General features: G+C 51.4%; 1 protein-coding gene across 2 annotated transcripts; it reads left to right on the forward strand.

Annotated features, from left to right (window-relative positions):
• The first annotated feature begins 19,908 nt into the window (after positions 1 to 19,908).
• On the forward strand, positions 19,909 to 59,204 carry LSG1 (large 60S subunit nuclear export GTPase 1). 2 transcript variants are annotated; one of them, XM_043492182.1, is made up of 16 exons: positions 19,909 to 20,162; positions 20,701 to 20,827; positions 23,863 to 23,983; positions 26,202 to 26,288; positions 27,242 to 27,328; positions 31,308 to 31,368; positions 31,992 to 32,168; positions 33,214 to 33,627; positions 33,906 to 34,007; positions 34,793 to 34,936; positions 35,305 to 35,428; positions 36,794 to 36,873; positions 37,521 to 37,691; positions 53,123 to 53,249; positions 58,217 to 58,310; positions 59,063 to 59,204. In XM_043492182.1, exons 1-15 carry the CDS (start codon positions 19,989 to 19,991, stop codon positions 58,291 to 58,293), a joined length of 2,073 nt encoding a protein of 690 aa, XP_043348117.1. In that variant the 5' UTR covers positions 19,909 to 19,988; the 3' UTR covers positions 58,294 to 58,310; positions 59,063 to 59,204. The 2 variants fall into 2 exon arrangements, with proteins under 2 accessions (XP_043348117.1, XP_043348118.1); XM_043492183.1 differs by lacking the exons at positions 53,123 to 53,249; positions 58,217 to 58,310; positions 59,063 to 59,204 and adding an exon at positions 40,222 to 40,847 and having other exon boundaries at positions 19,922 to 20,162.
• Positions 59,205 to 60,948: the final 1,744 nt, after the last annotated feature.

Below are 60,948 nucleotides of genomic sequence, written 5' to 3' on the forward strand. Positions count from 1 at the left end.
CGCCCCAGCTGGGCCCGCCAGCCCCTGAGCCAGCAGCCTGTTTAAAGAACATGCCATGCAGCTGTGCAGTCAGCCTTCTACCTGCCGAGTTCCAGGAGGTGGGCAAGGCCTCTCCCCACCCAGTCTAAGGGGTGGAACAACTCTGGGCCCAAATGATTTTGGGGGACAACTAATAAGAAAAGAGGGACAGGCGTGAGGTCATAGGGGGATAAGTAGGGAACCAGAGGGGGACACGGAGCAGAGAGCCCCGGACATCACCCACTGCTCCTCGAAGGTGTCTAGGGAGCCAGCAGCCCAGAGGAACTCTGCCCGGATACGTGAACCAAGGGAGGGTCAGAAATCGGCCCCACAGTCTCAGAGCGCCTCCCCCTCTAGCTTCCTCCTCCTGGTTTTTTAGATGCCCACTTTGGGCAGCGCCCGGGGCGGGGGAGGGTTGATGAGGCGGTCTCATGACTTTGCGGGGCCACGTATGGGGTGTGCATGGATCAGGAGTGCAGGGAAAGTGCAGCCAGAACCTACAAACAAGGTTCTGGAGGAGCCAGAAAAGGGACTGCAACCTGGCGCACTCAAGATAGATGTGCGCCAGGGTCTCCTGCATGCCACAAATGGGCAGGTCTCGGGGAGGGAGTTGAGCTACGCCGAGTACACACCTGTGCTCACGGCCCCATGAGCTGAGCCAGCTGATAGCAGCCAGCCTTCCAGGTGAGCCTGCCCCCTCAGTTGCATTGATCTGTGAGGTCAGAAGAACTCCACTGAGCGTGTTCAGGATGTCCCACTGATGCACCCGGGGTGAGAAGGGGATCTGCCCGGCTGTAGCAAGGACAGCTGCCTGGAGGCGCAGCCCCGCTAATGGGCTGTATTTACTCCACAGCTGCCCACGCTCAGTTCATCTACATTGGGGGAAAAGGTGATGCGATAGCAAACTGAGCAGCCCATGGGCTACCCCTCCCAGGGCTCACTGCAGCAGTGCTCGTAATAAACAAGGGATGGATGCAGAATGTCCCCGCACCAAGAGAGGTCAGGCCCTTCTTTGGGTACTCCCAGAGGGACGGGGTTCCTCCCCACCTAATGTGGATCCTTTGGAAGAGTGAGCGTTGGCTTTATGCCCGCACCCAAGGAACTCCATTTCAAAACGGTTTCCTGGAAGAAGGTGCTGCCCTCTGAGTCTTATACCCCAGGCTTCCCCCCCTTGCAGTCTACTCAGTTCACATGCTGGGTGGCAGGAATGGTCCATAAATGGGTCGGAAAAGCGGCTACAGAACTGAGCTGCTCCCAGCACCGGGCTGGGAATTCAGGGCGGGGCTCATTCTATCTGGATGTGGGCACAGGGATGCACCTCTGTCGCTGGCTGCTCCAACGGATGTCTGCACACCACAGCAGGAAGGATGCCATGCACGGCTGAAACCGACTGATGAAAAGGACTTCCCCACTCTTCCTTCTCCTCCTTGCCACCTTCCCCCAGCGGCTGGCTCTGCCCATAGGAATGGAAAGATCTGTTTGAGAGAGCAAGTGACCTTACCACTGAGTCACTACCTTCGGACCACAGGCAAATAGCAATGCAGCTGGGACTGAGTAAGCCATGCTTGAACAGTGTTTCAGAGTCCGTGGAAGGGAAGCTACCAGGCCACAGACAAACAGGCATCACTTGTAACTAGGGCTGTCAAGCGATTAAAAACATTAATTGCAATTAATCGTGTGATTAATCGCGCTGTCAAACGATAATAGAATCCATTTACATAAATATTTGTGGGTGTTGTCCACATTTCAAATATATTGGTTTCAATTACAACACAGAATACAGAGTGTACCGTGCTCACTTTATTTTTTCATTACAAATATTTACATTGTAAAAAAGAAAGTATTTTAATTCACTTAATACAAGTACTATAGGGCAATCTCTTTATCATGCAAGTTGAACTTACAAATGTAGAATTATGTACAACAAATAACTTCATTCAAAAACAATGTAAAACTTTAGAGCCGACAAGTCCCCGCTGTCCTACTTCCTGTGCAGCCGATCGCTCAGACAAACAAGTTTGTTTACATTTGCAGGAGGTGATGCTGCCCGCTTCTTGTTTACAGTATCACCTGAAAGTGAGAACAGGAGTTCACATGGCACTGTTTTAACTGGTGTTACAAGATATTTATGTGCCAGATGCGCTAAAGATTCATATGTCCTTCATGCTTCAACCACCAGTCCAGCGGACACGCGTCCTTGCTGATGATGGGTTCTGCTCAATAACAATCCAAAGAAGAGCGGACCGACACATGTTCATTTTCATCATCTGAGTCATACGTCACCAGCAGAAAGTTGATTTTCTTTTTGGGTGGTTCGGTTTCCGTATTGGAGTGTTGCTCTTTTAAGACTTCTGAAAGCAAGCTCCACACCTCTTCCCTCTCAGATTTTGGAAGGCACTTCAGATTCTTAAACCTTGGGTCAAGTGCTATAGTTATCTTTAGAAATCTCACGTTGGTACCTTCTTTGTGTTTTGTCAAATCCGCAGTGACAGTGTTCTTAAAACGAACAACATGCTGGGTCATCCTCTGAGACTGCTCTAACATGAAATATATGGCAGAATGCAGGTAAAACAGAGCAGGAGACATAAAATTCTCCCCCAAGGAGTTCAGTCACTAATTTAATTACCATATTGTTTTTTTAACAAGTGTCATCAGCATGGAAGCATGTCCTTTGGAATGGTGTCCGAAGCATGAAGGGATATATGAATGTTTAGCATATCTGGCATGTAAATACCTTGCAATGCCAGCTACAAAAGTGCCATGTGAATGGTCCTTAAATGGATTAGGGTTAAATGCCTGTTCTCACTTTCAGGTGACATTGTACATAAGAAGTGGGCAGCATTATCTCCTGTAAATGTAAACAAACAGTACTTGTATGAAGTGAATTGAAAAATACTATTTCATTTGTTTATCATTTTTACAATACAAATATTTGTAATAAGAATAATATAAAGTGAGCACTGTACACTTTGTATTCTGTATTGTAATTGAAATCAATATATTTGAAAGTGTAGAAAAATATCCAAAATATTTAATAATGTCAATTGGTATTCTATTGTTTAATAGTGCGATTAAAATTGCGATTAATCATGATTAATTTTTTAAATTGTGATTCCATTTTTTGAGTTAATTGCCTGAGTTAACTGCGATTAATTGACGGCCCTACTTGTAACATTAGTGGGCTGATTGTGTCCACGAACCGCTGGAGAGAAAATGCTCAAAGGAAACAGGCCAAAATATTTACCTAAGGGAATTTGCAACCAGCCCAGGTGGCCAAGGAAATATTTTCTGTGTGGTTTGGAAGTGTTTAGTCAAGTGTGTTGGAACTGGCTGGCTTTCATTTACCCCCATTCAGCTTCTACTGAAGTCAACTGGAGTCTTTCCATAAACTTCAATGAGAGTTGAATTGGGCTTGAACTGTCTCAGAGAGTTCCCAGTTCTGCTGCACGTGAGCAACTCCCATTGACTCAGTGGCTGTGAGAGCAGGTCCTGCATTGCTGTGTTGTTAGAACAGTCATTAAATCTGCCCAAGTAGTAATAATAATAATCATGAGCGCTTACCTACAGCCTTTCCTCCAAGGCTCTCTACGTTCTGAACAAGCATCACCTAATTAATGCTCCGCACCAAGGAGATGAGGACACTGGGGTGCAGCAGCCTCATCCATGCGAAGATGTCACTGGTATCTTAGATTCCCTCAATAGACTTTTTTCAAAATAAAAATAATACTAAACTTCTAAGGCAGCTCCGCAAACCATCCTCAGGGGAGGACGTCCAGTGCGGAGTCTGGTTCTGTGGGTCGCTGCACACTCCTGCAGTTTTCCCATAGGTCCCCAAGGGAGGGCAAACCCGGTGAGTTAAAGATGGCACATCACAGTGGATTCTCTTGGTACTATGGCTTAACGTCTCAGTCCTGTAATATTGTTTTAATAGATTTGGCTAATGCACCACTCAGACCAGAAGTCCTGCAGCAAGGGAAAATGCTATTATGATGAGTTATGCTTTGTTTCTTATTTCTGTGCAGCAGCATGATCACAAGCCGTATTCTGATTTTTTGCTTGGGTTACACACACGTATAGAGAGAGAGAGAGTTTTAGATGTTTGGTTCATCTCTGTAGATTTCATAGAGCAGTTATCGGTTTTCATGTTATGCATCCAATCCCCAGAGAGAAAAACAGCCTTTGGCAGAAAATAGTCACTCACCATTATTTAAATACACCACAAAAAGGGAAGCAATGGTAACTCTTCAAAGAGAAAACATGTGCATATGTTTAAATCACTTGCCAAACGATGGATAGAGTTTGCTTTAGGTTAAAACAAATCTAAAGCCAGCCTCTTTCTTTGTGGTGCTGCGCCATCTCCCTGATTCAATCGGAACTGCAGTGCCCGCCCTGACTGATGCCAAAAGTATTAAACTAGAGCACACTGCCAATATATGTCTCTATCATGCATTCCTACAACTACAGTACCCACCTGCTGAAGTGAAGAAACAGATTGACAGAGCCAGAAGAGTACCCAGAAGTCACCTACTACAGGACAGGCCCAACAAAGAAAACAACAGAACGCCACTAGCCATCACCTTCAGCCCGCAACTAAAACCTCTCCAACGCATCATCAAGGATCTACAACCTATCCTGAAGGACGAGCCATCGCTCTCTCAGATCTTGGGAGATAGACCAGTCCTTGCTTACAGACAGCCCCCCAATCTGAAGCAAATACTCACCAGCAACCACACACCACACAACAGAACCACTAACCCAGGAACCTATCCTTGCAACAAGCCCGTTGCCAACTCTGTCCACATATCTATTCAGGGGATACCATCATAGGGCCTAATCACATCAGCCACACTATCAGAGGCTCGTTCACCTGCGCATCTACCAATGTGATATGTGCCAGCAATGCCCCTCTGCCATGTACATTGGCCAAACTGGACAGTCTCTACGTAAAAGAATGAATGGACACAAATCAGACGTCAAGAATTATAACATTCAAAAACCAGTTGGAGAACACTTCAATCTCTCTGGTCACTCGATCACAGACCTAAGAGTGGCTATACTTCAACAAAAAAGCTTCAAAAACAGACTCCAACGAGAGACTGCTGAATTGGAATTAATTTGCAAACTGGATACAATTAACTTAGGCTTGAATAGAGACTGGGAATGGATGAGTCATTACACAAAGTAAAACTATTTCCCCATGGTATTTCTCCCCCCCACCCCACCCCCCACTGTTCCTCTGATATTCTTAGGTTTCAGAGTAGCAGCCGTGTTAGTCTGTATTCGCAAAAAGAAAAGGAGCACTTGTGGCACCCTAGAGACCAACAAATCCACTAGAGCACAAGCCTTCGTGAGCTACAGCTCACTTCATCGGATGCATTCTTGTTAACTGCTGGAATTAGCCTACCTTGCTTGTCACCATGGAAGGTTTTCCTCCTTTCCCCCCCCTGCTGTGGGTGATGGCTTATCTTAAGTGATCACTCTCCTTACAGTGTGTATGATAAACCCATTGTTTCATGTTCTCTGTGTGTGTGTATATAAATCTCTCCTCTGTTTTTTCCACCAAATGCATCCGATGAAGTGAGCTGTAGCTCACGAAAGCTTATGCTCTAATAAATTTGTTAGTCTCTAAGGTGCCACAAGTACTCCTTTTCTTTTTGCGAATACAGACTAACACGGCTGCTACTCTGAAACCTGTCAATATATGTCTCTGTTAGACCAAGGGAATGGAAAGTGTTCGGACTCCTGCATGCTTCTTGGCCTACAGAAAGATGTTCTCAACTGGGCACAGGGTATGGGGAGGTCGTTGGGGGCTAGTAATAGCAGTACGTTGCACTGGCTGTACATAGGCCCGCTCACCTGTCAGGATCCCAGAGCACCTTAAAAGCATTCCGACAGGTTTGCAGGATCCCTGGCGGGTTAGTGTTATTACTCCCTGTTTCCAGGTAGGGAAACTGAAACACAGCAGTTCAAGGCCCGACTGTAGGAGGTGCTGCACACGCTGTGGCCTGGGTCTGACCCAGCAATGCACTAAAGCACGTGCCTAGCTTCATTTAAGTCAATGGGGTTCTTCATGTGGTTTGGGGTTGGGGTCAGAGTGCTCAGCACTGTGCAGAATGGAGTCCTAAATAAGTTGCTCAGGGTCACACCATGAGCCAGTGACAAAGCAGGGTAGGGAACCCAGGTATCCTGACTCCCACCCCCATGTTCTAAAACCCAGCCCATCCTCCCTCTCCCTTAGTGGTAGTATTCCCTCTGGCTAAGTAGGATTTGTCTCTCTGTGCTCCTGCCTGGCCCAATGGAAACCGGATCAGGGTGTTCCTTGGGCTCCCTTGTGGGTTCCCACTTCCCACCATTTGTCACCATAATGCCTCTCTCTGGCCATGAATGCTGAGCTTTTCTCTGCCCACATATTGGCCAATAAGAGGTGCTAGTGCCACCCTGCAGCCCACCAGCCCAAGGGGATTGTCACACCGGGGCACTGGCAGCACGTTTCGTACAAATCCAGTCAACATGACTGGGACTGGCAGTAATTAACGAGATTGGTTTCTACCTGCAGCCCACTGTGTCCATTCATGCCAATGGGATTTGCCCCTGAAGTGAACAGAATCACATTCCTGCACAGTCCAGAGGGGAACACACTAAAATCCAGCCAGGAGCTCTGATGGCATCTGACAGCCCTGGCAGCAGCCTTTGCTCATGGTCTGACCTCAGCTTTCACCTTGCTAGACAGGGGCATCCAGCAGGGCTGCTGCCTTCCTAACCCTGTTCAAACTTGCTGCTGAATCACCTGCTGTGAAAATCAGGCTCCACCCCAGCATCAGATTGTCTCCCCCAGCCAACAGGAGTTCTCCTCCTACACCCACCACGAGATCACGCCTGTCGGACCCTTGGTCCAGCACAGAGAACTGCCATTTCTTCGCTGGGAAACAGGCCTGGCTGAAGGTGAATGGCAAAAATCTAACCTGTGACCACAGCACAGAATTACTGCCATGGTGGAGGTTCTTAGCAATGGGGCAGAAAGGGCCAGGTGTGAGTGGAGGTGCACAGGAGAGGGTCCCCCCCAGCACCAGCAGCCTGGGGCGGGAACACACAGTGCTACTGTCTTTGCCACACCCTTGCTGTGGATGAAAGATTCTGCCTCCCATGCACTCAGGTGATGCCTCTGGACATCACGTTCAGATCCGTGTGTTTAAATCCCTTCCCACTGCCAAATGGACACGGCCCTGCTTCTCCCCCAGGTCTGAGCCCTCGGCAACGGCTGGAATCCCCGAGTCACACCGCAGGGAGAGCAAGGCCTGGTGGGGGAAGAGTCGCTGCTGCTGCGGGCTAACAGGCAGCCATCTCCAGATACCTGCGGCACCCAGGGCTTTGCCATCCCACTTAGTGAAGATGTACAGACAAAGTACTGGGGCAACATACAATTAACCTCCTCCTCGTCTTTGCCACCTTACCCAACATACAGTGCTGAATTGCTGCGACAGGGGCCCTCGCAGGGGCAACAGCTCCACCGTGCTCAGACACTGCTGTGCGTTGGGACGGGTGGGCTCCAGAACCGCACCAGTTCACCTCCTCCGGCCCTGCCACGCGGTGGCCAGACCTCTTCCCCAGGTCCCACATTTCTGAAGCACCCAGCACTGTGGTACTCGATCCAGGCGCTTGCACCCGCAAAACTGGATTAGCAACTCTGAGCAGCTCATCCTCCCTGCCAGCCACATTACTGACGCCCCTGCCACTGCTCTGGGCATGCCATCCGAACAGAGGGTTGTTTCCTGCCTTTCCCACAGCCCTGATCTCGGTCGGGGTCTGGGCAGCGCCTGGTGTGACAGGGCCCTGATCTTGGTTGGGGTCTGGGCAGCACCCAGCACGACAGGGCCCTGATCTCGGTTGGGGTCTGGGCAGCGTCCAGCACGATGGGGCCCTGATCTCAGTCGGCTTTTTGTGTAGCGCCCGGCACAACAGGGCCCTGATATCAGTTGGGGTCTAGGCAGCGCCCAGCATGACAGGGCCCTGACCTCAATCGGGGTCTGGGCAGCACCTGGCACAACAGGGCCCTGATCTCAGTCGGGATCTGGGCAGCACCCGGTGCGACGGGGCCCTGATTTCGGTCGGGTTCCATGTAGCGCCCGGCACAACGGAGCCTTGATCTTGGTTGGGGTCTGGACAGCACCCGGCGCGACAGGGCCCTGATCTTGGTCGGGTTCTGTGTAGTGCCTGGCACAATGGAGCCCTGATCTCGGTTGGGGTCTGGGCAGTGCCCGGCACGACGGGGCCCTGATCTCAGTTGGGGTCTGGGCCGTGCCCAGCACGACAGGGCCCTGATCTCGGTTGGGTTCTGTGTAGCGCCTGGCACAATGGAGCCCTGATCTCAATCAGGGTCTGAGCAGTGCCCGGCACAACGGAGCCCTGATCTCAGTGGGGGTCTGAGCAGCGCCTGGCACGACGGAGCCCTGATCTCAGTCAGGTTCTGTGTAGTGCCCAGCACGATGGGGCCCTGATCTCCAGGTGCTGCTCAGTGATGATAATCAAAGCATTCTGCAAACGTTACTGGTTTATGCACCGGGATGCCCTGTGCTGTGGGTGGTGGTATTTCATCTACAGAGGGGGAGCTGAGGCACTGTGAGGGCACTGGCTTGCCCAGAGTCACGCAGCAAGGCTGGAGCAGGGTGCTGGACTCGCAGCCTTGTTCCTGCCTTGAAGGACAGCATTCTGTAGGAAGCGCCTGCCAGCAGCGTGAATGCCGTTTCTGCTGATTGACGAGACCCTGACAGCCCTTGAGACGCGACCTAGCCATGGAATAAACCCCCTATTTACCGAAAATCACCTGCCTCTGTACAGGCCGCCTCAGAGCTTTCATAAGCTGTGGGACCCTGTGTCCCTAATGTCCCAACCCCTCGCTCTGCAGGCAGCACAGCTCAGCCTCACAGCCCCACGCGGCACACACCCTGGTACCGCTCTGCTCCATCCTCCTTTCCCCGCCTCTGATCCCTTCTTGTTCTGGCTGATTTCTGCCTGCTCGCAGTAGAAACGCTGCAGAGGCCCGCAGGAAAGCCAATGGACATGCTCTCAGTGACTTCAGTGGGAGCTGGGTGGGACTGAAGTAACTGCTGTGTTCAGGAAATGAGACAGTGAAAATAAGAACCAGGTAAGGCCAGGCTGGTGCAGCTGGGCTGAAGTGGGTGACTAGCCCACACTTGCTAGTCGTGGGGCCAGCTGCTTATTGCATGGTGCAGCACCAGCCCAGACAAAGCAGGGAATAGCAGGTAACCAGCTGGCTTCTGGTGAGAAGGACCACAGGAAACATCAACATCGCTCAAGGGAAAAGGGCAAAACCAAGATGGAGAGAGGCTGCATTTCTCAGGTGGTATTTTCACAACCACCACTTGCAAATGAAGCTACTCAGGGGATTGCCTAGCTCCGGGGGGGGAGCTGGTCAGAAGAGTTCTTCCAGCTGAACGGTTTTCTGTGGAAAACGCTGATTTGACTAAACGGAAATGTCTCAGGGAACATATTGACTTCATCCCAGTGTTTAACAAAAAAACTCCTGCACATTTCAATAAGGTTGAAGCACTTTGTTTCAGTTTATCATTTCAGCATTTGATATCATCCTCAAAATGCTAACGCTGAAACAAAGCACCTTGATAAAGTAATTCTGATATTTTGAAAATGAAAATGTTCTGGAGGTTTGGGGTCAGGTTAGAAATTTTGACTCTTCATCCCAATTCAGGATGAAGGGGAATCTCCCACCAAATGGAATCCGAGCTGCTACCAGCTGTCAGGTCAGGATGGGCTAGGGCCCCTTTTAACTCCAGGCCACTGGTTCCACTGCAGCCCGTTTGTAGTGACTAACAAGTGTTTCCAGCGGATGGCTGAGCAGTGCCTCGCATGAAATGAGTCAGCTGGGCTTCTGGGTAAATGAAACCATTTAATACTCTGGGGAAAAGAGTGTCCTTGTTTGTTGGGATTTGTTAGTGCTGGATTTAACCCTTCTGTGGGAGCAGATTTATTAAACACTGAGTACAACACAAGATGTAGGCTCTGGGCTTGCAAGGTGCTGCCGTCCTGCAGCTCCTGGGGACTGACACGGAGCCAGAGCTGCGTAATGCTCTCCGATTGAGGCCTGGCATTTGCAGACAGGAGTGCTGACTAGAGGAGATGGCGGGGGGGGGGAATGGGGCATTCACTGGAGCAGGCCACCCTGTGCAATGACAGCGCCTCTTGGGAGTGGATGGGTCTCAGGGCTGTTTAAAATCACATCCAGCAAATAGGACTGAGGAGTTACTGTCACTGTGAAACTACCGCTCAGGCCAGTGACAGCTCTGTGGGCTGAGGGCCAGACACCTTGGCTTCCACTCCCTGCTCCTCCACTGGCTTCAGTTCAGAAACCAAGTCTTTGTCCTGATTTCGGACAAAAGGAAGTTTCAAATTATTGAATTTCCCCCAGAAATGGAAATTCTGACTTGTGACCAGCTGTGCTCAGGGGGCTGTCCTGCTGTTGTGGCATACAGCCTGTGACAGACACAGGGGTGCGGTTGTGGTACGTACAGCCTGTGACAGACACAGGGGTGCGGTTGTGGTACGTACAGTCTCTGGGGCACACACGGGGTGCTGTTGTGGTACATACAGCCTGTGCCAGACACAGGTGCGGTTGTGGTACGTACAGCCTGTGCCAGACACAGGGGTGCGGTTGTGGTACGTACAGTCTCTGGGGCACACACGGGGTGCTGTTGTGGTACATACAGCCTGTGGCAGACACAGGGATGCTGTTGTGGTACATACAGCCTATGGCAGACGCAGGGGTGTGGTTGTGGTACATACAGCCTGTGCAGACGCAGGGGTGCGGTTGTGATACGTACTGTCTCTGGGGCACACACAGGGGTGCTGTTGTGGTATGTCCTGTCTCTGGGGCACCACAGGGGTGCTGTTGTGGTATGTACAGCCTGTGGCAGACGCAGGGGTGCAGTTGTGGTACGTCCTGTCTCTGGGGCACACGCAGGGGTGCTGTTGTGGTACGTCCTGTCTCTGGGGCACACACAGGGGTGTGGTTGTGGTACGTACAGCCTGTGACAGACGCAGGGATGTGGTTGTGGTACGTCCTGTCTCTGGGGCACACCCAGAGTGCTGTTGTGGCATACAGCCTGTGGCAGACGCAGGGATGCAGTTGTGGTACATACAGCCTATGGCAGACGCAGGGGTGTGGTTGTGGTACATACAGCCTGTGGCACACACAGGAGTGCAGTTGTGGTACGTCCTGTCTCTGGGGCACACACAGCGGTGCTGTTGTGGTACGTCCTGTCTCTGGGGCACACCCAGAGTGGTGTTGTGGCATACAGCCTGTGGCAGACACAGGGGTGCGGTTGTGGTACGTCCTGTCTCTGGGGCACGTGACTGTGCAGTTCTGTAAGATCAGATACCGGCCATGAAGTTAGCTGCTCACACCCACCCAGGTTTGGTTTTCGTCAGTCAAACCTAGGCACACCCTGCTTCCTGTGCGGGATGGATTCTCAAGAGTTGAGCGAGTGGCGTTTCCTGTACCGACAGCTATAATTAGAACAGCCGCTAGACAACACTCAGAACCCAGCCGCCTTTACTCACGCTGGCTGGCACCTTACTCCTTGAGTAGCCCCTTTCATTTCAGTGGAGCTCCCTGCGGAGTCGGGTGCTGCTCAGCGTGAGTGATACCTCTCCTCGGGTCAGATTTTCATTGAGACAATGGGGGGGGCAGGGTGAATCTGACCCTGTGTATTTACATTTGGGGAAAATGGCACCTTGCTCCCTAACACATCCTCCCTGTGTGGCTGAGTCACACTCGCTCACTGCTCTGACCAACACTCACCCTCACTCCTGGGAGCCCTGCAGAGGTTACACTGCTCTGGACAGGGAGCTGGATTCTAATCTGGCTCCTGCATCAGCAGCAAATTGTCTGCCAGATTCCATTGCAGCCCCTGCCTTCCTGGTACTGGTAACAATGCGGGAGGCGGAAGGAAGCGACACAGCTTGACTGTCTGGGCCCAGGCAGAGCTGGCAGGTCTGGTGGGTAGAGAAAAACTTTGTAAATTTGCTTCTTCAAAACTCTGTACAAACATCTCTAGTCAGCCTTCACACCGCCCTGCCAGCCAGGAAAGCATCATCCTCTCCATGTTCCTTAGAGGCAAACAGGGAGTTTAAGTAACTTGCCGGAGGGCACTCGTTGAGTCAGTGGCAGAGCCCTGTGCTTACTCCTTGGGACCTTGCTGCCTCTCTAGCTCATGGGAGCCGCTAAACAAATCACATGATCCTCCAGTACACCTCCCCACTGGCAGGGTTTGGAGGGTGGGAGGGGGATCAGGGCTGGGGAAGGGGGTTGAGGTGCTGGAGAGGGGTGAGGTGCAGGCTCTGGGCGGCACTTACCTCAAGCAGTTCCCGGAAGCAGCAGCATGTCCCCGCTCTGGCTCCTACATGGAGGCACCACCAGGTGGCTCTGCACGCTGCCCCTTCCACAGGCGCCGCCCCTGCAGCTCCCATTGGCCCCACTTGCTGGCCAGTGGGAGCTGCAGGGGCAGTGCTTGGGGCAGGAGCAGTGTGCGAAGCCCGCTGGCTGCCCCTACGTATAGGAGCTGCTGGGAGACATGCCACTACTTCCCGGAGCTGCACGGAGCAAGCCTCCAACCCTGCTCCCCGGCAGGAGCTCAAGGGCCATATTAAAACGTCTGAAGGGCTGGATGCAGCCCCCGGGCTGTAGTTTGCCCACCCCTGCTCTAAGCAGTAGGATCCCCTTCCCCCGACCTCAGAAATGTGGCAAATACACATCAATCACTCCCTGTGCACGTCTTCAGACTTCCGCTGTCTGAAGGGGTCACAGAGAGTAAGCAGGGACTGGCAGAGAGCATCGGCCAGGCTGCAGGCCCTGACACGCTGCCATCGCTGATGAGAAGAACAGAGAGAGCTTCCGTGCAGCTGGCCAATGTCCATGGGCTTGGGGGCTTGGCCACTCTCTGCCCCCGCTTGAGTTTCTAGCCCCACCTCAGCTGCCCCATGCCTCAGCCAGTTCTGAGGAGCAGGAGCAAGCAGGCAGAGCTTCTGCACAGGTTTGGGGCCCTCCACACTTGTTTGTCCAGGAGAGGATCATCTTGGGGAGTCGGATTCGGGGCTTCAGTCACCCCGAGATGCGTGTTAGTGACAGGCAGCTTTATAACAGTTCGCTCTCGCTTGTGGGATTTTTTATTATTCCCTTTCTACGGAGCCATATGAACAATCCCCTGCTGAGCAGCGATGTTCCACCACACTGGCTGCTCAGGGGTGTGTGTGAGCGTAGCTAAGTACTTGGGAGGAACAACTGGTGCCCACACATACCATCAAAGCACATTACTGTCTCTGATAAACTTTTTGAGCCCAAATCTAATCTCGGTTAGCCCCATGCTTTGGGGGTCAGTTTCCTGCCTTGATGCATTTAATAAAATGTAAAAAGAGTCTTTGGCAGAACCCCCTCCCCCCTGATTATCCCCAAAAAGTTGCTGTGCTGTACTGTCTCTGATAAACTTTTTGAGCCCAAATCTAATCTCGGTTAGCCCCATGCTTTGGGGGTCAGTTTCCTGCCTTGATGCATTTAATAAAATGTAAAAAGAGTCTTTGGCAGAACCCCCTCCCCCCTGATTATCCCCAAAAAGTTGCTGTGCTGGCTGGAATTTAAACAGCTGCAATTTTGCCTCGAGCTAAATTATCTTTTGAGTTCTGGTTGTGGGGAGGTGGTGCGGGGATTCTTAATATACTAGTTTGTAACTAACAGGCCTGACTTGGGCACTGTGAAACTGCATGACTACACAGCTGTTGTTACATGCATATGTTAGAAGCACAGCGAGATCTCCCAGTGCTGTCCTGGAGGAGAATGGAAGAAAAATCTGCTGCAAAGAGCAATGTTTCCTGGAGGCAAAATGCCCTGGTGTCCTTGGCTTTTGAAAACGAGCTGCTGCTACAAAATAATTCTTAGGATTTGCATAAAAACTGGAACAGTGGTTTTGCTCCGAGGCAAAATAAGCTGGAAAGCGACCCAGTCGTTTGGACACAAGCAGAGAGGATAGACGATCCACTGCAGTACAAGAGATGCAGATTTATTCTTCATCGACCGCTCAGCATAGCTTGTAAGTGCAAATGCCTTCTGCAACCTGACAGGGACGGCTACTGATTGAGAGAAAGGAGTCCATAGAAAAATACAAGTAGGAAAAGGTGCTGTGGGAAGTGGGGCTTGTGCTTCAGTAGGGGGCGCTCTTTCTTCTGGGTCAGCATCGAACCTAACCCAAGCCCAGTGTTAGGGCCCGTCTACACTACAGCACAGGGTCGAGCTAAGAGACGCAGCTTCAGCTACGTGAATAGCGTAGCTGAAATCAAAGTACTTAGATCTACTTACCGCGGTGTCTTCACCGCGGTAAATCGACAGCTGACGCTCTCCCGTCCACTCCGCTTGCACTTCTCGTTCTGGTGGAGTACTGGAGTCGACGGGAGAGCGCTCAGCTCAGAGCTAGACATGATAAATCGACCCCCGCTGGCTCAATTGCTGCCCGCCGATCCGGCAGGTAGTGTAGACAAGCCCTTAAAGGGGGCCAAGCCGCTGGAGAGGCCGTCTGTTGCTGCTTTCTGGTGATGCTAAAAGAGGAACATTTTGTTCAGGTGGGGTCTGTAAACAACTAAATGAGCCTGGGATTTGAAATGCTGCCTTGAAAAACAGGCAATGCCCTTAAGAATCTGCAGAAGACTCCAGCGTCTCTATTTGATGGGTCACCCACCAGCACCTATGCTGGCATGGTTCTGCCCAACACAGTGCACACTGGTACATTTTGCTGCTGACATCCACAGATGCAAATCTTTTCTTATTATTTATGGGGTCCCCAGGACAGTTTCTGCCTCAAGAACTGGGAGAATTCCAGGCACTTCTCCAACAACCGTAATACACCATGAAATAAATGTTGGCAATGCGCAGGTCTCTGGAAACACTTCATTTTCCCAAATTGATGATGCATGGGAAAGCTCCCAGTCAAAATCCACAAAGCCCTCACCTCATCCCCCTTCATATCATTCCTCAAAGCTCTCGTATTCTGTGATGTGCACAGAATCCTGCAACCGGAGAATGGCTAGGCCAGTCAGCTGTGATCACTGCTCCACATGGGCTCAGGATTGTGCACACCCTATCATTTTTTTAACCTGGTTTCCCCCAAGTCCATCGTGGTCTGCTTGTTTCATCCACTATCACCCTGTCTTTTAGGCTCCACCTCCAGTGGAAGCTGGTGGTGTAACTTACAGCTGGAGGAGACCTACACCCTTTAGCTCTGGTTGAGCTAACCCTAAAAACAGGAGTGCAATCACAGCGGTGCAAGCAATGGGATGGGCTAGCTACCCAAATACATACCCGGGGCTCAAATGGGTATGTATACAAGGCAGCTAGCCCCTCTCGCTGCTGTTTTGAGAACGCTTTCTTGATCGGAGCTATTGTGGGTACGTCTCCTCAAGCTGGGAATTACCCCTCAAGATCAAAGTGCTGATGTACGCTTCGACTGGAAAGGGCTTGGGGCAGGGAATGTATTTTACCATCTGTTTTCACAGACTTAGCCCAACAGAGCCCTTGCCTGGTGGGGCTCTGGAAACTACCACCAAGTTAAATGAAGCTAAATCCTCCTTTCAACAGTCACAGATACATATTTGTAATTCATGCATTACATTCCATTTACTCCACATGTCCTGCAATATGTCTGAGCAACTGGTACAGAACTGGTGTGTGTGAGACTGTGGGAGAGAGAGGGAGAACCACTGCCTTCTACTGGGGGAACCTGATCTGTTCGCCTAGTACAGTACCATGGGCCTTATGCTTCTCACAGCGGATACAGATTCTCCTTCAGTTGATGTGGGAGGGACTTGTGCTTTTGGGGCAGGAGGAGCTGAGTTCTATCCTGGAGTGGCCATGGTGTTCAGCATAATAGCAACCATGAAGTCCTAGGTGGCCTGGATCTTCTGTGTTTTGTCCTATATTGTTAACGAAAGAACCCAAGAAGTGGAGGCTGCATTGCCATTCTTCCATGGCAAGAGGTAAAGAGTTACATCTTTCCCTGCACAGCCTCAGAGCTGGCCTTCAGGAAGCAGGAAGATGGTTCTCTTCTGCTTCCTGGATTGCACATGCCTTTGATGCTTGAGTTACAGGAGTTGCCAGATGCAACCACTGGTGGATGTGCCAGTATTATGGCTGCTGAATAAGAAGCGGGGGTTGTATTTTTTTTAACCAATGTATTAAAGAAATATAAAAATGAATACTTTGGCCTAATACAGCACCCTTCATTGGCGCATGAAGACCTTAAATTGCTTATTCCAAAGATGAATAAATTAAGCCTCACCATACAAAGCTACCTACAGACCATCACCATAATTCCTGAGCACCTTCCCTAAGGAAAATGACAACAGTGATCTCTTTTTTCTTCCTTCTCTGCTGGGAAGAAGCAGCCTTTGCTTTTTCTAGGGGGCAGGAGAGATGGAAGAAAGATGTTTGTGTGGTAGAGGAACCTGACACCACAGCAGTGACAGCAGAGGCTCCTGCAAGTCACAGCTGTGCTCTGGGAAACCTGTATTACACCTGCCCACTTTTTACACAAAAAACAAAAGAAGAAATATATATTTATAACACGGGCAAACCAGGTGCGTCGAGCTGGGAGCACTCTGACCTGATAGGAATATATTCTGACGTGCTTTATAACACGGCCATGCCAGGTATGTCGAGCACTGGGAGCACTCTGTCCTGATGGATATTTATCCCATGTTATATAACACAGGTGTACCAGCTATGTCGAGCGTTGGGAGCACTCTAACCTGACAGAGATATATCCCGATGTGCTTTATAACAGGGGCGTACAAGGTACGTTGAGCATTGGGAGCACTCTGGCCTGACTGATACATATCCTGATATGCCTTTGATGATCAACATTCAATAGTAAGAAACAGCGTGGCCCCTGAGCATGCCCAGTGGCTGTGCATTCAAGGGGTAACCTGGCACGATCTCTAATTAAACCTGACACACCTGACTCTGGTGCCGTAAGTAATGGTGGATTCAGTCCAGGAGACATAAAAAGAGAAATGGCTCATTAATCAAATCACAGCAAAAGAACAGCTCAAATTGTTTAATAATTTACCCTTTACTCTCATCTTAATCTGGATCTGTTGCAATGGCGGCTATCAAAGTCCATCAGAATAATCCTTTTTGGCTGGGCCAGCTGCTATCCCTGTCCCGACCCGTGCTCAGAGCTTTCACTTTCCTCGCATGTTGGCAGCCACCTCATCTGCACATCCCAGAATCCCTCTCGGTTTGCTAGGCTCACTGGTTCACAGCCAGTAAGATTACTTTATTCTGTTTCTAAATGGGATAAGGAGGGCCCGGATCGCTACTTAGTGTCTTTCTTAGTTTGATTTTGTGTAGTGGAAACGAGAGAGAGAGAGGAAAATCTAAGTATTAACTCACCTAGTTCACAAAATCCTCACCATTACTCCTCATAGTTATTAGCTGTATTAGAGGGATGGAGGGAGGAGGGGGGTCGCACGGGAGGAGGGGGGTCACACGGGGGGCAGAGGGGAGGGAGGGGGGTTGCACGGGGGGAGGGGGTCGCACGGGGGGAGAGGAGAGGGAGGAAGGTCACACGGGGGGGGAGGGGGGTCGCACGGGGGGAGGGGGGTCGCACGGGGAGGCAGAGGGGAGGGAGGGGGTCACACGGGGGAAGGGGGGTCGCACGGGGAGGGAGAGGAGGGGGTCACACGGGGGAGGGGGTCGCTCGGGGAAGGGGAGGGAGGGGGTCACACGGGGGGAGGGGGTCGCTCGGGGGGAGGGAGAGGAGGGGGTCACACGGGGGGCAGAGGGGAGAGAGGGGGTCACACGGGGGGAGGGGGTCGCACGGGGAGGGAGAGGAGGGGGTCACACGGGGGGGAAGGGGAGGGAGGGGGTCGCACGGGGGGAGGGGGTCGCACGGGGAGGGAGAGGAGGGGGGTCACACGGGGGGCAGAGGGGAGGGAGGGGGTCACACGGGGGAGGGGGTCGCTCGGGGGAGGGAGAGGAGAGGATCACACGGGGGAGGGGGGTCACACGGGGGGGAAGGGGAGGGGAGGGGGTCACACGGGGGCAGAGGGGAGGGAGGGGGTCGCTCGGGGGAGGGAGAGGAGGGGGTCACACGGGGGAGGGAGAGGAGGGGGGGCAGAGGGAAGGGAGGGGGTCACACGGGGGGAGGGGGTCGCACGGGGGGAAGGGGAGGGAGGGGGTCACTCGGGGGAGGGGGTCACACGGGGGGCAGAGGGGAGGGAGGGGGTCGCTCGGGCAGGGAGAGGAGGGGGTCGCACGGGGGGAAGGGGAAGGGAGGGGGGTCACACGGGGGGGGAAGGGGAGGGCGAGGGTCGCACGGGGGGAGGGGGTCGCTCGGGGAGGGAGAGGAGGGGGTCACACGGGGGGGGGAAGGGGAGGGAGCGGGTCACTCGGGGGAGGGAGAGGAGGGGGTCACACGGGGGAGGGGGTCACACGGGGGGGAAGGGGAGGGAGGGGGTCCCACGGGGGGGAGGGGGTCGCTCGGGGAGGGAGAGAGGAGGGGGTCGCACGGGGGGAAGGGGAGGGAGGGGGTCCCACGGGGGGAAGGGGTCGCTCGGGGAGGGAGAGAGGAGGGGGTCGCACGGGGGGAAGGGGAGGGAGGGGGTCGCACGGAGGGGAGGGGGTCGCTCGGGGGAGGGAGAGGAGGGGGGTCACACGGGGGGGGAAGGGGAGGGAGGGGGTCGCATGGGGGGAGGGGGTCGCACGGGGAGGGAGAGGAGGGGGTCGCACGGGGGGGAAGGGGAGGGAGGGGGTCGCACGGAGGGGAGGGGGTCGCTCGGGGGAGGGAGAGGAGGGGGTCGCACGGGGGGAAGGGGAGGGAGGGGGTTGCACGGAGGGGAGGGGGTCGCTCGGGGAAGGGGAGGGAGGGGGTCACACGGGGGGAAGGGGAGGGAGGGGGTCGCACGGGGGGAAGGGGTCGCACGGGGAGGGAGAGGAGGGGGTCACACGGGGGGCAGAGGGGAGGGAGGGGGTCACACGGGGGAGGAGGTCGCTCGGGGGAGGGAGAGGAGGGGATCACACGGGGGAGGGGGTCACACGGGGGGGAAGGGGAGGGAGGGGGTCACACGGGGGCAGAGGGGAGGGAGGGGGTCGCTCGGGGGAGGGAGAGGAGGGGGTCACACGGGGGAGGGAGAGGAGGGGGGGCAGAGGGAAGGGAGGGGGTCACACGGGGGGAGGGGGTCGCTCGGGGAGGGAGAGGAGGGGGTCGCACGGGGGGAAGGGGAGGGAGGGGGTCACTCGGGGGAGGGGGTCACACGGGGGGCGGGGGGGGGGGTCGCTCGGGGGAGGGAGAGGAGGGGGTCACACGGGGGAGGGGTCAACGGGGGGCAGAGGAAGGGAGGGGGTCACACGGGGGGAGGGGGTCACATCGGGAGGAGGCAGGAGGGTCCACGGGGAGGGGGTCGCCACGCGGGGGCACTCGGGGAGGGAGGGGTCACACGGGGGGGAAGGGGAGGGAGCGGGTCACTCGGGGGAGGGAGAGGAGGGGGTCGCACGGGGGGAGGGGGTCGCTCGGGGAGGGAGAGGAGGGCGGGGGTCCCACGGGGGGAGGGGGTCGCTCGGGGGGGAGGGGCCGCTGTGGGGGCAGGCAGAGAAGGGCAGGGAGCCAGGCTGGGGCGTGGCGGCGGGCGCGGAGGTGCTGATGGAGCGTCCCCGTGGCCCAGCGGCCGCCCGGAACGCTTGGCCTGGGGACGCGTTTCCACCGGACAGCGTGTCGCAGGCGCAGCCGGCCGGAGCCGTTCCTACGCGGCGCCCGGCCCGGTCTCTCCGGTCAATGGCGGGGCCCTGCTACGGCTGCGGGAGCCCGGTCTCGTGTCCGCGGGCCAGAGGAAGGAGACAAGGGTGCCCCGGATGCCCGCTCCCGACGCCGGGTCTCCCCACCTAAGGCTTCCGGTTCATGCAGCGAGCACTTCCGGGCAGGGACGGGTGCCGGGGGAGACCAGCCCAGGAGAAAAGCGTTTGGGAGCGCGGAGTAGGCGGCATGGGGAAGAAGAAAAGCCCGGGGCTCGGCCGGGCCCTCATGAAGGAGCGGAGCCAGGCCCGGCGGGGCAGCAGGCAGCCCGGCTCCTGGGTATAGGCCGCTCGCGGGGCGCTGCGGGGCCTGGCCCAGGCTAGGCTCCGCGGACTCTCTCCCCGCCCCCTTCCGTGTTCCCCCTCCCCCCACGGGTGCCCCGTCCGCCCCCCCCTCCGCCGGGGAGCTCCCCCCCCCCCCCCGGGTGCCCGTCCGCCCCCCCTCCGCCGGGGAGCTCCCCCGGGTGCCCGTCCGCCCCCCCCCTCCGCCGGGGAGCTCCCCCGGGTGCCCGTCCGCCCCCCCACCTCCGCCGGGAGCTCCCCCGGGTGCCCGTCCGCCACCCCTCCGCCGGGGAGCTCCCCCTCCCCCCCCGGGTGCCCAGACTAGCTCGGAGCGTTGGTCTCTCCTAGTGGCACCGCAGCCGGGCAGTGCCGTGAACAGCGGGAGACTCGCTGTCCGGGTCCTTGGCAAGAACCTGCCAGGCCAACGCCCGGAATTCCCCAGGCCCGGCCTCAACGTGCCCCTTGGGGCTGCGTTAAATGGCGTCTGACTTGGTGCTTACAGAGCAGCCTCACCACACACCTGCGTTTCCTTGCAGTTACATACGAGTGAGTTAAATGACGGGGATGACTGGGGCCGCCTCAGTCTTCAGTCGGTGACAGAGCAAAGCTCGCTTGAGGAATTCCTTGCCACAGCTGAGCTCGCAGGAACCGAGTTTGCGGCTGGTAAGTTTTTGGCCATGCTAGAAACTCATCCTGATATGATGATTTGAAATGTAAAATACGTTGTTTATTCATAGGCGTTAGGCATGTTAAAAGCTGGAGCCTGCGGTTTTTGAGACTTTCCCTACGTTTTTGCGTACGCTGCTGTAGGATTACATAAAAACATAAGAACGGCCAGACTGGGCCAGACCAATGGTCCATCCAGCCCAGTCTCCTGTCTTCTGACAGTGGCCAGTGCCAGGTGCCCCAGAGGGAATGAACAGAACAGGGAATCATCAAGTGATCCATCCCCGTTGCCCATTCCCAGCCTCTGGCAAACAGGCTAGGGACACCACCCCTGCCCATCCTGTCTGATAGACATTGATGGACCTGTCCTCCAAGAACTTATCTAGTTCTTTCTTGAACCCTGTTATAGTCTTGGCCTTCACAACATCCTCTGGCAAAGAGTTCCACAGTCTGACTGTGCGCTGTGTGAAGAAATACTTCCTTTTCTTCGTTTTAAAGAAAACCTGTTGCCTATTAATTTCATTGGATGACCCCTAGTGGCAGCAGGGGAATAAGCTGCTTCAGAGTGGGAGGCAGTGCCCCTTCCCATGGGGGAAACCACCAAACCTGAGTGCCTGCTAGGGGAAAGGTTTCAGAGTAACAGCCGTGTGAGTCTGTATTCGCAAAAAGAAAAGGAGGACTTGTGGCACCTTAGAGACTAACTAATTTATTTGAGCATAAGCTTTCCTGAGCTGCAGCTCACTTCATCGGATGCATTCACTGTCACCCCCTGGTGAGCAACAGAACGGCACCTTGCCCCAGCAAGGCGGCAGCAAAAGGTACCCCCTTGGTATTGTGTTTTGAGACTGCTTCCTTTTAGTTTGGTGGAGGGTCAAGCCTTAGGCTGACCCTCAGGTCTACCCTAAAAAGACAACCAAAGGAGCACAGAAGGGGGAAGGCAAATCTTGCCTTTAGTGGGCCTGATTTACCCCAGGCCCACCATCTCCAGACAGGGAAGCACTAAGTTTGGTGAGACCCTGTGGTCTCTTGTCACAGTAGAGAAAGGCAGAACAAGAAGCAGTGGCTGGAAGTTAAAGCCAGACAAATTCAAATTAGAAATAAGATTCAAATTTTAATGAGTGGGGATGATTGCCCATTGGAACAAACTAACAAAGGAAGTGGTGGATTCTCCATCTCTTGATATCTTCAAATCAAGACTGGATGCCTTTCTGGAAGGTATTCTTAGCTAAACACAATTTATTGGGGACATTGGGAGTAACTTCATTAAATTCTCTGGCCTTTGCTAGGTTGGATGTCAGACTGGATGATCTAATCACAGAAATGTAGAACTGGACGGGATCTTGATAGGTCATCTAGTCAGTTCCCTGCACTGAAGCAGAACTAGGTAATAACTAGATCATCCATTCTTGGGGTTTGTCTACATGTTCTTAAAAATTTCCAACAATGGAGATTCCACATCCTCCTTAGGTAATTTGTTCCATTGTATAACTATCCTGATAGGAAGGTTTTTTCCCTAATGTCTAACCTAAGTCTACCTTGCTGCAATTCAAGCCCATTGCTTCTTGTCCTGTGCTCAGTGGTTAAGGAGAACAATTTATTGTTCTCCTCTTTATAACAATATTTTACGTACTTGAAGACTGTTATCCTGTCTCCCTCAGTCGTCTTTTCTCCAGACTAAACAAACTCATTTTTTTTTTTTTTTCAATCTTTCTGTGTAGGCCACGTTTTCTAGGCCTTTAATCGTTTTTGTTGCTTGCTTCCAGTTTGTCCACATCTTTCCCTAAGTGAGGTGCCCAGAACTGGACACATTTCTCCAGCTGAGGCCTTACTAGCACTGAGTAGAGCGGAAGAATTATTTCTCATGTCTTGCTTGTAACACTCCTACTAATACATCCTGAATGATGTTTCCTTTTTTTGTTGCATCAGTATTACACTGTTGACTCATTTAGTGTATGATCTGCTGTAACCCCCAGACCCTTTTCTGCAGTGCTGCTTCTTTGTCAGTCATTTCCCATTTTGTATTTGTACAATTGATCGTTCCTTCCTAAGTGTAGTACTTTGCATTTGTCCCATTGAATTTCAACCCAGTGGGGGCCTTCTGGCCTCAAAATCTATGAAGAGTAGTCACTGAAAGGTATTGCCAACTTGTATTTCAGGGCTGGTCCACACAGATTTGCTCTGAAATAGCAACGCTGGTTTTATAATCATACCTTTCGTTATTTTGGTGCAAGTCTGGGGCTGGGCATGCATACTTTGAAATAAGTGTCCTATTTGATTTTAATATCAGTTGGAAAAAGCTTGAATTAAGCTAAATTAAAATAGGGCACTGTTATTCCATATTAAGCATGCCCACCCACTGACTTGTACCAAAACAATGGAAAATGTGAATTTAAACCCAACTTGGCTATTTCAGTGCAAGTTTGTGTGTAGAGGAGGCCTTATGTGGAATGTGTCATGGTATCAATCCATCTCCTAATGGAACCAGATGCACATCTCACAAATACACACCACACACGGAACATTACTTTGCATTATCTGCAAAGACGCCAATGATTGAATGGGGACTAGTCCTTTTGTCCCTCTAGGTGAAGGTTGAAGCGTACTAGCGGAGGAGTGGGTGGAAAGCTTACAGAGCTGCTTTTTGCTCTGTTGTTAAAGGACTTCAGTCTCCAGGTACTATTAATCTAACACCTTTCCCAAACATTGACAATCGTGTTAAAATCTGCCCAAAGGACTCAAACTGTGTTTATTGTAATGGTCAACAACTGATGCAGCATCTGTAGACTGAAGCAGCATACACTGTGTTTGCACAAATTCACAGTCAGAATTTGCATATAATTATTGGTTTCAAGTGAGACCAGCAACAGTTGAATGGTATGAAGATCAATGGTTTTCACTGGAAAGGTTTCCTGCCAGCTTGGTGTGTAATCCCACCAACTTCACTTGGGCGTTCTTTTGTTGCAGCCCAGATCCTAACATCTGCCCTTGCTGAGTTTGAATGTTAATGGCAGGGATTTTTCCTTTATAAACAGAGAAACTAAATATCAAGTTTGTTCCTGCTGCGGCAAGGACTGGCCTGCTGACAGCAGAAGAGACCAAAAATATTGAGAAACTCCATGAGGAAAACAGACAGTTTTTGTGTATACCAAGAAGGTAAGATCCAGCTCGGGGCAATACCGCAGTGTCTCCTCAGTTGAGTCTATTGGCATTTCAAGTGTACGTTTCCTTTTGTGGGCATTTACAGTTCAGCCATTATTATTCACCACATTTATTCTAACATTTGCACTTCACTGAAATGTTGTCCTGTTGCTTGAATTTTTGATCTGAACGTACCCGTTACATCACAGAAAACCTGCCACTGGTGCTGTGAGGGGTACCAGGCACCTCATGATGGCAGCTGGGCAGCAGTGCACTCTCAGTGTAACATACCAGGGTCAGTGCTGGAGCACAGGGGCCCAGCAGCAGAGCAGTTAGTGTGCTTTTTTAAATAAGGTGAGGCACCAGACAACTCAAAGTACACTGCTTTGGGAGTGTCCACACTGGAGCTGGAAGGTGTAACTGGGTTGTTTTTTACAGGATACAGCTGCACTGGAGGTGTAACTGCCAACTTGGGTAGATATTCCCGTGCTACCTTTGATTGAGCCAGCATGCTAAAAAAACGGGTGGTGGGATGGCCTAACTGCCCGAGTACAATCCCATTGGAAATGCTAGCTCTGATTTTGGGGTAGCTAGCCATCCCGCCATGGTGCAGCCAGACTACAATGCTGGTTTTAGCATGCTAGCTCAATCAAAGAGAACGTGGGTATGTCTCCCCGAGCTGGACATTACACTTCCAGTGTAGATGTACCTGGTGAAAACAAAGCGGTCCAGCAGCCAGCATGTTTTGCACATACTAGGGTATGCAATGTGCTCTAGTGGGTAGAGCACTGGACTAGGACTTAGGAGACCTGGGTTCTGTTCCCAACTCAGCTACTGGGCGATCTCAGCCAAGTCACTTCATCACTCTGTGCCTCAGTTTCCCCATTTGTAAAATGGGGATATTGGTACTGACCACCTTTGTAAAGCTCTTTGGGATCTACTGATGAAAATGGCTATATAAGAGCTAGGTGGTGGTGGTGGTATTATTATTTGAAAGTGAGAACATTTCAAACTATTTTTGGTTGGTTGGTTTTTTGTATTTTTGCTGTTCGTGACCATGTGAATCTGGGTAAAAGGGGATTATTCCCTCTTCAGAAAAACTGTTGACTTCAAAGCTATATTTATAGAGGAATGATTTAGATTTCATTCACATAGTATTCTGTTGATGTGATTTCAGTAGGACACGAGTCCTGTTCTGTCATTTCATTACTACTGTAATACTACTTCAAATTTTTAAAAAAAAAGTTAAGCTACCAGGTTGACTTACAAAACAGCCAAATAAATTCTTGGTCTTGTGTAATATTCTATTTTTGAGCCACTTCATGGTGCTCAAATATATATGCTGTGTACTTAATTGTTATTTAACTTGTTAATTTAGTCTTTTTATTATAGTTGCATGATAAAATAGTTGGGTTTTGTAATTCAAGGGTAATAGCCCTCCTCCTGAATGCTCTGGTCTAAGGCCATAGTGTGTAGTCACAAAGTGCATTGTTATGTGTGGAGACAAAAAAAGCTTTTAAAAATGATAAATGCAGTTTACTTGAAACACAAATAGGACTATTACAATATGAATAGATTTGTTTCTTGTATTCTTGTTGGTTTAAAATTGACTCTTTAGCTCATTTACAATGCTGCTGTACAAGACCTTCCCAAGAACAGGATCCCTATGCAACAGCTTCAGATTGTAGCTCTTCCTTGCATGCGGCATGAGTTGATTGCCTTCAGAAGCTGAACCAGTTGCAGAATTGAGAATCATAGGAATTAACATTTAAGATAACTGAATGGAATGTAAGAGTTTTAACACTGAGAAAGATGCAGGTACTGATTTATTTTTAAAAGTCAATTCTTTAAAGAGGACTGTTAGTCTCAGCCACACTATTTGAGATCAGCCAGATAGAAGGGACTCTTAAACTCAAAAAGATCTAGCGTGAGAGACTAATCCCACATTCTTAAATATCCTATGCAATACAGTTGAGGAAACCGGCCTTTTGAGTGAGAGATTATAATGGATCATGGAATGCATTTTTCTGTTTAATGCTCTCATCACTTTTTGAATTATATATAAAGAGAACAAAGAAATATGATACCTGTACATAAGAACAACAACCAATAAAATGCCTCTGAACCGTCCAGAGCAAGTGTTCTTTTTGATCTTACTTTTATTGGACAAATATAACCGAGAAAACATTCTAAAACACTGTTACATGTTTCTTTCAATATCTGATCATTCTAGACCATACTGGGATAGGAGAACCAGTGCTGAGAAGTTAAAGCAAGCAGAGAGAGAGAGCTTTCTGGAGTGGAGAAGACAGCTTGTTCGGTGAGTGTCCTACTTGGGCTTAACGCAACTAATCAATTGCATTAGGGGAGGGATGGGTTTTCTATATCTTTGTTAGAGCCCTAAGGACACAGGGATCATGTCTTTTGCTCCTGGTAAATACAGGAAAAAACCCTTGGTGGTCTGTCACCACTGTGATCCTGGTCCATCCTTGTGGCAAGTTTCTGAAAAGTACCCTGGTTATTATGAGGTTAAGAGTTTGGACCATATGTCATAGAATCAAAGCAATGTGGGGCTTGATGAGACCTTGAAAAGTCATTAACTCCAGCCCTCTGTGCTGAGGCAGGAGCAAGTAAACTTGTAAATCACGTTTACCTATTGCAGGTTTCTCCTTTTCTCCAAAACAATGGAGGTTAATTTATAATCCCCTCAGACTCTGCTCTGAGCCAAAGCACAATGTCATACCCACGCCCCTTTAGAGGAGGTGGGATAAGCATGTGTCTCCAGCGAATGCCAATGCTACTTCCAGTTTCTACAGGATAATGCTGCTCAAGAGAAATGTGAGGTGCCCACCCCCCATGGGAGCCGAGCGCTACTGGCCCAGAGAGTAAGCTGCCAGAAATGGGCCCAAGTGCATTTTTTCCACATGCCAACTAGCTGTGTAGATACTGGGTGGCACGGGGGGTAATTTCTTTGATCTGTTCTGATACCCTAGCTCTGAATTTTCCCAATTTGTTTGCTGATGGAGTTGGTTTTTCTTTGCTGTGACCAGTTGCCATCACATCATCTGTGTACTAATGGCTCTAAGGTTGGTTTTCTTCAGGAGCTGAGATCTATTTACAGACCTCACAGGAGGGGCACCTTAAAGTTTGGGTCCCTGCCTTTTGTAGATTGCTCTGTGAGAGGCGAGTGTGGTATAATTCCAAGCAGACTTGGTGCTATGTTTGCTGTCTAACATGATCTGCATATGGAGTATCCTCTCCGTTTCTCTCTAGGCTAGAGGAAGAACAGAAACTGATTTTGACCCCATTTGAACGGAATTTAGACTTTTGGCGCCAGCTCTGGAGAGTCATCGAAAGAAGGTAACATTTATCAGTTTCTGTGTCACGGATGATAAAAATCATGACTTAGAGAGAGAGAGAGATTGTTGGCTTTTTTTTGTTTTTAATTTAAATCAGATGTTTTTTGTTCACACATTGCTAGTACTTTACTCCTACGTCATAATCTTGAGTGGCTAATGTGGACATTTTGTAACTATGAAACTTCAGACTAAAATGCTCATCTATGCTGAAAACCTATCCAGGGCTTCATTAGCATCCTCACTGTGAGAACAGCACAAACTGAAACATATGATTGATAAGCAGATAGCCCGTGCTGTGTTTGGAACCAACTCCACCTTTCAATATATTGAATTTCCACAAGTCAAGAAAACTGAAATAATCATAGTTTGCAGTCTGAAGTCAGTGACTTGTACTTCTAAGTCACTTAAATGCATTTGAAAACCCCACCTTAAATGCCTAAATATGGACTTAGTAATATAACTTTAGGTTCCTATTTTTAATATTTTGTCCTGTGTGTATTTAAAAAAAATTAACGAAGTGATTGTGAACATACTGAAGGACTAAGTAACTTTTCATTGTGAACACTTCATTAATTTTGTTTTGAAGTGACAAACATTTTATGTTACTGAAAGTAATTTAAACCCCTCCCCTCCTCTTCCCCCCCTCAATTCTAGGCCCTGATGCTGCAGACACATGTGCACGTGCTTCGCTTGCAGCACAAGTAGTCCCACTGACATCAGCAACACCTGCAGCCCTCTTTTGTGGATTCACTGATGGACTTGCCTTCTAGGCTGTCCATTCAAAATCTTGTATCTGCTTTAGCCATCACCCCATCCCACCCACTTAGTCATTCCATGGCACTGGGGTGGTAGGGAAATTGTGTATCCTGGAATAGTGGAGCATTTGAAAGCCAAGGCGAGGTGGAGAGTGGGCTCCTAGTCTAGGGCCTCTTGCCATTCAGAAGAAGATTATTGGGGGCATTAACAACAACCTGGCATACCACAGAAATAATCTTTCTGTTTGCTCTGCTTAGCTGAAACAGAAGAGCAAAGCCATCTGCCAGTTTAATCTAGTTTAGGCATTTAATTTCATTAGTAATTAACTTTGAGATTGTATCTCTACTGATTTTTCTGAAATTGAAAAATACTTCAGCAGCAAGGTCACAGTGATCTGCTTGTTTCATAAAGAGCCTATTTGTTACTGTCTCGATGTCACAGGCGGGCTTTGGTTGGTGAGTGCCCATGCGGTCAGAAACGTCCTCCTTTGTATGCGCCCTTATGTCTGGTATCCAGACACCTTACACATGCTTAGACAGTGGTGCTGGTCTGCACAGATCTGTGTGTTCTCCTTGGAGCTCATGTTTGTGGTCTAATCACAGAACCTGAAAATGGAAGAGACCTATTACACCAGTGGCTCTCAAACTTTTTTTTACTGGTGACCCGTTTCACATAGCAAGTCTCTGAGTGCGACCCCCCCCCCCCACCTTATAAATTAAAAACACATTTTTATATATTTAACACCATTATAAATGCTGGAGGCAAAGTGGGGTTTGGGGTGGAGGTTGACAGCTTGCGACCCCCTGAGGGGTCCCAACCCCCAGTTTGAGAACCCCTGTATTACAACCTCCAGTCCATCTCCCTGGCAATATAGGCTTGCTCACTACTGGGCATTTTCTATAAGTGTTTGGTTCTGTATAGTTCCAAAAGTCTCAGGCAATTGGACATCTACCATTTCCTTCTCCTTACTATACACAATCCTAATACATTGCTATCAGGATGATATTCAGCTTTTATTATTTCTATCCCATCCGACGCATGATATGATTCCTCGTGTCTGGCTTTCACTCCCTTCAGACATAGCTGGTAATAGTTAGTTTTTTCTCTGGGTGATGTTTAATGGACTCTCGCTACATCATTTTGTAACTATATCTAGTCATAAAATTCCCCGCCAAGCAGTCTAATCTCAATACTAAAACATATGTACGGACTCTCCCTCCATCTCTGAGGTGATCCTGCTGTCACATATCTGGTCGGGCTCCCTCTTCTGCTAGCTCACCAGAGTGCGGTGATGGGCTCCAGACACCAAATCCTCTGTGTGCTTTAAGCTTCCCTGGCTCTCAGCAGGCTGAAGCACCGGTTGCTCCCTTGCCTCTGGCACGTTTCCTGGGCACTAATGGTTTGGGAGTCGGGTGGATAATCATCTGACCATGAGCTCCCAATGCGATGCTGTGGCCAAAAGAGCTCATGTGATCCTGGGATGCATCAACAGGGGAACCTTGAGTAGAAATGGAAAAGTTATTTTATCTCTATTTGGCACTGGTGCAACTGTTGCTGGAATTCTGGGTCCAATTCTGGTGACCACAATTCAAGAAGAATGTTAATAAATTGGAGGGGGTTCAGAGAAGAACTATGAGAACAATTAAAAGGATTAGAAAACATACCTCCTAGTGATAGACTCTAAGAGCTCAATCTATGTAGTCTAACAAAGAGAAGGTTAAGTGATGACTTGATTACAGTGTATAAGTATCTACATAGGGAACAAATATTTAATAATGGGCTCTTCAGTCTAGCAAGAAAGGTACAATGTGATCCAGTGGCTGGACTTTGAAGCTAGACAAATTCAGACTATAAATAAGGTGTAAATTTTTAACAGTGAAGGTAATTAACCATTGGAACCATTTACCAAGGGTTGTGCTGGATTCCTCATCACTGACAATTTTAAAATCAGGATGGGATGTTTTTCGAAAAGATCTGCTCTAGGAATTGTTTTGGAGAATTTTTCTGCCCTGTGCTATACAGGAGCTCAGAGTAGATGAGCACAATGGTCCCTTCTGGCCTTGGAATATAGGCATTCCAGGATTCAGCAGTTTCATAGTAACAACTTCCTAATATCAACCAGAATGCATAAATTGCAGAGGCAGATCCCCCATATCATCACACTAGCAACCAATATTTGGAATTATCTGCTCCTAGAAGTTTTAGCTGAATCTACACTATTGGGTATCAAGTGGGGGGAGGAGAAGTGGACGGAGAATTGGACACCAGTGGTATCTCTGACATAAATGGTATTCACATTGAACAGTGATGAGTCTGACTCGTATTCCTTGTGGTAAACTGCTCTATTTGGGAAGGAGTTTTTCCCAAGGGCACACTGGCAAGGACTGTGTGTGTGAAGGAACTGTTTCAGTTGGAGTCCTGAGCAGGTTCGACTCTTGGGATCAGATGAGCTTATCCTGCATGATTTATCTCCTTGGGCTTTCCCTTCTCCTCATGCGCTGCTTGGCAGTCATCGAGCTTTTTCCAGAGAACAGGTAGCAGTCTGTGCTAGCAGACCTGCGGTCTAAGGGGAATTATTAGGATATTGGCAAGAATTACACTAATGAGAGTCCCAGCTAAATCACACTATGTCCCTCTGGAAGTGACTCCATATATCTTTCTCCAGTAACACCTCATGCAGTTTCTGTACTGAATACAAAGCTGATCCCAAACACTGTCCCTGGATGTCTAGATGTGTTGAAAACTCTCCCCACTTCCCTTTCCCCAGCAATTATATTGCAGTTAGAGGGTGTGAGCTGTGTGAAAAGCACTTCAATTTGGTACAAATTAGGGAGGGTGACTTTTGGGACATTATAAATTGGCTGTAAGGGAAAGTCTGGTATTTGACTGGGGAATATTTCCAAGGGATAGGTTAATCAGTGTGACGCGCCCAAGAGGGGTGAAACTGCTCTCTCATTCTAAATAGCTAACTGCATTACAGGAGAACTAGCCACCAAAATCTGGGAGCAGTTGAGATACTGTCTAATAGCACCTCCGTGAAATGAGTCGGCCTGTCATGGGCCAGTTCAGTGAAAGTGTTTAGTGGAACTAGTAAACATGATTGATAGGTGAAATTCCATCTCTTAAATTTTCCTGAAAAGAAACAATAACAATCATGTGCTGTGCTCCATGGTTTCCTTTGTGATAATGCAGCAAAAGGTGCTTATTGGCCTTTTATTTTGCAGTGACATTGTGGTTCAGATAGTAGATGCCAGAAATCCTCTCCTGTTTAGATGCCAAGATCTGGTAAGTTAAGTGAAGCAAATGTCCTTCTAAACTACTGTCCTTGTCTCAGTGCTCACTTTGACTGTATATAATTTTATATACAATATAATCATATGGATTATGCAGCATATAAGGTGTGTTTGTATATTATATACTCCTCTCAAAAGCAGTGCAGAATCAAAAAACAGTGGATTACTGTTATCCTAAACATTTAAAAGAAATATTGGGAATTACCCCAGAAACAGCAGCCATTTAATGAAGCCTCTGGAATAAAATGTCCTGCAGTAACAAAATGGCAAACTTGATAAATACTGTCAGCTTTGGGACTCAGTACTCCAAGATCTGGAGCCTTTCTGTGCCACACCTGCATGAGAATCTGGGGTATGTTGTGTATGTAAATGCCAGCTGTGTCTGGTCCTTTGTGCTGCAAATATCAACTTTGTGCAAGCAGTCCCAGTAAATGCATTTGCAAATCAGATATGCAGCTGTGTGCAGAACCCTTTGTAAATCAGGCCCTAATGGTAGAATTGTTGGTGAGCCTACCGAAGGATACACTGAAGCAGGCCTAATTTTACTTTACTTTTGATGTTGGACTGCAGCAGTTTCCAAATCAGAATCCTGTCTAGTGCTTTTATGTTCTCCAGGAATGTTACGTGAAGGAAATGAGCAGCGACAAAAAGAACATCATTCTGCTAAACAAGGCGGATTTGCTGAGCAAAGAGCAGCGTGCGGCTTGGGCGCAGTTCTTTGGGAGAGAAGGTGTTAAAGTTGTGTTCTGGTCAGCCTTGGCAGAAGGCATGCGGCTGAGTGCTGAACTTAAGGTAGCTTAGGTCACTTGTTCATGTGTGGTTGTGTGTGTCTGGTGAATTGTGAAGACTGAGACGTATGTTTTTCTTGCAGTCATGCTTGCAGTAGTGTAACTGAACTCCAGAGAAAGAGGGGAAATACCCTCTTCCTTAGGGAGGGGTAACTGCTATGCTTCACTCTAGAGCAGGGGTTCCCAAACTGTGGTACATGAGACATCTCGGGGGGGGGGGGGAAATGTGGGAGAAATTGGGTAATGGTGGCTTTTATTTATGAATTATTTTATTTATTTCATTTTCATAGTAGGCTGCTCAGATGAAGCTTTAAAACTCTGTGGGAATTTGTTATATAAAAATACGGTAGTTAATTTACTTCAAGATGTACAATGAGAACACAGATGCACAGAGATGCTGATGTACAGAGTCCTCCCCTCCAATCACCGTACAGTGCGGGTTCAGTTGCCCAGCAACTGTTCAGTCTAACTCAGCTCAGAACTTAGGGGTTTTGGGTTGTATGTCGCACTGTACGTATGTCTGTATGTAACAGTGCAATATGGACAGATGGCTTGAGAAGGGTAGCTTTAAGAACACCCCACGTATCCGCAATGAGAAGGGGGGGTCTGCGGGCAGTTGGTAGGTCTGGAAGGGGGTATGCAATAAGAAAAGTTTGGGAAGATCTGCGCAGTTACAAAATAGCATTTCAGTGGCAGATAGAGACGTGCACTGAAAGCTGTTGTGAAATGGCAGAATATCCCCTTCAGTTCACTTAGCGCAGCTCTTGCAGTCCTCTTTCAAGACACATGAAATAAGTACTGAGCAAAGATGCGAAGCCACTAGAGGAAGACATCTACTGAGCTCCAAACCCTCAGACCGCAGCTGACACAGGAGTGTTGCATGGGTTATTGCCAGTCTGCAGTAATTCTGTAAAATAGATAAGGGGGGTGAGAATTCTATCTGTCTGAATAGATTTATACAGTACAATAATTATTTCCCCACAGCACTGCTGCTGGTTACGTTCCGCCCTCTCTCTATTCCATCCATGAAACTCTCATTCTTTACCCAGGGACTAGAACCTGAGGAGGCAAGTGACTCTGAAGATGGCGGGTCCAGTGAGGAGGAGCACAGTGCCCTGCAGAGCAGTGCAGAAAGCGCACTCAGGGGTAACACTCTGCATCCTGAAAGCAGAGTCCTGGGCAGTGATGCCGACGACAGTGATGAATATGAGGACTGTGAAGAGGAGGACGATGCCTGGCAGACCTGTTCTGAACATGATGATGGTGAGGAAGAAGTAAATTCCAGTAACCCAAGCTGTATGGAAAGCAGGACTGACAGGGCTTTAGGGCAAAGCCCAGGGCCACTGCAGAGCAGACACATCAGTAACTTCAGCCACCTGGTACAGAAAAACGAACTGCTGGAGATATTCAGAACAATACATACTGGGAAGAAGATGAAGGAGGGAGAGGTCACAGTAGGGCTGGTAAGTTGGAGCTTGTACTTAAAATAGACTAACGTGGTCCAAGAGCCTTGCAGTGTGAAATGTACGTTTGTCCAGAAGGCCCGCTTCACTGGCAAGTGAAATCAGTAAGGATTCAAAGTGTGGATTCATTTTAAGCACTGCAGCCTTGCAGCTTTCTACAATACAACTTTCAAATGGTGCTTAGATTGATGGCTAGCCCCTGTGCCAAATCTCTATTAGTAGCTTAATAATGCCTTGCCTGGTATGACTGTCTTATCAATCCACTTTCTGCCTTCCAGGTGGGTTACCCTAATGTTGGTAAGAGCTCAACAATCAACACGATCCTTGGAAACAAGAAAGTGTCCGTGTCTGCCACGCCAGGTCACACAAAGCACTTTCAGGTATCATTGGGGTGCTGGCATTTCAGTCACCTCCAGCTGAAGGAAACTTGATTGCAAGATGGCTTTCTCCACCCATGGCAGAAGCTGGGAGTTCTCAAATCTCTGATCTGGATGCCATGTATTATTTTGACCTGTGCCAGTGCAGTTTAGGAATGTCTGATCATGCTCGCTGGCAGGGGTTCTCAAGGGTTTTCATCGTGTTGGCTACAGCTTAGAGAAAGTAACACATGAGAGCTTCTGTTCTGATGGAAATATTTTCCATATTCCATTGTAAATGTGGTACTTGGCCATCCTCTATCCATCAGCACATGGCAAGAAGGGGTCCTCAGGCAGAAGTAGGTGGTACTATAGATTCCTAGAGGTCAAGAAGCACCTTCCATAGCATAAAGTGCAGGAAGAGTATCGTCCTTGACTGTTCTGCTTTGCCCCCACTTGGGGATGATAGAATCTTTTCAGACTGCAAGGAAAAGCCTTCAGAGCTGTCACACTTCTTTGTCCCTGGGAGTCACTGGTACAAAGCTGGGTTCTTTTGACTTTCTGTTCTTCCTTCAGATGTCACCTTCATGCTGAGCAAAGTGTAGGCTCCGGCTGGCCATCTCCATGCCACCACTGTAATGTTGTGGAGTTTCTGCTTGGTGAATCTTCCCCTTCACTAATGTTTTTTTTCTTTCACCCCACCCACACCCAACTTTACTGTGATTTTTTTTTTTTTGCCTCTCGTTCCCTTTCCTCGCTTGGAACATGCATCAGATGCTTGATGACCTCTGCTTTTCTTTTCCTTGTAGACTCTGTATGTGGAGCCTGGCCTATGTCTCTGCGATTGTCCCGGTCTGGTGATGCCATCCTTCGTCTCTACAAAGGCAGAGATGATCTGCTGTGGAATTTTGCCTATAGACCAGATGAGGGACCATGTTCCACCTATCTCTCTAATATCCTTTGGTCGGGGTTTGGAAATGTATTTACACATGTTTGGCACGTGGTAACACTTAGATGTGAAATATACTGTATGCTAGCAGGGACTAAGGCTGTCTGGCCGTATTTATTGAAGTCAATGGAGTTGCCCGAGGGATGAAATAGACCTGTGTTTCTGTCATCTTCTGCTTTTGTTTTTTGAGTTGTGTTATTTTAAGATAATCCTCATGGTGGATTTCCTTTTTCAACCTATATCATCAAATCTCAAAGTCATTCTTTACTCTTAAAAGCAAGTAGTCTTCCTGAGCAACCTACAATACCTTTTGCCCGTGCAACTAGTGCATGCAGAACAGAACTCAGCCTGTGGCTTCCTTCACTAGCTCACATTTGCCAGCATATCCCACGACATGTTTTAGAAGCAACCTATGGAATAAATATCATAAGACCCAGAGAAGATGAGGAGACAAATCGCCAACCAACATCTGAAGAGCTGCTAGCAGCATATGGATGTGAGTGATGATACCCTAACACCCGCCCCCTGCAATACACTTCGCTACTGAAGGATAGGGTTAAATTCAGTTTCACACGTGGGTGTCTCAGGTACTAAAACCTTCCTTCTTGGACTATGAGGCCCTTGCTGGAGGCCATGTGTAGATGGCTAATCCTCTGAATGTGTTATAGTTACTCCAGGGGGAATTCTGTGCTCAAAAATTATGTGCACAGTATTTTAAAATTTTTTGAAAAATTTTGCATATTTTATTTGTCAGAATAACAATATAATCAAAATACCTGTTAGCAAGTATGTCTGTAATAATACAGACAACAAAAAAAATTCCCCTAGGAGTAGAGAGTTAAAGAAACCCCCTAAGACAACCCAGTTCCTGTTTCTCTGTTATCCTTTCGTTGGGCGCCTCAGTCTGGGTGTGTCACATGTGCCAGCTGGGCACATTTTGGGGGAGAACTCTGCCCCTCTGGTCTCAGACACCTGCATCCCCTTACTCTCCAGAGCCCAGCTGCAGGATCCTCCCCACCCCGCCAGCCCAAACACTCCCTCCCTCCCCACCAGATCCCTGGGATCCAGAGGGAGAAACAGCCTGGAGTTGGGTCCTGGACTTGTATGGAATTTCCTGCACTGAGAACCATAGCTGCCCAGAACCTCCCAGCGCCCCTTTCCCCCGGCAGTGTCCTGTATTTGTGAGCTGGAGAGCTGAGCTCTGCTGGGCCAGCAGCCCCTACAGGCAGCCGGCAGTTCTGCAGCACAAATTCTGCATTGGGCAGTGGTGCAGAATTCCCCCAGGAGTATATCGTTATGCTTTGCAAATTTGCTTCCTGCAGATGAAATAACCCTAATCAGAAGGCATTTACATAAAACATGCATATCTGAATGGTACCTGGCAACGATCTTGAACATGGAAGTTGATTTGTGATACTCATCCTGTTTGGTGCCTGATGCCAACACTCCCGAATCAGTCAGCAGAGTCAATCTGAGCTAAATGCAACAGGGATTTAGCTCCCTCTTCTGAGGACTGAGTGTACTCTCTGGTGTGTTTAATCTTCTCTAGCCTAACAGTGATTGGGATTTGGGGGGCTGTCAAATCTCTTCATTTCCTTCTGACTAGAATGCTTCTAGCTGCCCCTTGCAATCAACAGCGTTCCCCAAACCTGGTGACAGCTTTCATCTCCCATTCCCCGCTCTTCCCAACAAGCCTAGCATTAGACTGGGATTTGGAGAGGACATGGGCTTTTTCTCAAAAGAAAGGACTGCACTAGCGACAGCAGTATCTATTGCATAGCTGTGGGTCTCTTCCCTTGATGTTCAGAGAGTCTGCTATAACATGTCTCTGAATCTTAACCTTCTGCTGCCTTTCTCCCAGATATGAGAGGATTTATGACAGCTCATGGGCAGCCAGACCAGCCAAGATCAGCTCGTTATGTGTTGAAAGATTACGTCAGTGTAAGTTCTCACTACCACTGTTATCTATTCTGCTCAAGCAGCTCTGCCTTTGGGGGATGAAGGAGTGTGATACGCTGAAGTGTTTCTTTAGCCAAAAATCTATAATCTGAGTTTTTAATCAAAAAGAGACTAAGAAAAGAATGGGCTCTCTCTGCTGATGACAGTTAGAGGGGTGGTTTTGTGTGTGATGGCAGAAAGAGACACGCTAGACAGCTCATGCTCCCTGGAGAGGAAGGAGTATCTATAAAATATACAGCATATAGTTAGAAAGAGAACTCATTTTGGTTAGTGGGCCACGCACTGGCCTTATTATGACCGCAGTGCCCATAACCGTTACAATAATAATCCTTTGCACTTCCATAGTCCCTCTCATTGGATAAGCCTTATTAGACCTCATGGCACCATTGGGAGATCTGTATTGTACCCATTTGGCAGCCAGGCAATATGAAACATTGTGCATTAGAGTTAGAGCGAGTCCCTGGAAGAGCTGGAAAAGAGCCCAGGAGTCCTGACACTCGGTCTGCAGCTCCTAGCTACTAGACATAGTTTTGCTCTCTTAACTTGTGGAGTCCACCCTTGCCCTTTCAGGGTCTGGCTGTGAGATTCTTGCCATGAGGATGAAAGCCATTGATTGATTGATTTTACAGGGTAAGCTGTTGTATTGCCATCCTCCTCCTGGCATTGACCCAAACGACTTCCAACACCAGCACAAAAGATATACACAACGCAGAGCTATGCACGGCAATGCAGAAAAGTCCGAAAGGAATCAGAACGCAGAACAAATTGAAAATGTGGTGGACAAAACATTTTTCCACCAGGTAAGTTCTGGAGTAGTTGCCTTAAAAACATCTATGCTAGTAGCAGTTTGTCAGCACCTTTAGAGTGTGTAACCAAAAAAAGTAACCATGGAGGATGTTAAACAGTACCTACTAAAGTTAGACATTTATAAATCAGCAGGTTCAGATAACTAGCATCCAAGAATTTTAAAAGCCTTGGCAAAGGAGCACTTTGGACTGTTAATGTTGACTTTTAATGTCTTGGACCTCTGGAAGTTCTTCTTTAAGTACTTTCCCTATGGGTACTCCACTGTAGATGCGGTAGCACCCTGCGCCGGGGATCAGAGATCAGTAGCAGGGCCTACTGGGGTGCACATACACTCTTCCCCATCTCGCGCCGTGAGCGGTGTCTATATAGCGCTCTATAGTCAACCGTGGCAGTTGGTCTGGTATTGAATCCTCAGCAGAGCCCTTTAGACATCTGTAGCCTTAGTAACAGAAGTGTTTCCATTATGACGTTATATATCTTAGCCGTTTCCTTTAATTTTTTTTTTCTTTCCCCGATTTAAAAAAAAAAAAATCTGTTGCTCTTTTCTCCCTGTTATTCTTTAGCCTAGCATAGGGTTTTTTTTCTACGCCCTTCCCAATTGGGAAGCTCTCCCTTCTCGGGGTTTTGCCCAGATCCCCGGGTTCAAGAGGTGCCTCTCTTGTCGTGAGACCATTCCTGTCAGTGACAGTCACTTCCAGTACATATGCTGTCTCAGGGAGGGACATGTCTCTCAGAAGTACTCACTGCCTCAAATGAAAGGCCCAGTCCAGAAAAGACCAGGGACTGAGGTTAAACCTTTCACTAATGGAAAGCTCTCATTGAGGCCAGGGTCTGAGGCTGGTCATAACCTCTCCTACATGGCAGTCAGCATTGGCAGACGATCATCAGCCGACCCTCATTCGCCACGTACCACCAAGAGAAAATCAACTCTCTCCCGCCCAGATGAAAAGAAGCAGGCCACTAGCTCACCCTTTAAGGAGCCGCCTCAGAGAAAGGCATCCCCTGTGAGGTCAGTAGCCCTAATGTCTTCAGGGGTGAGACTTAGCTCCCGTGATCTTCCAGGCACCTCCAGTACTGGCACTGAGGAGAGGTCCAAGGACCCCAAACGGGCAGGACCACAGACAGAAACCCTGTCCTTCAGCACTGAGAAGGACTCTACAAGAATTTCAAAATTGGTACCACTTGCCTCAACCAAAACAACTTTGAATGCTTCCGCACCGAGCAAGCTCTCAATACTGACGTGACCCTCTGCTCCATCTACACTGGCTGCTCAAGAGAATGCACTCCACTCTTAGCACCGACAACGCCCCCAATCTCTACACACCCACTGGTGCCAATGATGCTCCTTCTGGTACCACAGGAGTTTAGATAGCCAAAGGACCTGATAGTCTCTGACATCCCAGAGTTGTCACTTCTCCGTAGCGAGCTGTCTGCACTTCATGCCTCTTCCTCGGAGACACAGCACCACTCTCCTTCACCACCCTTCTCTAGAGAGGAAGACCAAGAGTATTCCATTGCCTCACACAGTCCTCCATCATATCAGGACCAACCGCACAGAGAATCATCTTCTTGTCCGTGATACCCGGAGACCAGAAGTGGACCAGGTCTCTGGTATGGGCTCCCCAAGGATGCAAACCCATAACAATTCCCCATATTAGCCCTTTTGGGACCCAGGGCCTGCATATGGGGTGTACTTCACAAACCACCTGCAGAGCAGAGACAGACACAAATGAGATCTCCGTCTTCATCAGTCTCTAGATTGCCTGAGACAGAACAAGAAGTGCTAGAGGAACAGGAGGAAGAGGTTACATCACCAACTCACTTCTCATCTTTCCCCCAGGAACTGTTCCGCAGGTTGTGGACTCTCTCAGGGTCCCTCTGGAGGAAGTCGGAGCAAAAGCACAGGTTGCTTGACATCTTGCAAGCTCTACATTGGCAAATATAGCATTTCTGATCAACGAAATGATCTGGCAGACCCCAGAGTCCATAGCACCCACCTGCAAGCAAGCAAGCAGACAAAAAATACTGTGTCCCCGCTAAAGACATGGAATTTCTTTTTTTTTTTCCCCACCCCACTCCAAAACTCCCCTGTTGTCAATGCAGTACAGGAGACGTTCACAGTTAGGCCCAAACTGAGATGCCCATGTGCTGGGCATTTCACAGATGGGTGGAAGCATGAACGAATCCCAGCAGAGTGGCTGCAGTGTTGCTCTGCAAAGGCCATTACAACCCAATGACTGAAGTAGACCATTGCAATCCCAATGTGCCCCTAGGCAGCATTCTGACCTATGGCCCTCTGGGGCTCTTCCCCTTACACTGCTAGGCAGGAATCCCCGGCAGACTTTGGCTCTGCTGTGCTGCATGACACCACTCCCATTTTGCCAGAGGAACCTCTGCAGCTCTGGATGTGCCTCCTAGCATCTGGAATGGCTTATGCCTGATGTTAAAATTAATATGTTGTAATTTAATCTACAATTAAATGCCTCAATGCTTACACGTTTGCAAATATTTATTGTTTTTTAGGAGAATGTCCGTGCTCTGACAAAAGGAGTTCAGACTGTAATGGGATATAAACCTGGCAGTGGGCCTGTGTCTTTGGCTGCATCCAGCTCCGAGAATGTCAGAGGAAAGCCCTGGAAAAAACATGGGAATAAAAACAAAAAGGAGAAGGTTCGCAGAATCACTAAGCACCTAGATGCATAGCTGAGGCATTAGCCACATGCGCTTGTTGCCAGGCTGGAGACCGCAACATGTCCTACATGTTATGTGCGCACACTGAAGCAGAAAGGATAAACCAGCATCAGTGTTTCACATTGAAAATCTGACTGTGCGACAGATTGCCTGGGGCAGGTGTGTGAGGTCAGACTCTGCCACACGGTGTTTCTGTGTTTCTTCCTTCGGAGAAAGAAACAAAGCTCTCTGCTAACCATCAAAGAACTTCCCATTGATGTCTCCTGGAAGCAGGTCAATTTAGGCTTTTAACTGCTCCTGAAAAGTCAGCCCTTTTGACTAGAGTGGTTGGAGTCATTTTAGGAGTATGTTTAGCTTCCAAACCTATTTTATAGCTCTGGAGGGTTAAACAAAAACCTGTACAACTGACTAAGAAGTTAAATAATTCAATCTTATTGGATAAAGTTTGTTACATTTGAGACACTTTCATCTGTCTCCTTTTTTTAATCTGTTCTGGTAAATTCTGGCAGAACATAAATTAATGTTCAACAAGTTAGTCATGAATTTTTTTTGCTATTTAGTTCTGGCAACAGGCATGGTGTATCTGTATTGAAGCCACTCCCTTCTCGCTGCTTGGACAGTGCAACATTCAGTAGATTTTGTCTCTGGAAACTTTTCTGTTGGTTTACTGGCAAAGTAAAGAGCTGGAGATGTAGCTGGGCCTGAACATGCTGTGGAGAAGGAAATCTGGCTTTTGTTTCCCTGATGTTCTGTTGGTTTTGGAGTTAACGCTTATATACACTTTTCCATTTATCTCTTAAAACCATCTCCATCTGACTGAGTGCTAATATCTTTGGTGCCTAATTTGTCCCAAATCAATTTGATTTGATGTCCTGTATGTCTCATCGAAGGTCTGGTACTGGGCAGATGTAGATATAAAATAGGCAGTAACAGAAGCATCGTATGTAAAACCAGAATTGAGCCCCAAAATAATTCAAACTAATGAGCCTATATTAGTTACAGAAATATTCAATCTTCAAGAATTCAGTGTGACTTCAGTAGCAGGACAAGCTCAACAAATACTGCCAAAGTTGAGAAAAATCCAAACTCCACAGGTATGTGTCAGGGGCCAGAGCAACCCATCCAGGCTAGGGTTGCACACTGAGTCCCCTGCATCCATCTGTCGTTACTCTCCATTCCAGTGGCAGGGAATAATAGGACTGGAAAACATTATGAGGTTAGTTAACTAGTGCTTTGTTTTTCCAGGTTATAAAGTAGAATAACTGCCCTTGATGTTCTCTAGTAATCATTCTGCACCAAAAAGTTAAATTCTGCACTCAATATTTTAAAATTCTGCACATTTTGTCAGAATAACACAATATAATCACACCAATTTCAGTTATTTTTAGTCTTTTATTTCAAAATACCTGTTAGCAAGTATGTTTCTAACAATATAGACAACAAAAAAGATTCAGGAGATGTTTTCTGACAAACAGATTCCTTACTAGGCATATTGATACAGAACTCTTGAGTAATAATTCATTTAAACTACAATACAGAACCATATTTCCCATGCCCCTCAGAAGCAGTGCAAAGGCTTGGGGGAGTCAGGGGTAACAGAGGAGCTGAGGGAGAGAGAAGTAAATTGCTGGGAAGGAGCCTGGGTGTGAACTTGGAGGGTTGTTGGGTATGGGTGGGAAAAGTATGGAACAGGTTTTGGGGGGGGCAGGAAGGGATTGTTAGGGAGCTTCCCCCATGCAGACCCTGGCTGACCCCTAGTCTTTCCCATTTAGTCAGGCCCATGTGTCTGTGTCCTCACCCATCCACTCCCCTGTCCCTACATCTCCCTGTTCCCCCTCCCCTGTCCCCATATGTTTCTGTGCCCCCACCCAGCCATTCCCTGTCCCTATGTAGCTCTACACTCCCTTCCCCTGCCCCCATGTGTGTCTGCCTCTTAACTCCCATTCAGCCCCTGCCCCAGTCTGTCCTTCTCCACTAGCCTTTATGAGCCCCTATCTGACGCGCCCCCAGCACCCCACGCTGTCTTCTCATAACCCCTGACCTGGCCTGAGAAGCTCTATGAAGAAGGCAGGTTCTCTCTCTTTCCTTGCTGGCTGTGAGCTGCAGCTTTGTTCTACCACCACAGAGCCCTCTGTTGGGCAAAAGGCAGAACTGCAGACGTTATTTTCTGCTGGGAGCTGCTGCTGTTGTTCTTGCGCCATAGCGCCCTGTGATGGGCAATAGGCAGAACTGCAGCAACATTTTGGCAGAAGCTTTTTTCTGCACCAAAAAAATAGAATCTGCAGGGCTTATTAATTATGCGCACGTGCAGTAGCACAGAATTCCCCCAGAAGTAGGTACTGGACTTCATTTGATGGCACTTTACACCTGAGGATCTTATACCCCTTCGCAAACGTTGATGGCATTAGTGTGGGGAATTGCCCTCTTACATAGGGAAGTATCACTGCCCCATTGTACATCTGTGGAAATGGAGGCACAGACAGGTGACGTGAATTTAGTTGTGCAGTAACAGAATGTAGCTCTCCTGATCCCTAGTCTGTACCTTACTGGCACAAGTACACATTCACCAGGGAGTGTTGGAGGAATGGAGCCCTCATCCTGGAAAGGACCTGAGCTCCGTTCCTTGTCAGCATTTCTTCTGTGGGGTGGCCATGTTGAGACTTCGCCGGTAAGAAGCAGCGGAGGTGCTGAACTTTCTATCCTCAAGTGTGAACTGAATCTGGGAATCAGACATAACGAAAGGGGTTAATGGTTCTATTCTCAAGTGATTGCTTCAAGGTCTGCTAAGTGCAGAAGCCTGTGACACTGCTGATGCTACAGTGATGTTCCAATGGACAAGATACCGGTTGTGAGTCAGGAGAGCTATGTTGTGTATCTAGCTCTGCCACAGACTCTGGGCTTGTCTGCACACAGTCTTGAACTGGTTTAATTGAACCAGCGTAAACCCCCATGTGCATCTACCTTGGTTTAAAACTTCTAAGCTCTGTTTAACTTGCCCTATAAAGTGTCCACACAAGCACACACACACAACTATATTGATTTAACCCTTGATACAGAGGCTATCCTGCTATGAAACCTGGACATTGAACTCTGATCTCTGCATATGAGAAGAGGCATTTTAAATCACACCTTTTAGTTAAACTGGTGCAACTGTGTGTGTAGAGCAGGCCTCAGTTAGCCCTTGGCTAAATCATGTAACTTACCTGTGCCTTAGTTCCCCTCTCTGTAGAACAAGGGTGATACTTCTCCTCTCCATAAAGTGTTTTGAGCTCTATGGATAAACGGTGCCATAAAAGTCACGGAGAATCTAGAAATATCTCAGTGGATTTCTCAAAGTCAGGTTGTGGCATGTGAAGACAATTAGAGGATTGGGCCAAAAGAAATCTGATGAGGTTCAACAAGGACAAGTGCAGAGTCCTGCACTTAGGATGGAAGAATCCCATGCCCCGCTACAGACTAGGAACCAAGTGGCTCAGCAGCAGTTCTGCAGAAAAGGACCTAGGGGTTACAGTGAACGAGAAGCTGGATATGAGTCAACAGTGTGCCCTTGTTGCCAAGAAGGCCAATGGCATTTTGGGCTGTATAAAAGTAGGGGCATTGCCAGCAGATCGAGGGACGTGATCGTTCCCCTCTATTCGACATTGGTGAGGCCTCATCTGGAGTACTGTGTCCAGTTTTGGGCCCCACACTACAAGAAGGATGTGGAAAAATTGGAAAACATCCAGCGGAGGGCAACAAAAATGATAAGGGGACTGGAACACATGACTTATGAGGAGAGGCTGAGAGAACTGGGATTGTTTAGTCTGAAGAAGAGAAGAATGAGGGGGGATTTGATAGCTGCTTTCAACTACCTGAAAGGGGGTTCCAAAGATGATGGATCTAGACTGTTCTCAGTGGTAGCAGATGACAGAACGAGGAGTAATGGTCTCAAGTTGCAGTGGGGGAGGTTTAGGTTGGATATTAGGAAAAACTTTTTCACTAGGAGGGTGGTGAAACACTGGAATGCATTATCTAGGGAGGTGGTGGAATCTCCTTCCTTAGAAGTTTTTAACGTCAGGCTTGACAAAGCCCCGGTTGGGATGATTTAGTTGGGGATTGGTCCTGCTTTGAGGAGGGAGCTGGACTAGATGACCTCCTGAGGTCCCTTCCAACCCTGATATTCTATGATTCTATGAAGGACACGATCAAATCACGGCTCAGGACAATGGAACATCCTGCTCTTGCCAGTGCTGGCAACTTTGAACCCAAAAAGTGCTTAGTAGTATTAAACTGCATGTGTAACAAGGTGGCCTCCTCCTAAGAGCCAGGAAGCCTGGAGCTAGCCATCCCTGTTCAATAGGCCCATTTTTGCCATAATTAGCTGCCTCCCAGCATACGAGTGCTGACTAAGTGTTGTCAGATGACAGCCTGAAGCTTGGGCTTCATAAAAGGGAATAAAACAGTTTTAGTGGAGGAACCACAAGGAGCAAGCAAGGCTCCTGTGGAAGGCCCTGAAGTAGTGTCTGCAAGGACTCAGGGAAGTAGGCTGGAAGTCAGCACCCTATTGCAGAGCATAGAAGACAGACAGGTAGCCCTGAGGGCTGAGACTGTGAGAGGGACTCCATGGAAGCCACCTGAGTCTCCAAGCTCCATCCCAAAGCAGAAAGACTTAAAGGGAGCCCAGAAGGTAGGTGGAGGAGGAATCCCTGGCCACAAGGGGGCACGTGGGAGTCAAGTGCCCCGTTACAGTGTGTTTGTGTCACGTTACAAATAGCTTTAGGTATGCCAACGACTGCGCCATGGGATGCTCAGCGCCAGATGATCCCACTCAGGCAGACAGGGGAGGGAGCTTCTTGCCTTGTCCTGGTGACAGCTCAGATTTAATTTCTCCCAGCAGTTGCCAGGCATGAGGTGATGCAAAGATAGCTCCTAGGGTGAGAGTGGATGTACGAGGGATGGGATGATGCTAGATCAGTGACTCACTGTTCCCATTGCTTTCATATTTAAATAAATAAATATTCCTCCCGTGTGTAGAGTGAATCTGCTGCGTAAGCCATGCTGTGATGTACTGAAGCGGCAGGGATAGTTCACAGCGATCCGGGAGTTCTACACCACGCCCCTCAGATTGTCACCAAGAGGGGTTGAGTCTGAAGCCTGTAATGTCAGACATCTCCAGTTATTCTGGGACTGTGGGTGGAGTAGGGGAGGGTTAAATTTGGCATTTCTCCAACAGGAACACTTGTTTTTGTCTCAAATTGTGACCAAGTGCACATTGCAAAGATTCTGGTGGAAAAGAAGTTTCAAAATTTGACTTGAAACATTTTGTTTCAACATTTCTGGGCAAAACGTTTTGACATTCCCCAACTCAAAGCGTTTTGGTTTTGTGAACTGACTCGCAATGCAGTGTTTTGAGTCAGTTCAATAATAAACCCCACTTTTCCCAACAGTGGTGCATTGCATCATGAGAGTTATAGGTTAGGAACCTGATGGTACCATTTTCCCTTGGGGCCAGGCTACCTCGTGGAACTCCCATAATGTACCCCAAGACACATAAATCCCATGGTCCACTGTGCAGCTCAGTCAGAAGGAAATCCACATTGCTGTATGGGAGTTGTAGTCCTCCAGCCAATAGAAGAGACTGGAAGTCTGAATTACAATCCCATGAGGCAACATGTTGATAGGGAAACTCAGATCTATTTATTTAAACAGATTCAAAACTAAAGTCAGTTTCAAGTCAGTTAAAAAATAAAATATTCTGATTTGGGTTGAACTGACCTGAAATAAAATGTCTTGATTTTCCTGATGGAAAACTGAAAACTTTTAGCAAAAATCAAAATTCTCCTGCAGAAACATTTGATTTTGTGGAAAGTGAAAATCATTGTGACAGAACATTCCAGAATGACTCTGGAGCAGAGTCTGAACTGAGTTCTGCATCCCCCAGTCCAGACCCCTGCCTGTGTGTGTGTTTTGAAAGCTCCAGTTGCAATTGCAGATGGTTTCTGAGGGAGAAGGGCCGGAAGTGTCAGTTAAGGAGGTGGAAAAGCAGGAAGTGAGGGCATTAATGCTGCCAGGGATTGGGTATTGGCAGCTGTCAGGACAAGCTCCAGTTCCTTTGTATAAAAGCACCTGGTGTGAGAGGCTTGTCTGTGTGTTGCTAGGTGGAAATTTCACACAAACCAGCAAAACAAAGCCTGGCAGGAATCCGTAATAAGCAGCAGTATTTCTTTGCTCAAGGCACAATGTCCACCTAGCAATGGGACCCACCCTGTCCTCACCTTTTCCTTCCATATGCTAGATACAGCTACAAGCTTTTATGGCTCTTTCGTTCTAGTGCTGGAAAAACCTGGTAAATAGCAATAAAACTAATATTGTAAACTGTGTGCTCTAGTGTCTTCTAGGCTGAAGGATCTCAAAGCATTTTACAAATCCTGCGGTACTTGCTCCCATTGAAGTAAAGGAGTGAGGACTTTAAAATTTGGCACTGTATGTGCCCAGCTACTTGCCTGGGGGAGGCTATCAGCCAGCATGCCCCCTGCACAACTGTGGGGTAGAGAGCAAACTTTGGCCACTCATCTAAATGGTCTGGTCTACCCCAAAATAGCTGGAAGTGACAGGTGTTTGTACTGTGCTCATCTGTCTGCTGCGTGGCTCTGGCCTATCTGTAATCAAAGGGGGAAGGATAGGATTTCTGGCCAACATGGCTCCATGGTACAGTGAACAGGGCACAGGAGTGAGAGGCAGGAGACCTGGCCTCTATTCCTGGCTCTGCCATTGACTCAGTGTGTGACACCGGCCAAGTCCCTTCATACCTCTGTGCCTCTGTTGCTCCACCTGGAAAACAGGGGTAATAAGGCTTGCTAGCTTCTCTCTAGTGCACTGAGATCTGCACACGCTAGTATTATTTCTCTGTGCTGGCCATCCACCGATGGCTTGGCTCCAGTGCTGTGTCCTGTTCCTCTGCCCTTTGTCTCAGGAGCTCTTCAGAGCGGGCACTTCACCTTTCTTGTGTTCGGACAGCACCTGACACAAGGTGCTGCTTCTACAATCTAAATAAATAAATTCAGCCCTGTACGATTACTAAGCAGTGGGTGTCATTTCTTACCATGCTGCAGCTAAACACTTATAACCCCTCCAGAATGCAGCGTGCCTGTGCTTCTGGGTACTGAGTCTACCTGGGAAACAATCAAGGCTTTGCTGAGCCCCTGAATAGGTCACAAACTGTGACAAAGCAGGAGTTCTCTTATTGTGCTGCATGCCGAGGTCACTGTGAACTCCAGAGTGGCAGGGGGGCTAGAACTCGGACCCTCCCGCTCCAAAACCACAGGGCTCTTCTGCATGAGCGGAGGAGAATTTCCTAAAGCTGCTGTTAATCTAGGGGCTGTGACACAAGGGTAAGCAGTTCTGTTTTCCTGCCACAGTGGGATGTGATGACACATACACCGTTTGTTTTGCACTAGTGCAGTCAATGTGTCCTATGCACTAAGGCATGCCTAGCGCCCAGGGAGCTAACAGAACCATAGTCTGTTCCATGGTGCAGTGGGAGGTGGAGTTGGTTTGTTTTGCACTGGTCCAATCAACATGCCCCATATACTAAAGCACACTAAGGCCGAGGGGAGCTGGAGATGTGTTATCCCCCTTTTAGAAATGGGAAAACTAGATTCATGTGACTTGCTGAAGGTCACAGAGTGAATCAGTGGCAGAGAGAAGGGCTAGGAGCTAGAACCTCCTGGATTCTGTCCCTGATCTAATCCCTTGGCCACACTGACAAAAGCCTTCCCTGCTGCAACGGCCTTCCGTGTTCCAGAGCAAGCAGTAAGCATGGGGGCAGTTCCTGTTTCCTGCGAGGGGGATGGCTGGAGTGTAAACCTTTGGAGGCCCTGATGGTCTCCTATTGAAGCACTGGATGTGCTTTTAAGTGTCATAAACTAATAAATATTTCTCTCATCAAGTGGGGCAAGGTGCAATAGGTGCCGTAGCTTCCTCTCAGCTGTTTCCCTAAGAGCATGAAAGTTTCTGGCGCATGTAGAAGCCTGATTGCTCCTACAAAAGGCTGAGATGAAGGAGCAGCCGTGCTTCAAAGGAGCCATTGCCAGTGGAGTTAATGCTCAGCCTCTGTCAGCTGGGGAGTGACTTGCCCTGTTCCTGGTTCCCACAGGTTGAAATCCTCTTGCTGCTCTGGCTAATGCTTTAGAGCCAGCTGCTGCCAGGGGCTGAGCACCTTCCATTCCCATGGACTTGAAGAAAAAGAGAGTCCAGGCAGCAGCATGGGGGAGGTGCCATCACAGGCTTTGTGCAGCTTTCTATGGCTCGGTCAGATACTACAGTGACCAATGTGATATAGAAACTCAGACAGACAGAGAAACAAGGCCCTCAACCCGCTGGCAGGAGCAGACCTGGCCTGAGGAAGCAAAGCAACCGAGCACAGTAGCAGCGCCCAAGAGAGGACACCCAACAATAACAGACAGCAGCACCTGTCATGCTGTCAACACCGTGTATCTCTGCTTAGAGCCACCCCTTGGCCATGCAGCAGGAGTCACGTCCTCTAGCTGGACAGTGAGTCGATTCCATTCGTGCCTGGTTCACGCTCACCCTGCTGCTTGTTTGAGTCACAAACGTGTGAGCAAGCCAAGGACCTGGCCCTGCAGCACCTATGTATGGGATTGGGCTTCTGGCGTGAGAGCTGGGCTTTAGTACCGAAAGATCACAGCCACTGCTTGACTGCTTCAGTCCAGGCCAGGGCCTGGGCAAACACAGTACTCAGGGTGCCAGCCATGGAGCCAGGGAACGTGCGCATGGGTCCCTCCGTGCCCCTGAATGAAGAGCTAATCCCCTGGGTGTTCGCTGCCCCATGCAGTTGCCCACCCTCTGCCATCACCAAGGACACGGCGTGGCCCCACTAGGCCCGCAGCAGGGTGAAGTCCTGCTGGCCCCTCTGCTGCCACAGAGCCGTCAGGATGGGATGGGCCTGGCTGTTACAGGGCCGGTGAGGGGAAGATCTGCCCCAGGTGCTGCACCCGGGGGAGTTGAGTTCCCTGAAGGGAGGCTGCGGGGTCCCGGGGGTCTCTGCTGAGCTCACTCCGGGGTGGCTTGTGGCCATGCAGGGTAGCAGCCAGGAGCCCCAGCTGGCGCAGGGCGCTGGTGCTAGGCGCTGTACAGCCAGGCCCTGTCCCCAGAGCCCACAAGCCGAGCCCAGGACACGGGCCCTGGCTCGGCCGGGTCGGCGCGGAGCCCCACGCCGGGGAGCCCCCGCGGTGAGCTGGCCTGGCCTGGCCCAGCCCCCGGGGCGCGTGTCTGTCCCGGGCCGGGCCGGGCCGGGCCGGGCCGGGCTGCCAGGGACGCGGCGCCTCCCGCGGCTTCCCCGCTGGGGGCGTGTGGCCCGGCAGGGCGCGGAGCGGAGCCGGCTGCGCCCTGCGCGCCCGGGACCCGCCCCTCTGCCCCGGCCATGCCCCGGGCGGCTGCTCGGCGGGCTCCGGGGCTGCGATGGGAGCCGCCGCCAGGAGCCGGGGGCACCTCGCCGCCTGCCTGGCCCGGGACAGAGCCTGCGGCGCCGCCGCGCTGGGGAGCCTGGCCGCGCTGCTCTGGATGGCCGCCCACGGGCTGTGAGTCCGCCCGGCCCCGCGCCCCGCTGCCGGAGCCCCCGGGGGGTGTCCCGCCCAGGCCCGGGGGGAGAAGTAACGGAGCCCCCCCTGGAAGTTCTAGCTGGGTCGGAACCGGGGAGGCGGGTAGAGCTGGGCCCACGTGTACTGAGGCAGCCCCTGGGCGCCCGCCTGCTCCCCCCCCAGCCGGCCGGAGCCGGGTCACAGGCCGGGGGAGCCGGAGAAGGGGGCGTGGGAACCTGGCTGGGCCGGATCCTGCTCCGCGCCTGGGTTTCCCCGGCTGCAGGAGACTGGGTGCCCCAACACTGGGCTACGGATTCTGGAAGAGCAATTCCTCCTCCGGCCCTGGCTGCTCTGGGTGGCGTTAGGGGGGCCCTGGGGGTGGTTAGGTGGCCAAACACTTGCCCCCCCGTTGGTGACTCACCGGGGGACAGGCACTTCCTGCAGCCCGGGCTCAGGCTCCAAACTCGAAGAGAGGAGCAGGACTTGGCTCTCCGTGGCATCTCCCCGGGCTAGCGCAGGTGGCTCCCTGCCTGGCACCTGCCGTTGTGGATCTTCGCATTCTTAGGCTCCCCGCTCTCCCTAGGCACATAGGGAGTCGAGGTGCCTAACTCAGGCTTTGTGGCTCAAGGGTTTTCCTGTCATTTTCTAGAGCCTACAAGTTAGGCGCTGTGACCATCTGCATTGCAATGCCTGAGTCCCTGGGAGGATTCGGGCCCTGGTGACCTGATAGCGCCACCGCTGCAAACCACACAGGCCTCATGACAACCACCTTCTTGGGCTGGGCATTTCAAGACACAAAAGAAAGCTCTGTGTTTGGATAGGGGGCCTGAGGAGCCTGCTGAGAAGGAGCAGAGCCATAGGAAAGAAGTTTATAAATAACCAGTGATTGACTTGACCTGCAAACTCTTTGTGGGAGGGGCTCTCTAGTGTAAAAATATAATTAGGAAGGCCAAAAAAGAATGTGAAGACTAACTAGCCAGAGACTCAAAAAGTAATAGCAAAATTTTTTTAAGTACATGAGAAGCAGGAAGCCTACTAAGCAACCAGTGGGGCCACTGGACGATCGAGATGCTAAAGGAGCCCTCAAGGAAGATAAAGCCATTGCAGAGAAACTAAATTAATTCTAGGTCTCAGAGTAGCAGCCGTGTTAGTCTGTATTCGCAAAAAGAAAAGGAGTACCGGTGGCACCTTAGAGACTAACAAATTTATTAGAGCATAAGCTTTCGTGAGCTACAGCTCACTTCATCGGATGCATTAGATGAAGTGAGCTGTAGCTCACGAAAGCTTATGCTCTAATAAATTTGTTAGTCTCTAAGGTGCCACCGGTACTCCTTTTCTTTTTAAATTAATTCTTTGCATCCGTCTTCATGGCTGAGGACGAGGGAGATTCCCACACCTGAGCCATTCTTTTTAAGTGAAAAATCTGAGGAACTGTCCCAGATGGAGGTGTCATTAGAAGAGGTTTTGGAACAAATTGATAAACAGTAATAAGGCATCAGGACCAGATGGTATCATGCAAGAGTTCTGAAGGAACTCAGATGTGACATTGAACTTCTCTACCTATGGTCATGGCTGGCCCTGTAGACTTAGTCTTCTTGTCTTCCTGCAAGGTATCATCGAATCTACAGGCCTCGTACTCTGTTTTATTCCTGCTGATTTTCATGCCATTTCTTTCAAGCATGCACCTCTGTCTTGTTAAATCTTCTTCCACTTGCCCTTTGCTCTCCCCTGCGAGCGCTACGTCATCTGCAAAAGCCATGCACCAAGGGGCACTCTGGATGTTTTGTGTAAGTGCATCAAGCACCAACAGGAACCAAAAGGGGCTTAGTGCTGAGCCTTGATGTGCTCTGACTCTTTCTAAACACTGTTCGGTTTCTCCACATGGATTTCGGACTGTGGTCACAATACGTACCAACGGTACGTGTCCCAGACAAGTCTGATATAGTCTTCAGGCATCGGTTTCGTTGTCATACATCTCCAGATGACTTCTCTTAGAATGTGATCATAAGCCTTCCCAACATGGATGAGTACTGTCTGCAGGGTTTTCTACTTTTCTCTGTATTTTTTCCACAAGCAATCTTAATGCAAAGAGAACATCCATTTGTTCAGTTCCAGTAGAACAGTTTCTAATTTGTTGGGTACATTTGTGAAATGGCTAGAATGAGTGGGACCAGGGGGGTGAGATGATCTTTTTTTATTGGACCAACTTCCATTTGAAGGAGACGAGCTTTCGAGCCACACAGAGCTCTTACTGAGTGGTCTATTTTGGGGGATGTAATTTTAGGCTACACAATGATGATTTAAAGGGAAACGGCTGAGCCATGTCTTGTACAGCTTTTATGTTCTTATTTATTTGCTTTTTACTCTGTTGTTCATAACCTTAGACCCAGCTCCTGCCGCCCTTTACGTGAGCCAACATATGAAAATTAATGGGAAAATTAACCGTCGGCAGGCGTGTGCTTTACCAGGTTTCCCCTCCTCTGTCTATGTTTATATAGATTTATTTATTTGGATAAGGGATGTAATTAGCCTGGCTGCGTTGCTTAAAAATAACCACCACCTTGTCCAACATGCTGCGTTCTCATGCCAAAGCATCTGTATTACTGCACGAGCATCATCCACTGATCTCAGTCCAGCTCAGCACCATCTGGAGTTCACCCTTCGCCCGAGGTGTGTTGAGTTTGCTCTGCAGCGGCTCGTCACCGCTGAGTCTTGGCCCCCATGTGGGGAGCTGTGGCCCAGGGAGGGGACGTGAGCTGCCCTGGCCACCCCTGACACAGACCTAGTGCTAGGACTACTGGAGAGTGCGATGCTGGCTAGTACTCAGCGAGCTGTGTGGTTACAGGAACAGCCCTGGGGCAAGCCAGAGAGCACCCTGGCCATGGGTCCTGGTGTGAAACAGGAACCTGCCGTTGCTAGTTAGTAGCATGTCCCACGGTCCCACTGACGGGGCGTGCTCTGATTGACTCTCCCACGTACTGGGCTGCAGGACCTGGCCTCATGGGCACTGGGGTGTGCTGGGGGACCCTGGACACTGTTAAATAGCTCAGCCTGTGCCTCATCCTAGCCGATAAAGCTGGACTGAGAACCCCAGCCCCTGGGTGAAAGGGCAGTGCTCCCCTGCTCTGAATCCTCTCCCTCTGTGTCCCCCCCAGGCTGTTCCGTGCCCGCTGCAGGAGGAAGGGCCGGCAGGAGGCATCGGTGCTCTGCATCATTTACAGCTTTGTGGGCAGCATGTGCAACACGATCGGGGCACTCCTCGCCAAGCAGCTTACCATCCAGGTGCGTGGGAGACATCCGGCCTGCCCCCGCAGAGGCCTGCAGATCCTGGAGGTCGGGCATGGGACAGGTTGGAGCCCTCAGCCCAACCCCTGCAGCCAGTGCAGGATGTTGGCTAGGGCTTTGGCCATGGGTACAGATGATGGCGCTCCCTATGTGTCCCTGGGCCCAACACGTGTCAGAGAGTACTGCCCCAAACCCCTCAGCCCTGGCCAGGCACAGCTGGCCCTGCAGTCCCTGGGCGCCTTGCCTCAGGGCTGGAGGGGGCAGGTTCCCCTGGCTGAGTTCTGCCCCTTTGTTCCATGGTGGTCCCCCCACCACGAGACCCTGCCCCAAGTCCCCTGAGGTAACAGCAATCCCAGGGCCAGCACAGATCCCAATGGCAGCTCTGATCCTTGGGAGCCCCCCCACCATGCGGGCAGTCAACTCTGACATAAGGCCCCTCCCTTCACCTCAGCCATGGCTGCCGCAGGGTCCCCCTGCTGAGGAGGGGACTCCGGGAGGGTGAGGATAACGCAGGCTCAGCCCAGCTGCCTTTCCCTTGTAAACTGCGCTGGGGGCCATGTGCGTTTCCCTGCCCTCCCAGCCAGGCCGGGCCCCACAGAGAGACCTGACGAGGGGACGGTGGCAGGGAGTGCGGCGGTTCATGGGCAGGGGTCCCTGCCCCATGCAGAGGGGGGCCTCGGTCCCCCACTGATGACATGGCTCTTTAAGCCTCGGTGCCACCCTTTGCTGCACCTTCTTCCCCTTGACCCGGAGCAGCCGTTCCGGGTGGGCGTCTCCCTGGCTGAGTCACTGGGGACGGGGAGGGTGAGGCTCATGCTCCCCACCCTGTTTGTCTTGTTCCTCAGGGCGGACGGAGTAACAGCTGCTTCCCTGAGGTGGAGTCATGAACAGCCGACTCTGCCACTCTGGGCCCAGCCTCGCTCACGGCCAGTGTCTCCTCAGCACACGGCTGGCGCTCAGGGTATGTCCACACTGCAGGCAGACACCCGTGGCCGGCCCGGGCCAGCCGACTCAGGCTCTGGCTAAGGGGTCGTAGAATTGCGGGGTCGATGTTCGGGCTCTGGGATCGTCCCCCCCTTGCAGGGTCTGAGGGCTTGGGCTGGAGCCCGAACATCTACCCTGCAATTAAACAGCCCCTTAGGCCGAGTCTACTCGCCGTGGGTGTGTAATTTCTGTGTAGACGTACCCTCAGAGGCCACGATAGCTGCATTAGAAAGAGATACAAGGAGACACCCCGTCCTTGTCCCTCCCAGACAGACCATCTCAGGGCATCTGGCATGGGGAGATGCCGTTCAGTTCTGCCCCTCAGGCTCAGCCAGCAATCCCTTCCCCAGTGCATGGGGCAGGCAGGATGGAGGGGACCCAGAGCGCTGCTGCCTTTAGTTAGGCTGGGCTGCGAGGGACGTTGCTCTGGTTTAACTGGAGGTGGGATTTTTAAGCCCAGTAGTGAAAACTTGCGCGACGTTCTCTTCTCCCACATGGGGGCGACGCGGGCCCTGACTTGTGCGCACAGTTCCCAGAGCTGAGCGTGCAGACGGGCTGGGTGTGTGAACACACGGACCCCCACGGCTGTTTGCAGCTGCGCACCCAGGGGTGCTGCCAGGGAAGGAGGCACGTCAGAGCTGGAGCGGCAGTGCCTTTACCTGCTTGGAAAGGGGGCTGCACGCCGCACGCTTCCTGAGCTGAGCGTGAATGTGAAAAACGGGCGAGCACGGCAGGCCAGCGCCATTGCTGTGGGGAGGGAACAGCCTCATGGTGCTGCCCTGCAGGGCAGTTGTGCCCCCTCCCCTGCCTCACTGCCAGTCCCAGGGCTCTTGCTCAGAATGGGATGGTCCCTGCAGGTTTTTCACAGCAGGGCTTGTTGGGGCAGGCGGGCTCTGTGTTACACACCCATTGCTGTCCGCATGTTAGCACAGGGGCAGCTGGGGCAGGGTGGCTCTGTGTTACGCACCCATCGCTGTCCGCACCTTAGCACAGGGGCAGCTGGGGCAGGGTGGCTCTGTGTTACGCACCCATCGCTGTCCGCACCTTAGCACAGGGGCAGCTGGGGCAGGCGGGCTCTGTGTTACGCACCCATCGCTGTCCGCACCTTAGCACAGGGGCAGCTGGGGCAGGGTGGCTCTGTGTTACGCACCCATCGCTGTCCGCACCTTAGCACAGGGGCAGCTGGGGAAGGCGGGCTCTGTGTTACACACCCATCGCTGTCCGCACCTTAGCACAGGGGCAGCTAGGGCAGGCGGGCTCTGTGTTACACACCCATCGCTGTCTGCACCTTAGCACAGGGGCAGCTGGGGAAGGCGGGCTCTGTGTTACACACCCATCGCTGTCTGCACCTTAGCACAGGGGCAGCTGGGGAAGGCGGGCTCTGTGTTACACACCCATCGCTGTCCGCACCTTAGCACGGGCATCTGGGGCAGGGTGGCTCTGTGTTACACACCCATCGCTGTCTGCACGTTAGCACAGGGGCAGCTGGGGCAGGTGGGCTCTGTGTTACACACCCATCGCTGTCTGCACCTTAGCACAGGGGCAGCTGGGGCAGGCGGGCTCTGTGTTACACACCCATCGCTGTCCGCACCTTAGCACGGGCATCTGGGGCAGGGTGGCTCTGTGTTACACACCCATCGCTGTCCGCACCTTAGCACAGTGGCAGCTGGGGCAGGGTGGCTCTGTGTTACGCACCCATCGCTGTCCGCACCTTAGCACAGTGGCAGCTGGGGCAGGCGGGCTCTGTGTTACACACCCATCGCTGTCTGCACCTTAGCACAGGGGCAGCTGGGGAAGGCGGGCTCTGTGTTACACACCCATCGCTGTCTGCACCTTAGCACAGGGGCAGCTGGGGAAGGCGGGCTCTGTGTTACACACCCATCGCTGTCCGCACCTTAGCACAGGGGCAGCTGGGGCAGGCGGGCTCTGTGTTACACACCCATCGCTGTCTGCACCTTAGCACAGGGGCAGCTGGGGAAGGCGGGCTCTGTGTTACACACCCATCGCTGTCTGCACCTTAGCACAGGGGCAGCTGGGGAAGGCGGGCTCTGTGTTACACACCCATCGCTGTCCGCACCTTAGCACGGGCATCTGGGGCAGGGTGGCTCTGTGTTACACACCCATCGCTGTCTGCACGTTAGCACAGGGGCAGCTGGGGCAGGTGGGCTCTGTGTTACACACCCATCGCTGTCTGCACCTTAGCACAGGGGCAGCTGGGGCAGGCGGGCTCTGTGTTACACACCCATCGCTGTCCGCACCTTAGCACGGGCATCTGGGGCAGGGTGGCTCTGTGTTACACACCCATCGCTGTCCGCACCTTAGCACAGTGGCAGCTGGGGCAGGGTGGCTCTGTGTTACGCACCCATCGCTGTCTGCACGTTAGCACAGGGGCAGCTGGGGCAGGCGGGCTCTGTGTTACACACCCATTGCTATCCGCACCTTAGCACAGGGGCAGCTGGGGCGGGGGGCTCTGTGTTACGCACCCATCGCTGTCCGCACCTTAGCACAGGGGCAGCTGGGGCGGGGGGCTTTGTGTTACACACCCATCGCTGTCTGCACCTTAGCACAGGGGCAGCTGGGGCAGGCGGGCTCTGTGTTACACACCCATCGCTGTCTGCACCTTAGCACAGGGGCAGCTGGGGCGGGGGGCTTTGTGTTACACACCCATCGCTATCCGCACCTTAGCACAGGGGCAGCTGGGGCAGGCGGGCTCTGTGTTACGCACCCATTGCTGTCCGCACGTTAGCACAGGGGCAACTGGGGCAGGGTGGCTCTGTGTTACACACCCATCGCTGTCCGCACCTTAGCACAGGGGCATCGGGGGCAGGGTGGCTCTGTGTTACACACCCATCACTGTCTGCACGTTAGCACAGGGGCAGCTGGGGCGGGGGGCTCTGTGTTACACACCCATCGCTGTCCGCACGTTAGCACAGGGGCAGCTGGGGCGGGGGGCTCTGTGTTACACACCCATTGCTGTCCGCACGTTAGCACAGGGGCAGCTGGGGCGGGGGGCTCTGTGTTACACACCCATTGCTGTCCGCACGTTAGCACAGGGGCAAGACTGTCGGGCATCACTGCCACCAGCCACTAGGGCAGAGGGTTTGGAATCTGTTTGAAAAAATTCCTTTTGTGCGTAAATTCTCCAGGCTGGTTCCTGGGGCCGGGATGAGTCCGTCTGACGTCGCTGCAGAAGTTCATCTTGCTGGGAGTCCTTGCGGTGGTGCAGGACGCTCTTGGGGGTGTTGGGCCAGACTCTGGTGTGCTGTGGCCAGGAGGCTGTCTGCAGTGGGGGCTGAGAAGGCGGATACTGTGTACTTCACTGGGTTATCCGGAGTAAAATCTGAACTCTGTCATACTCCATACTCCTGTCAGGCCTGGGAGCTTCGGAGCCCCCTGGGGTGACGTTTGGCACCATGGGCTGTCGGCCAGTGACAGAACCCCAAGCACTATAGCTCAGGAGAGATCTGCACTGGAGTGTCCAAACGGCCACCCCAGCCGTGAGCAGGGCACGACGCCGGGCCTTCGCCCCTCCTCACCCCCCCGTCAGCTGCTGGCTCTCCCAGGGACACTGGGTCTCGGCTAGATGGGCAGAGTTTAGTTCAGCTCCAGAGCCTGCTGCGGGAGCTGTCTGCCATTGCTCTCCGCAGCAGGCCCTATCTCTGCCATGGCCCATGAGGAGGCTACAGACGCTGTTGGTCTGGGGGAGGCCCAGGGAGAGCTGGGGTCACCCGAAGGCTGTCACAGAGATCTGTGCTGAGAGCTGAGGACCGGAAGTTGGGACCCATCCGCTCTTTCCTAGCTCTGACACCTGCTGGCTATGTGACCTTGGCCAAGGCTGTTCACCTCTCCGTGCCAGGGCCATGCGCAGAAGGAGGCTACCATATCACCCTCTCAGGGCTGTTGGGAGACTGGTCCTCACCGTCCATAAAGCGTTTCCCCATCCTGTGATTGTGGCTCTGATCTGAGTGGTCTCTCCGCAGGTCTTCACAGGGGCGTACATGGTTGCTGTCGACATCATTCACTTCCTGCTGATTCTCTTTCCTGTCTGCGCCTCTGACCCCAGACCTGCACCAGGTATGTGCCCGGCGGGTCTCCCTGTCCTGCATGGTGGGGGCAGATCAGAGGGGGGAACTCCAGGCGATAACCTGGCCCCTCCCCAGATAGGATGCATACAGGAGTGTTGGGGGGCCCAGCATGCTACAGGGGCTGAATCCGTTCCAGGCCACACAGACGGGACAGGCAGGTAGGATGCTGGTAGAGCAGGGCTGGGGAGATGAGAGGTGAGGAGCATGCAGCTGGGAGGGGGATTTGGGGAGAGGCCTGGCTGGGGAGGTGTGGCTTGGAAGGCTGGATGCTGAGGAGGTGGGGGCTGGGCGGGGGCTTGAAGGCTGGGATCAGAGGGAGCTGGGCGATGGGGAATTGAGGGAGAAGCTGCATGCAAAGCAGGGGGGGCTGAGTGCTCTCTGGGTGCTGGGGGAGTGCACTGGGCGTGGAGGGGGTGGGGTGGATGCTGCGGGATGGAGGGAGAGGGCTGGGTGCTGCCTAGGATGGGGGATTGGTAGGGATAATAGAGGGCTGGGAGACGGGTAGGATGGTAGGGAGGTAAGGACGGCGCCCCCCCCCCAGTGCAGCCAGTGACCCGGGGGCAGGCGAGCTCTTGGGGGACGAGGGTCCTCTTTTGGGGGAAATGTTCTCCAGCAGCAGAAGCTGGAGCTGCCGAGGACCCGCTCCCTACGGTGAGCTCTCGGCTGGTGCTTTCAGTGCGGGACCAGTTCCCCGACAGGCTTTCGCTGTGTCTCCCGGCTGAGGCTCTGTGTCCTGCGCAGATCCGCCCGGCAGGAGCAAGAGGAGGAGGCGGCAGGTGAGGAGCAGCCTCCTTGCCCTCGCTCTCCCCCTGTGCATGGGTCCCGGCTGGTACGTCCTGGCCATGGTCGCCTCATCCTCCCCCGAGGAGTTCCACGGCGCACAGAGGAGACTGCTTGGGACGGTGCTTCAGGTAAAGCAGCTCCCGCTGCCTGTGTCCCTCTGGGCGGGCAGGGATCCCGTGATGGGTCCAACAGTCGCGGGAAGGCAGGCGCTGTGCGGGATGTGACAGTGTGTCCGGGCAGATTAGCACATGGGGGTGACGCGCAGTGGCTGGCGGGGCCCCTACCGTGCAGTGGGGGGAGCCCTGGTGGCTCCCAGTGGCTCAGGATTTCTTATCCTCCCGTCCCACAGGAGAACACGGAAGTGCTGGGCTTTGCTCTGGGGATGCTCGCTGCGCTCATGGCCTTCACGGCCAGGATCCCCGCCCTCTCTGGAGCGGTAAGTGGGCTGGCGGGAGCTTGGTAACGCCAAGCCGCTGCCGTGCCGGGAGCCCTGCACAGGGTGGGGGCCCTGGTGGCCGTGCAGTGCACGTGGCTCCGTGGCCTTGGGAGTGTGGGGGTGCACAGCCTGCGAGCTAGCTCCAAACTGGAGTGTGTCCGCCCCGGCCAGGGCGCAGGGCTGCAGCCACAGGGCCCAGGGTCAGTGTAGATGTGGGTCTTGTGGCCCCTCCCAGCACGCTGGGGCATAGCACTATCTCCTGGACAGCCCCTCCCCGAGTGCCCATGTGCCAGGGTGAATCCCACCCTCTGTGTTCCCCCTGCCCGGGCCGCCCTTCCCAGCCTGCCACCGTCTCCTCAGCGCTCATGCCTGCCCTGGTGCTGTTGCCCGACACTACATGAGGCCCAGGGGTTCTTATCCCATGTCCTGTCCCGCCCCCGCTCCTCCAGTCTGTCTGTCTGTCTGCTCAGACCGACTGCCCGGACTCAAGACTCCACTGAGGCCTGGGCCATGCTGGACAGCACAGCCTGCCCCTGCCAGACCCAAGGGCCTGAGCCTGCCCGTGGCAGCAAACCTCTTGTCTCCATGGGTGCGAGTGTTTGCAGGCTCAGGGCTGGGCTGCGGTCCCTGCTGCTGCCTGGCTGGGCCTCGCTCTCCCTAACCCAGGGTTTGTTCTGCCCCTGCTGTAATAGCAACGAGATCCTGGATTGACCGGGCTGCTCTCTTGGGGAACCAGACCAAGGGGTTTCCCTTTGCCTTGGGCTCAGATCCCAGGTCGATAAGGGCCCGTGGGGGCACGGAGCGTGGCAGCGTTCACATTGCCCTCGCAGGGTGGTGGCGCAGAAGGAGGCAGTGCACCAGTCCCCGGTGTCTGCGTGCGTGCACAGCGAATGGTATTTGGTTGTTCCCGTGTTGCTACAGAGGCAGATACCTGTGGTGTGGGGCATGGACCAGGCTCCCGGCTGCAGACAGCGATGTGCACTGTGCTATATCTGCCGCAGGGTGCGGCCCGGCGAAGCAGGGACTGGCTCTGCTGCCATGGGTGCCCCACAGGGCGGGGGGGGGGGAATGGCTCATGCTGATTCAAGGAGCCATTCTGACCTTCACCTGCTTTCTGCAGTGCAGAGGGAGGCTGTCTCCAGTGACCCAGCTCTGGGCCAGCGTCTCCTCGGCCCTGGCCAGCGTCCTGTATGCAGCGGCCATTGTGACTTACGACCAGCGCCCCGCGTACTTTGTGAGAGCCATGCCCTGGCTCCTGCTCTCCCTGGGCTCTGCTGCGCTCGACGTGGCTGTATCCTTTCCCCGCTGGCTCCATGGGCTGGCACGGTGGGTTTGGCACCGCAGCCAAGGGCTGGGTGGGCCATGGGGACTGAGCACCCCTCAGCTCCAGGGCACGACGCAGGCTGCA

Source organism: Dermochelys coriacea, chromosome 9 (genome assembly GCF_009764565.3).
Source record: "Dermochelys coriacea isolate rDerCor1 chromosome 9, rDerCor1.pri.v4, whole genome shotgun sequence".
Taxonomy (NCBI): Eukaryota; Metazoa; Chordata; order Testudines; family Dermochelyidae; genus Dermochelys; species Dermochelys coriacea.

Bases quoted from the DNA above. Each gene is read 5' to 3' on its own strand.
- LSG1 (XM_043492182.1), top strand. From the start codon at position 19,989: ATGCAGCGAGCACTTCCGGGCAGGGACGGGTGCCGGGGGAGACCAGCC. The intron at 32,169-33,213 runs GTAGCTTAGGTC...TTCTTTACCCAG, and splicing joins GGCTGAGTGCTGAACTTAAG to GGACTAGAACCTGAGGAGGC. The intron at 36,874-37,520 runs GTAAGTTCTCAC...TTGATTTTACAG, and splicing joins TGTTGAAAGATTACGTCAGT to GGTAAGCTGTTGTATTGCCA.